Here is a 62,290-nt window from a genome sequence, read left to right as displayed (position 1 = left end):
CATATATATATATTACGATCTATAATTCATAAAGATTGTATGTTGTGAATTTGATTATGTCTGAAAAGTACAATTGTGAAGCCGGGTGATTACAACAACCCCGTGCTTAAGTAAATTACTGGTAAATGTGTTTTGGTGCTTCGTGGTTATGCTTCGTGGTTGTGCTTCGTGGTTGTCCCATGCTTTGGGTATAATACGTCGGACCCTAGTATGTGGATTTGTGTCCCGTGTTTTGGGAATAGTACGTCGGTCCCTAACACGTGGATTTGTGATTTGTTACCAGTTAATCTGAAAATTCACTAAAAAGAGAAATGTACTTATGTTATTTTGATCAAATATCTATCTATGATATATTTTGAATATGTGAAGGTGTTAGTAAAAAGAAAATTAAGCATGTGTTGCTTTAATGTTATTTCACATATTAATGATGCAATATTTGTTGGTTGTGATCAATATTTTGAATATGTGAAGGTGTTAGTAAAAAGAGAATCAAGCATGTATTGCTTTAAGGTTATTTCACATATTAATACTACAATATTTGTTGGTTTGATAAGAAGATGTGACTTTGTGATTTATTACCAAACCATTCACATGAATGAATATATTTGTATATATGTGTGTGTGTATTGTGTGTATATATATACATATTTAAGAATTCGTATGAACATATAAATGGTTCTTGGTACATTTTACTTGGTTGTTCAGTTTTGATTTCTTATAAGACACATTAATATAAGAATGTAAGTTGTGTACTTACTGGGCTTGTGTTGCTCATGATGCTACACCTTCTTGTTTTCAGGTATTGAGTAGATGCTTGGGGAAACGGGATGAACCTACTAGATAAAATAATATTTTTCTACTACTATTTCTAGTGAATACCTGTACTGATTCGAATTTTGCTTAACTTTGGTTATGTAAATATATTACCGATATTTGTTTTCTAATAAAAGTACTATTCAAACATGTTTATAATTTCTTTTACTTCCTGTTGATTTATTCAAGAAGAAAATTGTATTTGTTTTGACTCACGTCACAAATTCACGAGCCATATTTCAGTACAATATTGGCCTTGGATTTGGGGGCGTGACATTTTATACCATCAAAAATGGAGAAACCCAATTTCAGCTTCAAACCCGAAGATCAAAGAAACCAACTCTGAATTTCAATTCAAAGATAGAGTATGGACGGAGAAACCACCTGATTGGACGGTGGTGGTTCCGGCGACGAACCCGATGAGAGAGAAAGCCAAGGATCGAAATTTGAATCTTAAGTCTGATCACTAAAACTATCAATTGGTAGATGACTGGAGCTTCCTTGGTAAAGACAACGAAGATTTTGGGTGTTTGATGATCAATTTTGGCGAGAGGAAGAGCAAGGATGAAGACAGAGAGAGGTAGAGAACGCGATTGCAGAGAGAAAGATGGGAGAGGTGAGAGATTTCACGAAGCATGAAACCTAATCACATCTGAAATGACAAATATGCCCTTATACTAATTAATATAATTACAGTCATAACACTCTGATAAGAGAGTGGAGAATTTTTATTTTTATTTTTTGAGAATTGAGAGAGTGGAGATTAAAACCAAAAGAAAAGTGAAAAAAAAAGTTTTAAAAGAAAAAAAAATAACACACACGCACATCGGCACTATACATATATAAAAATACATACATATTATGAAAATAAAAATAAAGTCGGATGGGACATTGGGGATGGGGATACGAGTCGGATGGGACCTGTGCACCGCCGCGACGTCGCCTGATGGCGGAGATACAGTCGGGTCACTGTCTGCACTTTGCAAGTCGAAAAAACGGCACTTCGCATGTCAAAAAAACGGGTTGAGCGGCCCTTTGCTTCTAAACCCTTGGATCTGAATCAAGTATTTATATCCCACATTTAAATTTTAAACAACGGTTCAAATCAAGTGGACGACTCAGATTACATCAATAAATTTCTTTATCTTTAAATAATTTTCATAATTTTGAAATTTTAAAGAATCGTAATAAATAGCTTGAGTGTTTGAAAAATTTTCTAAAAATTCTCACGGATTCATCTCCTTGAGTATTTTATTATGGACCTTAAATTCAAAATTTCGCATCAACAAAAATTCAGAAAATATTTTCGAGGACAGAGACTATAGACTCAATTTCTAATAATTATTATTTTTTTTTATTTATAAATAACCATAATGAATGGTTGACTATCTCAGTCAAAGCCTAAATGATGACAGACATTGTTAATTATTTCATATGGTGCATATTAATAGCTTGAGTGTCCAAAAAATTTCCTAAAAATAGCTCGAGTGTCCGAAAAATTTCCTGAAAATTCTCACGGATTCATCTCCTTGAGTATTTTATTATGGAGCCCATAAATTCGAGATTTTGCATCAACAAAAATTCAGAAAATATTTCCAAGGAATTCAGAAAATATTTCCGAGGACAGAGACTATAGACTCAATTTCTAATAATTATTACCTTTTTTTATATAAATAACCATAATTAACTGTTGACTATCTCAGTCAAGGCCTAAATGATGACAGACATGGCTAATTGTTTTACACGGTGCATATTACTATGTGCTGAATTTATAAACAATACCAAATCTCTTTTATCTCATTATTGATGTTTCAAATCGCACAAAGTCTCTACATGTCTTCTAGTATGGTCAAACTTTTTCAGTAGTTATATACAAATGTATATCTTTCAAGCCAAACAAAGTGAACGAATAAGAAATTTGCTAATTTGACCGTTGGATGTGATCACTATGCCATAAAACGGTTACGCTAAAAAAGTTACCCTATTTAGTATTCGTTTAGGTATTGATCCACATTTGTCAACTATATTCTGTTAAACTAAAATGCCCGTAACCAAAATTTTATTTAAGCACCATAGGTTTCTAGAGAATTTTTTATTTTTTTATTTTTATTTTTATTTTTAAAAAATTTGTCAAGCAAGTAATGCAGTTATATTTTTTTTTTTATGATTAAAACAACAACATTTTATTTAAGTATGAACTTTATTAAAGTAAAGACAACAAACATAGAGTTGAGGTTGAAGCAGCCCGATCTAGAGAGGGAAAATGACATTCAAAGTTAAATAAAATGTCCATGAAATATTTTTACTTCATATTTTTGTAACTAATGTAGTTTGTTTATTTATGTGTTTCGAAGCCTAAGTATTGTAGATTCTTAAAAAATAAAGATAAACACAAAACAAAATAAACAAAATTGAAAAATTAATTAAAGTAATTTGTCTATATATGTATTTTGAAGTCTTTTTAAAATATCGTAGTTATGAAAAAAAAAAAGAAGTAAAAACACAAGAAATATAAAACAAAATGAAAACAAAAATGGAAGTTCTAACGCTGTCATGATTCAAACCAGCATAAGATAGTGCATGATTATGTGCTTCTACCACTGTACCAGTTACAATTGGTGAGAAATTTTCCTTCCTTTGTATATATAATTGCTCAGTTAGTAATCAGATTTCACTAGGGCTGTCAACGGGTCGTGTCGGGTCAAGATATTTGTCGTATCGCAAAAAACAAACTCAAACCCAACCCATTTAATAATCGTGTCAAAAGTTTAAACTCAAACCTAACCTAGTTATTAAACAGGTTAACCGTTTCCAACCCTCTTAACCCATTTAACAAATATGTCGTGTCCTGTCAGACAAAATGACCCATTTAAGGGTTAACAATGTGACCCATTTAACTAAAAAAAATACATAAATTGATTAAATTCACTAAAAACTCCACAAGACGAAGAATATAAATAATTATATATATATATATATTCATAAATAATTAAATCCAATAATTATAAAGCAAAATATTTCAAATTGTCTAATCCTATGATCAAATACTCCCAATCTCCAAAATTTCAAGAAGAAGTATAGCATAATCGGGTTATACGAGTTCACTTCGTGTTGGCGGGTTGACCCGTGGCCGACCCATTTATTAAATGGGTCATAGCGGGTTGACCCACGGCCGACCCGCTTTTTAATCGTGTGGGTTCAACCCTCTTTATTTCTTGCGGGTTTCGAGTCGTGTTATCGGGTCATGTCGAAATTGACAGCCCTAGATTTCACCATGTCCAGAAAACCCAGAATTCATGTTTTCTTATCGTTCCTTTCTTCTTCGAGGACTTCCTTCAACTTGAAGGTCCACCGGACAAATTACACAATGCTCCAATGTGAATATCAGGGGGATTGAATTGGGATTGCTGTCATCATCGCCTTGACTGCCACCGGCTCCGGCTAAGTCTGCCACCCATGATAGCAATCCTGCCATAATTCACTCTCTCTATGAATTTGCAGTGTTGGGGTTTTGAAATTGAAACCAGAAAAAGAGCAATTCGTCCATTCCCAAAACCTCAAATATAATGATATCACAAGTCGACTGTTCTACTCCCTCTCTGTTGATTTAATTCGCCGTCGACCCACTGTTGACTGTTCTACTACCTCTCTGGCTCTCTCTCTGTTGGTTTAATTCCAAAACTTACCATGGTTTTTACTCTTTTGATATAGTTTACCTTCTTGACTTGTTTTTTTGTTTTTTTTATTCAATATCTACAAAGTTATTTCTGTTAATGAAAAGTTTGCATGTATAAACGGCTTAGATTACATAAATGACCGAACTTACAGATGAATGGCTGTGATTATTTTTTGATATTAAAATATTCGTCAGTGTAAATGCACTGTTGGTGCATAGAATCATATTGTGCAAGTAAACTACTACAAGTGACCATTTACTCTATTAAGCAAAACACGAGGAAGTTGCCACAACCAATAGAAACCTTTGGTTACACACTCTATGTAATAATAATAATAGAAAATTAAAAAAATTAAAAATTAAAAAAGAAGAAATGAGGAGAGTTGGAACAGGATATCAAAATCATTAGAATACAAAGATGTAATTATGCAATCATATTTGCACGAATGAACAAACAGAGTATAGACTATGCCCACGGTATATGAAAAAATTGAAATGTCCCAATAGGATTCTATGTCATCAACAACACAAAAAGGAATCGACTTTGCTCCATAATTTGGATTCTCTAATCTAAATTGACTACACCGTATCAGTACAATCAACTCAATCGAAGCAAATATGTAGAAAACTCAATAGCCCGACAGCCCTAATTAACCATTAACATCAACTTAATTAAAAAAAGAAAATGAAATTTATGATTCTCATAACTGAATTGAGCATATTGAATATGGGTTTTGCAAACCTAAGCTCACTAAAGGAGAATCGGCCCCTGGATCATCTCCTTAACAAAAACCACATGATTTTGTTCTCTCCAAAATAATTATCAAAGCGTGCTATTTGATTGCATTGTTAGAGTGGATTGAGAATAGTTACTTAAAGCATAACAACTGTTATTTAAAAGCAGGATAAATAACATGAGATAATTAATAAACTTAAACTTGGTGATATCTATCTAATATATTCTGTTTAGATAAATACAAGAGGCTTATGCATTTATCTTGTATAACAAGATAAATGAAGATATGTACATGCAGTAGAGTTGGATTGAAACTCTAACTCCTTGAAGGGACTGAGCTTAGAGTGATCTATTTCTCTGTATAAATAGGAGTCCATGTGTTCACTCAAAACAGGCTGAAAATACAGTAGCAATACCATCTAGCTTTTCACATATTGAGTGCTTCACAGAAGGCTTTTATTGAGTTCCGCACTCCGGTTCTTGCCATCACTTCCAGTGGCACTCTGCTCATTTCAAGATGGCTCTCCAAGCAACTGAGAAAGGTTGGTCTCCCAAGTCCCCTTGTCATGCTTATATCAATGTGTATCTGATATGTTCTGGTGTGTACTCATTGATATGTAAATGACATATTTGAATGTATTTGTGATGTCAATGATTGATTATTTATTTTGTGGCAACAAGTGGTATCAAAGCCACGAGTCATTTCGCACAAATCGTTGTTTGCATGTTATGTTTATTTTCAGAAATGTTTCTTTTGTTGAAAATGAAATGAAGCATTTTTTTGGGCTTAGACCCGTTTCTAGACCCAAAGAGCATGACCCAAAGTTTAAAAAAAAAAGGAACAAAAAAGCGTGCAATCAGACTCCTTTTTTTTTTTGGTCGACTATGTTTTGGTTGTTTTCTGAGAAAGACGCACAAAATTCGGGCTAAGGGTTTTCTTAACAAGGGGAAATTGAATTTGTTGAATCGGGTTACTCGGCTCGAATTGATCGATGATACTTGCAAAGACTGGTTTGATAACATGCTGGTATTGCTTCCGCTAACACTTGTTTTGCAGAGCTGGAAAGCATCCGGGTACGTTTTCTATGAAGATTGAAATTTATGTTAATTTCACTTTGAATTACATGTTAAGAACCCTAAAGCTCGCCTGGGTGGCATTTAAGCTACTAGGTTGGTGCCCAGATGAAATTTAAACTTCGAATTGTTTGATGTTTGTTTTTTCATGTTGGTTGATTATATTTGCTTATATATTGAACGACATGTGGATGAATGATTCTTTGAAAATTGCTTTCAATGAGATGGTATGATTATATAATTGCTTGATGAGAAAGATTGCAGATTGTATAATTGCTTGATGACATGATTGTAAAACCACTTGTGTGAATTTTTTGACCTTTAAATGATTGTAACTATCTCCCCGTTCCAAGTTTGATTGTCAAGTTTTTTGTATTGCAAGTAAAAGAGAGCTCCTAGTAAACACATGTTTATGGTCTGGCGCATATGGATATCAGTTTCAGTTTTTGAATATCAACTTGAGTCTTTTTAATTTCATACATACAACAAAGAATTTTGGAAAACTTTTGTTGATTGTGAAGATACTAAAACTGGAACATTGCATAGTGTGTTTAGCTAATGATTGTATCATCCACAGATGGCTATTAACTCTACATCATTTAAACACAAACTGTGGTTTTTGTACATATTGTATTCAAACATATAAAGCATAATTAGACATTTTCTTTTTGCCAAACAGGTATTGATTTGTCTATTTATATCGTGTTTGTGTTCAATGTGGTACAATTAAAAGAAAATCAAGAATAGCATGTATTTTGCCACACAGGTACTCTTGCTATTGAAAAACGAAATTCAGTTTGCCTAAATTTCTATATCAATGTTTCTGATATGCATATTGTAACTTAATGTGTTATGCTGCTTATGGTTAATGGTATTGCTATGGTATGAGACTCTGAATGTCTTGTTTATAGGTTATAATTTCATTGCTTATGACCTTGAGATTATTAAGGTTTCTGGTTATTTTCTTGTTTTGAATTTTAACTAGAAATGAGACTTAGACCTCCTTGTTCTCTTTATTTTCAATTTTGAGCATCAACACCATAGTTTAACTGAATGGTAGTAACTACAGGAAGTGGAGGACTGACCTAGACCTTTATTTGCTTGACCAAAGTGTGGACTGGTGCTTAACTGTGGCTGAACCTGTAGTAACCAATGAGAGTACAAACCAAGAAAAGGAACTTCACAAAGATTGGGCCAGGGCAAATAGAATCTGTAGATTGTCCATTATGAAAACTTTGTCTGACACAGTGAGGGGTGCCATTCCTGAGAAAGCCTTAGCTTCAGAGTATCTTCAAAGCATAGCTGAGAAGTTCACTACCAATGACAAAATAGAGGCTAGTATGTTGTTAGACAAACTGACCAGTATGAAGTTTAGCATGAATCAGAACATGAGAGAGCACCTTATGGAGATGATGAACATTCAAGGTCAGCTAGCCAACCTTGACATGAGAGTAGATGAGGGGTTCTTTATTCAGCTTGCCTTCAAATCCCCGCCTGACCAACACTTTGAGAGTCTGAAAACCACCTACAACACTCAGAAGGATAAGTGAAACCTAAATGAATTAATTGCAGTTTGTGTGCAAGAACATGAGAGGATTAAGAAAGGGAAGGAGGTGACTGTGAATTTGGTTGCTAAACCTCAGTGGAAAAAGGGAAAACCTGGGAATCAGTCTAAGGCAAATCACCATCTGCATAAGAAACCAGAAAACCTGAAAAAGAAGAAGGGGGGCTTCAAATGTTTTTTCTGTAAGAGAGAAGGTCACATGAAGAGAGACTATGAGGCCTATAAGACCTGGAAGGCTAAGAAAGGAGGTAACAAATTAGCTTTTTCCATTGAAGTTAATTTAGTTAACACTAGTTCTAGTTGTTGGTGTTTTGATACAGCCTCACCAATCCATATTACAAATTCCTTGCAGGGGTTCCAAAGGCAGAGGCAGCCAAGGCCAAATGAAGTCAGTATCCATGTAGGAAATGGGATGAGGGTAGCTGTCAAAGTAGTTGGGACAATGAAGCTAGAGTTTAGGCCTGGTGTTTTCTATTATTTAGAAGATGTTTATTATATCCCTTCGATGAGAAGGAATCTCATTTCAGTTAGTGTTTTGGTCAAGAAACAGTTCAGTTTTTTAGTAGATTTTTCTGGAATAAAAATTACCCTCAGATCCTAGTTTGTTGGACATGCTTCTTTTATTAATGATTATTGGGTGCTTCCTGCTTCATCTTCTATTGCATCTTCAGCTTCTAAACGAGTGCTTTTGCTTGAAAATGTGAATGGTGTGGTTGATGGTTGTATTGATTCTACTACTGTGATTGGTTCTAAAAGAAAGTTTTCTGAAAATTCTGCTTATTTGTGGCACAGACGGTTAGGCCATGTTTCTAAAGAAAGACTGCTTCTTCTAGTTAAACAGGGAATTCTTCCTAAACTTGATTTCTCCAACTTGACTGATTTCATTGAGTGTGTTAAAGGCAAGTATGCCAAACAGAAAAAGAAAACAGCAACTAGAAGCACAAGTGTGTTGCAACTGGTTCACACAGATATTTGTGAACCTTTTGCAACTCAAACTTTATGTGGTAATAAATACCTTATCACATTCATAGATGACTACACAAGGTTCTGCCATGTTTATCTCATCTCAGAAAAAGCACAAGCCTTAGAGAAATTTAAGATTTATAAAGTTGAAGTAGAGAAAGAGTTGAACACCGTCATTAAAACAGTCAGATCAGATAGAGGGAGTGAGTTCTATGGGAGGTACACTGAGCTTGGCCAGCACAAAGGGCTTTTTTCCTTGTTTCTGCAAGAACAAGGCATCCAGGCGCATTACACTACACCTGGAACTCCCAAGCAAAATGGGGTTGCAGAGAGGAGAGACAGGACTTTTATGAATATGGTGAGGTGCATGATGTGCACTTCAGGTCTTCCTAGGATGTTGTGGGGAAAGGCACTCAAAACAGCCAATTATTTGACCAACAAGACACCTAGCAAAGCAGTGAGCAAAACACCATTTGAGCTTTGGAAAAACAGAAAACCTAGTGTGTTTCATACTCATGTTTGGGGTTGCAAGGCAGAAGCTAGACCCTATAACCCTCAAGAGTCTAAACTTGATTCCAAGGCAAAACACCATTTGAGCTTTGGAAAAACAGAAAACCTAGTGTGTTGCATACTCATGTTTGGGGTTGCAAGGCAGAAGCTAGACCCTATAACCCTCAAGAGTCTAAACTTGATTCCAAGACTGTTTCTGCATATTTTATTGGCTATCCAGAGAATTCAAAAGGCTTTAAGTTTTATTGTCCTACACATACATCCAGAGTCATCGAAACCAATAAGGCAGTATTCATTGATGAGGTCAACTTTACAGATAAGTTTGAGGATTTTGAGTTTGATGAATTATTTGAGATTGAGACAAATGTTGTAGATGCTCCTATTTCAGAACCAGTAGTTGTTTTATCTGATTTTGGTACTCAACCTGCACCTGTAACTCAAAACCATGCTCAAACTGATGTTGTGGATGCACCAATAGTTCACAAACCAGTAAATGCACAGCCACCACCACCTCAACCTGTTCTTAGAATATCACAAAGAGATAGAAGATCAGCTTTAGATGCTTTAGCTGCAGATTTTTAGATTTATTTACAAGAGGCAGATTTTGACATTGGTGAGATTAATGATCCCTTAACTTTCAAACAGGCCATTGAAAGTGAAAGATCTCACCAATGGGAGGAGGCAATGGTCTCTGAGCTAAAGTCTATGCATATTAACAAGGTGTGGACACTTGTTGAGCTGCCAGAAAATCACAAAGCCATAGGTTGTAAATGGGTATTTAAAACCAAAACCAAATCTAATGGGAGTATAGAGAGGTTTAAAGCCAGGCTAGTGGCCAAAGGCTTTACACAACAAGAAGGCATTGACTTTAATGAAACATTTTCTCCTGTTTCAACAAAGGATGCTTTTAGAGTCGTCATGGCTTTAGTTGCTCATTATGACATGGAGCTGCACCAAATGGATGTCAAGACAGCTTTCTTGAATGGTGAGCTTGAGGAAGAGATTTACATGAAGCAACCTAAGGGCTTCATTGAACCTGGAACTGAAAAGTTAGTGTGTAAGTTGAATAGATCCATCTATGGTTTGAAACAGGCTTCAAGACAGTGGTACTTGAAGTTTGATGTAGTGGTTAGTAATTTTGGCTTTAAAGAAAATCAGGTGGATGAGTGTGTGTACATGAAGACAGAAGGGAAAAATTTTATTTTTCTAATATTGTACGTTGATGATATTTTGCTTGCTAGTACCAGTTTGAAGTTGTTGAAAGCCACCAAGGATTTCTTGTCAAAGAAATTTGACATGAAAGATTTAGGTGAGGCCAACTATGTCTTGGGGATTGAGATCAAGAGGGATAGAACAAAGTGTTTGTTGGGGCTGTCACAACAAGGTTATATTAATAAAGTTCTGAAGAGATTTAACATGCAGAGTTGTGCAAATGGAGAGGTTCCCATGTCAAATGGAGACAAATTGACTAAGGAACAATGCCCTCAGAATGAGACTGAAAGAGAGAATATGAAGACTAAGCCTTATGCACAGCTTGTAGGTAGTTTGATGTATGCACAAGTGTGCACTAGACCTGACCTGGCCTATGCAGTAGGCATTTTATCAAGATTTCAGTCCAATCCGGGCCCTGAGCATTGGATAGCAGGCAAGAAGATTTTGAGGTACCTTCAGAGAACCAAAGACCATCTGTTAGTGTATAGAAGAGTCAAGGAGCTTGAGGTTGTAGGCTACTGTGATTCAGATTTTGCTAGTCACTTTCCTTCCTCCAAAAAGTCTACCTCAGGTTATGTTTTCACACTTGCAGGAGGAGCCATTGCTTGGAGAAGTGTAAAGCAAACCTTGATTGCCACTTCTACAATGCAGGCTGAGTTTATAGCTATTTATGAGGCTGTTTGTGAAGGACTTTGGTTGAAAAATTTTCTGGTTCAAACCAAGGCAGTTGACAGCATTGTTTCAAAACCTTTGAAATTTTACTGTGACAATTCAGCTGCAGTGTTCTTTACCAGGAACAATAAGAGGTCTACAAACTCCAAACACATAGACCTTAAGTATTACAGTGTGAGAGAAAGAGTCAAGCATAGGGAAATTGAAGTTTTGAAGATTGCTACTGATTTTCAGTTGGTTGATCCCTTTACAAAGGCCATGACAATGGCTGCTTTCAAGCAACACGCTACTGAAATTGGCATTTTGCCAAACTTGGATGCTTGAGATAAGTGGGAGTGCTTTGTGTTTGAATAAGATAGTTTGTTTTGCATTGTCTTATTTCGGAACCATTTCTTTATTTTCTGGAATTTTCTCATTGTAATGAACTATAAGTTTGATTGAGAATTTTGGAATTGAATGAAATTGAATTTTCAGTTTTGAATTGCAGCTTTACAGTTTGTTTTACATATTGAGATTCATATTTGATTGATTAATTGAATATGATATGACTACTGTAGATTTTGCTTTGATATGTTGCTGCAATATATACCTGTTTTATAGTGCTTACAGGTTGTTAAAGTGAGTACATGAAGGAAAAATTTTCATACTGAAAATTATGTATTCTGGTTCATACATACAGAACCTTAAAAAGGACCGTCTTGCATTAATGTTGAGTTTTCAGAATAATCAAGAACACTTTTGCAAGATTATATTAATGTCTTCAGTGATTCATGTGAAATGCAGGACTGATACTTGTAGTTTTGTAGCTACTGTGTTTAGATAAGCACAGTTTGTCTCTTAACTTTGTGTTATATCAGCATTTTGACAGTTCATGTTATAAGTCTTCAAACCTTGTTATTTATCTCACTGCCCACTAAAGAATGTTATTATACCTGAGACATTATGACTTCTTGTTATAGAAGCTATTCCCAGTCCAAGTGGGAGAATGTTAGAGTGGACTGAGAATAGTTACTTAAAGCATAACAACTGTTATTTAAAAGCAGGATAAATAACATGAGATAATTAATAAACTTAAACTTGCTGATATCTATCTAATATATTCTGTTTAGATAAATACAAAAGGCTTATGCATTTATCTTGTATAACAAGATAAATGAAGATACATGCAGTAGAGTTGGATTGAAACTCTAACTCCTTGATGGGACTGAGCTTAGAGTGATCTATTTCTGTGTATAAATAGGAGTCCCTGTGTTCACTCAAAATAGGCTGAAAATATAGTAGCAATACCATCTAGCTTTTCACATATTGAGTGCTTCACAGAAGGCTTTTATTGAGTTCCGCACTCCGGTTCTTGCCATCACTTCCAGCTGCACTCTACTCATTTCAAGATGGCTCTGCAAACAACTGAGAAAGGTTGGTCTCCCAAGTCCCCTTGTCATGCTTATATCAATGTGTATCTGATATGTTCTGGTGTGTACTCATTGATATGTAAATGACATGTTTGAATGTATTTGTGATGTCAATGATTGATTATTTATTTTGTGGCAACATGCATTCCGATACGGATTTCGACGATCGCCGACAAAACGCAGCGTTTGATTAGCATCTAGTCTCTCTGAGCAATGAGCAGAGAGGTGCGAATATGTTTGATTCTCATCACAGAAGAGAGGCGAAAGAAACATAGGTTGGGTTTTTGAATTGAAATTTCTAGGTGGGAGGTGGGGACGAAAAACACCAGCAAGAGCAAATGAAAATAGATCCCAGCCTAAACCCCTAATACTAAATTTGTTTTTATATATCCTCTTAACGATGTAGTTCCATCCCTGACCTCGGCATATGAAAAAATTGAAATGTCCCGCCCCCACCCCACCCCAAAAAAAAAAATAATAAATAAAAAATTTGAATATCCAACCCTAAACCTAACGTACATCTCATGATCGCATGACAAACTTTTGAGTAAAATTTTTTTGTCGATTCAAAATTCTATATATCTCAAAATTTTAAATTATGAATATTATGTATAGTTGTTTTAATGAGAAATACATTTTATTAATAGTTTTAATCGACGTTAAATGAGGTTCATTTTTTTCACAATACATATTACTATGCGACTAATACATATATGGGGTAAATTCTATCATTTATAATTTTGAATTTTTGCAAAATTGCAAAATAAAGATGTGTCTACTAGCTTTGTTTAACTTATTCATTTGGTTATAAATAAATGTATCCATTAAATATGGACACGGTCAATGATAATGAATACAGTCAAACCGACCATTTGATGCGATATTTTAGATGTTATATGCATACGATAAATTGTAGTCACTGTCGTTCTCCTTTCAATATTGACCTACATGGTCAGCCGAATATATATGTATACTCCTATATTTATTTATGATAATTTTCGAAGAACAATTTAATTGAGAGTGCATGCGAGGTAGAAAATTTTTACGTGGGTAGATGGAGATAGACCATGTGAGAGTGCAATCGTGAACCTCTTGAAAGCTAGAGTCGTGACAAAGCCATTATCAACCTTTTAGGGGAAAATGATATATTTGTAATCAATTTGATCAAGGCCGGAATGATGACCTACAAGGCCAATTTTTTCACACTAAGCATATTACGGGGTAAATACACTTAAAAAGTTGAGTTAGCCATTTTTCATTTTATATTTCTTGGATCTATAGAAATTTTGAGATGCCTAATGAAATTCTCTAACTTCTTCATTGGTTATGTAGAAATGTATATATTTCAATATCAAGATGGCTGACAAAAAAGATATTGGTCAAATCGACTGTTAGATATGATGATAGGAATATTATATGCATATGGTAAAATTTTAGCCACATCTGTCCTCGATCCACATTTTCAATCAAATATATTCCTTTGTATTTGTTCATTAAAACTCTCACAGAGCAATTTAATTAAGACGAGCTCCTAGTTGAAAATTTGTGCAATAATAGTTGAAGCTTGACCATTAAAGCATGTGCTCGCAAACTATTTGAATGATTCGTTAATATCGTTTTAGAAAAGAAGTTATTTTGTAGACGGTTGTAATTGACTGTTGACTGTCTTGATCAAGGCCTAAAAGTAACAACCACAGACAATGTTAATTTGTTCACATGATTCATAGTACTATGCAGTAAATATACAAGCAATGTCGAATCTTTTATTTCTCATTTTCGATGTTTCAAAATACATGAAATCTTTACGTACCTACTAGTGTTGTCAAACTTTTCAATTAGTTATATGCAAACGTATATCTTCTGATACCAACAATGTGGAGGAAAAAACAATTTGCTAATTTGACCGTTGGATGTGATCATGCGGGATACAATAGCTATGCTGAAACATTTACCCTCTTTGGTATTCGTTTAAGTCTCGGTCCACATGATCAACTATATTTTATTAAACTCAAATACTCGTAATTAAAATTTTATTTAAGTAATATAGGTTTCTAAAGAAAAAAAAAAAAAAAATGAGGTCGAGCTTTTTGTAATGTAGTTTTTTTTTTTTTTTAATAACTAGCATTCCTCCATACATACTCTGTATATGTAACATGTTTTTCCTTTTAGAAAATAAAAAAGAAAATGAACGGAATAAAACAGTTATTGAAAGAAGATAGTGGGAGTATAAAAGTGGGTTGTGAGATTTTTTTTTTTACCCTATATTGTCCCTCAAAAAAAAAACCTATAAGATAATTGTCATATTTACCCTTATAGTTTAATTATTCTCAAAAAAATTTAATCTCTTAGGGTCATTTATGTCAAAATTTTTGGTGTTGGCAAATAAAACCTATTCTCTTAATAATAGTGTATATTAAAATAAAAATTAATATTTTTCTTAAGGACTAAATACTGTTTAGTCCTTTAGTTTTTGACCATAAAACACTTCAGTCCCTGACCTTCTAATTTCACACGTTTAGTTCCTGTACTTCAAAATTTTAGACCAATAGGTCCTTGCTGTCTAAAAGTCGCGGCGAATGATTATTATGCCCTTAGTTCTTTTTTTTAAAATAAATTTATTCATTTCTCTTTTTTATTTATTTATTCTTTATTCTTTTTTCTATTTTTTATTTTTTTTTCAAATAGAAAGAAAGAAAGGGAAAAAAAAACAGAAAAAAAATAAACAGAAAGAAAGAAAGGGAAAAAAAAATCCTTTTCCAAAAAAAATAAAATAATTAATTAATTTTACAAAAAAGAATTGAGGGCATAATAGACATTTCGCCGCGACTTTTAGACTGCAATGACCTATTGGTCTGAAATTTTGAAGTACAGAGACTAAACCTGTGAAATTAGAAGGTCAGGGACTGAAGTGTTTTATGGTTAAAAGCTCAAGGACTAAACAGTATTTAGTCATTTTCTTAAATAATGTAGTTTATTAGAAAAAGCAATTATAAAACAAGCGAAAATGATATTCAAAATTAAATAAAATGTCTACGAAAATATTTTTGCTTCACCCAATGTAAGTGTTATTTTATTTATTTATTGTTATTATTATTTTTTGAAGTCTTATTGATGTAATGAAGAAAAGACAAAAAATAAATAAAAACAAAGAAAAAACCAAAGGAAAAGAACAATGGCAGGAGTTGAACCCACATATCTCCAATTATAACCCTACCCCTTTGCCGCTGTCCCGAGCATTGTCGGTGCTAATCTTTTTACTGGTTTTAATATTTATAGTAGAGTTCGGAATCAGAACCCAGAAATCCAGAATCCCGGATTTGCTTCTATTGATGGATCTGTTCTTCCATTCTTCTTCGACCTCCTCCATATACCTCAGTTTTCAAATCTATTGATTGCTCTATCCTTTGACCTCAAACTCATTTGAGAAGGAAGGCCCGACCTTTCGTTTTCCGGCGGCAAGAAGTAACGATGCCGACCGGCGAGACGCCAGCAGAGGAGGTGGCGAGAGTCGCGGCGATTGGAGCCACGGAGATGAGAATGAGGACTCCAAACCCTCAATTCCCTCCTCCCCTTTTCCTTTGCGACCCGATCAGATTAAGCCCATAATCTGAGAACCTCCTGCTCGATTGCGAGAGCGGCATGCTACGCTTTTCCTACTTTCCAAATTTTACCTGGTTTAATTGGAGAATTTGAATATTTACCCATCTCATGTGTTTCTACCATGTTGACAAAACTTTTTTGGGTTTCAATTCTATTAACGGGCGTTAGTATAGATGTTAGTACCAGTTAGTGCCACGTGGATGAGCTGAATGGCTCAAATTACATGTATGGTATTATTTAAAGGAGTATAATGCCACATGTGCGTCAGTGTAAAAACACTAACGGTGCATAGAATTCTCTTCCTGCAGATGAGATATTGCTTCGCCTGGATGTCTTGGATTTTTTCTTGTTGTGTTCCTATCGAGGGAGAGAATTTAGGGGGACCATTGAAAATGTAGGAGAAGGCGAGACACTTCATTCTCCAAGGCAAAATATGAACCATATATGCCAATAGAGAAAGAGGTGGGCTGACATTGCCAATCAAAATATACCATCCCTTCCTATTTGTTTGTCCTGTCAGATGGAAAAAAATAATAAGAAGCCCTTCTTTACCAGGATTCAAATTTGCTCACCACCAAAGTATTGGTGGTGATACCACCACTCAATACAAAACTGCCACTTGTTATAAAACATAATTATAGTTTATCATGATGTTTTATTAAAAAATTATATTTTAAGTATTCAATTAATTCTATATGACGTGGCAAATTTTAATAGGTTGGTGATATCACCACAAAATAAATGTGGTGAGCAAATTTGAATCCTCTTTACCACTTTAGGGGGTGGGGTGGGGCTGGTTTGTATACAACCGAGGCAAAGTGGTTTATGGTTGAATCTCAGAAGCATTCTTATCATTTGGTAGATCCAAGCCCATGGCCTATTTCGGGTTCACTTGGAGCTTTGGCAACCAACGTAGGAGGTGTGATGTACATGCTCCCATTTCAAGGGGGTGGAGTGTGTTGTGTTGTGGTCACTATGCCAAAAAGTCCATCAGACGACACACTTCAGACGACAGAATCATTGTTTTCTGTCGTCTGAGTTTTTTAGACGACATAAATTTTTTTTCTGTTGTCTGAATATAGACTAAAACCATACTGGTTTAATTTGGAAAAATGGTGAGCATTCAGACAACACATTTTTGTCATTGTAGAAGATGGTGATTTCCTATCTCAAATTTGGAGGGATATCCAAAAGTTGAGAAGTACTTTTCCCTCTCAAATAACCAAACCCTAGTTGACTAGAAAATGTTGTGACATTCAGAAAACATTTAAATGTTGTCGAAGTGTAGAAGTTCTTTTAAAAAATTTTAAGTTATTTTGACTTGTGCTTTTTGATCTCTATCCCTCGCAATTAAGTCATTTTCTCTCCTTCTCACTCTGCTCTCTCAACCCGACCTAGAACCCGCGACTTGTGCTTTTTGACCTCTATCCCTTGCAATTATCCTTCTCATCAGCTGTCTCAGCTCTCTCAAATCTCAATTCTGACTCTCTCGATTCTTCTTCTTAGCCTCTCCTTCTTCTTCTTGGTCTCCTTCTCATTAGCTCGCTTAGCTCTCTCTAGAAATTCGATTGGGATCTTCTAGGCCATGTCGAGTGACCGAAACCCTCAGGGCAACACCAATAGGCAAGCCGGAGGGAGCAAGGGTTTCGCCAAAACCCAAAAGGTCTTCGTCCCCAAAAATCAAGACCAGAATCGTCCCAGAAGCCCTAAATCCCCAAATCCCACGCTCTCTGCCTCCCTCCGGCAATCGCTGTCCCAGTCGTCCAATGCAGAAGCTTCAAGCGCCGCCGTAGAGTAGTAGTAGTAGGGTTCGGATGGGAGAGAGAGGCGAGTGGGTGTCAACCAAGGGAAATTTCGTGAATTGCTTGCCCAAGATGAGGCGGTTACCGCTGGCCTCAGCGCCGATGAAGGTGGATTAGACGCCGTGGAGTCTCAGAGAGTCGTCGATCTTCTCAATAGAGAGCTTTCTCGATTGCTCAAGCTTTACCCTAAGGAATTTTGGAAACAAGGTAATGGTGGATTTGTCTTATCATAATTTGATGAACGAATTGTTACCATTTCTGTTTTCTAAGTTTTGATTTTTGTTTATTGATCTCTGACCGCTGTTGTTCTTGGTTCACATTACTGTCACTGGCTATTGATACTTCCTTGAGTGAATTTTTGGAGAACTTCCTACAGTTTCGTAACAGGGGCTATGATTTCCCTCATCCTGGAGCCAAGGACATGGTGGCAGGGGTCATTGTAGGGGAATTAGAACTAAGCCACTGTGTTTTTATGGTATTGTATCGAATGTAAGTTTAGCTTAAGCTTTGTAATCTATCACGGGTATATTGAAATCACACTGGTATATTGTTTTTCATATTTTTCATCCAATATGCAGATCTTCTAACAGGGATCCTGGTGCTCAGGCTGCTGAAAGTCTCAGTCCGAAAGACCATGAAGGCATGTCTCTCGTCTCTTTAAAATTTTATTGTTTCATTGACATGACAACTCATAGTGTATTACTCTATATCCATTTTATGCTTTTAGGAGATATGGTCTTAGAGAAATAGCTCACTGGTTAAGTTATCCTGGAGATGGTACAATTTGTAAGTATTTCGAGGCGTACTTGTCCCATATTGGCATTCAGGCGAACATATATTCAATGACAGAGGGTGTTGTTTATTGTCGCTTATATTGTGTCCTGATAGTACTTATTTACTAATTCCATATGTAGCTCTTTTGCAGGAGAAGAAGTTGCTTGACTTGCCCAAGTTGATAATACTTATTCACTAATTCGTCAACGCTTCACTTCCGATCAATTCTTCTGATCATTCCATCGATTACTCTTATGGCCACCACTGGGAACAAGAACATCAATGCCAAATTGGTCCGTTCCCAAAACCCCTCTTCTTCTTTTTTTGAGCTTGCTTTGTTTTCAATTTTGCGATTCTGATTGGTCTGATTGTGGGTTTGTGGTCAAGTTCTGATTTGGATCGGTCTGGTCTGTAATTCGATCAGAATTCTGATCTGGGTTTGGTCTAGATCATCAATTAGTGTCGTTATCTGATACGGGTCTGATTTGGTTCTTTGTATAATTTTTTGTTCTTTATGGTTTTGTTGATGATCTAGCTTAGCATCGTAAGGTTTTAAAACCCTGAAAATATGAGTCTGATTGTGTTTGTGGGTCTTGCATAAGGAGTTTGTCTGGAATTGTTGATCAACTGTGGGTTTGGGTTTCTGGATTTGATGTGAGGTTGATAGTTTATGCTTATTAACCAAAGTTTTCTTGTTCTGTGTTGTTGTTATCGTCGACTGTCTTAGTTGTTGTGTACCCTAAGGTATCTGAGGATAATAAACAAGTATTATAATGGCTTTGTTTGTATGTTCCGTAAATCTGTGCTATTGTTTGCTTGGAAGTTGTTTCGTTGGTATATGATTTCTCTAATATATACGCAAATCTAGTTCTATATTAGGTGTGTAAACACTCTTCTTGTTTAGTTTAATGTTTTCTTAGTTTCTAAAAGTTGCATTTTGTGATCGTTAGAGTGATGTTTGATATTGTGCTGTAGGTGCTTCTTGGGGATGTTGGAGCTGGAAAGTCTAGTCTAGTGTTGCGCTTTGCTAAAGGACAGTTCATTGAATTTTAGGTTGGTCTATGAAAAACTTTTGGGATTTTTATAACTTCTTTTTGTTCCAGGATATTGATTTTTATTGTGTGATACTGTAGGAATCGACAATTGGTGCTACCTTCTTCTCGCAAACATTGGCTGTAAATGACGCAACTGTAAAATTTGAGATTTGGGATACAGCAGGTCAAGAGAGGTACCAGAGTTTGGCGCCAATGTATTATAGGGGAGCTGCTGCTGCAATAATTGTGTATGATTTAACTAACCAAGTGAGTCCATTTATCCACATTCTTTAAGTTCTAGATGTAGCTAAACTTTATCTTTTGGTGATGGTGAAGTTGAGGGTGAGGCATTTGATCTTTTTGAGAAGGCAGTGTAATCCTTGAGGTCTGAGGCTAGAGCTGCTACCTTCCTCACTAGGGTATTTGCATTCAAATAGACCTCATCTATTTGTCATACTCGTTAGTGTAGATTACAGCACCAAAACCTATTTTATAGGATTAAGTTAATGAATTTGCACTACAATCTGCAATTACATTAGTTAATTCTAAATCGTTGACATTTCGAATAGCTGGCCTTATGTTTTCTGTCTTGGCTTTCGTTTAATAGAGTAAAAAGGATTTTAGTATTCCTCTAGTTCTAAAAAATAAAATCTAAAAACAATGAAAATATTGTAGTCTTCCTGAGGTGACAATTGTTTATGTGTAACTAAGTATCATTTGAAATTTTCTTTTCCGTTTCATATATTGTTACTTGTATTAGCAGTGACTTTATAGTCCGCCTGTAAATCGTATCAATTGGTGGTGTTTCTCATCTATAGATTATTGTGGTGTACAATTCTCTTGGATGGAAGAGGGATGACACAGTCCGAATTCCTATGAGTACTTCCTTTCTGGTTCCAATCTTAGTGTGCTTTATGTAACGTGGTAGTGCTTCTTTCCATTCATAAATTAATTAAATCTATATAAACAAACAAAGAAAGTCCTGCAAGTTCTCAGCATTACTTATTATGCCAAGTTGCTAACCAGGATGGGGTAACATTCTGCAAAAGCAAAGTTGATAATCACTAAGGCAATTTAATATTCAAAAATGTTTTATTTATTATATTATCTCTTTTTTTTGGGGGGGGGGGGGTGGGGGGAGGGGGAGGGATAGGGGTGTTGGTTGGCTGTGGAACGATTTTCTTATGTATTGGAATGAATCAAGTGATATATACGAAATTGTGAGAAGAATTACCTTTCATAATGACAATGTCAAGTCTTTACCATATATATTGTTGGATATTGTTTAAGTTATTTACTTAAGATCATTGGCAGTAGGTCATCAATGAAGATGTCATTGTTCATGATTCGGAGGGAAAAGAAATTGAGTCATAGCTTCTTCCTCTAGATGATGTCCATGTGGGCTTAAGGAACTACTATGTTAAGGCATATACATTATCTCTGTGCTGAAGTGGCAGGTTCAATCTTATAATTGCTCATGATTGAACTTTGTCAATGGGGGCATACCTGGGGTCTATTTTTGAGTCTAGCAATGGTTAACTGTTGTTATTATTTCTCCTTTGAGGAAATATGTAAATAATATTGATGGCAGGAATGATAGCTCTTGAAAATATTAATTTTGTGTTATTATTAAGTTTTCATCTTAATTTGAACTATGTTTATTGGCTTTCTGATTTCAGTGCATACGCTTTTGAATTCAGGCAATACGAACACTGGATTGCAGTTGCCAACATGAGATCATCAAGATTGGGAATCAAGAAGGGGGGATTTGCAACATATTTGGGATCAGTAAGGTGAGTATTACATATTTCCTTATAGCTTCCTCTCTTGATTGGTTTTTTTTTTTTTTTACTTTTCTGCAGTAGGTGTCTCTTGATTTATTTACCTTAACTCTTGTCTTATAAGTTTTTTAAGCATTCTCTCTAGTTAGGGGGGACTAGTTGTAGCATTGCAATGTGGTCATTAAATTTTTTTTTTTTTTTTTTTGCAGTGCAAGGTTTAGAGTTGGTTAGGGTTTTCTGAAACAAGAATTATTACTTATGATATGATGAATTTTGTTGACCATTCAGAGTTTGAGTTTGAGTTTTAGCATCATAACACAGGGAATAGAAGTTTTGTTTGATGTTAGAAAGGGTTAGAGTGGTTAGTGAAACAAGATTTAGTATTAATGTAAAAACAGTAAGATGAATAAGCAGCCTTTTAGTTTTAACTTGTAATGCAGTAGATAAAGCTTTTGTTTGCTGTTAGAAATGATTTAGTGAAACAGGAATTTATGTAAGATAACATGAGGAATGAACGGACGAATAAGCGGATCTTCTAGTTTTAGCATTGTAATGAATAAAGCATTTGTGTAATGTTTGTAAGATTTACAGTACGTTGGTCCAGATTTAGTGACACAGGACTAGTGATCACGAAGATAACATGAGAAATATGAGTCTGAATATCCTGCTACCTACATCATTATGATTTATGAGTTAGACTTGATCATCTTTGTAGTGCTAGAGATGAAGCTTAATTTTCCGCATTTGTTTAATTTATACTATTGTCTGCAGGAACAATTTCTTGCATGGAGGAATCTTCTCGTTGGTGTCATAAAGGTATAAAATAGTTAAAAAGATGATTCTGAACTTCTCAAGGCAAATAGCCTTAGGATACCATACGTGCTTAATTCTTTATGCCCGATGGTTTTCTAATTTTTCACCATAAAATTGTGATGCAGGGACTTCTTGAACTGACTGGCCGTGGCTTTTTTCTTAAGGTTAGCATTCTCTTGTTATTTTGATCCTTGACATTTCCTTTTGCTGGTCTTCCCCTTCCAATTTCCCGATGAAGTGAGAATTCAGAAATTATTTTTTTTTTTTTCATTTGCTTTCTTTAAATGATCTGGGAAACACCATTAATGGAGTGCGAAGGACAAAAACCAAGAGTGGAGTGCTAAGATAATCAGTAACTAATCTACTGTAATAGTGATTCATTGGATTAAACCATTGTGATCTATAACTAAACTTTTGTCCTTGTTGTCCTTGCAGTGAGAAAGAAAAGTGAATGACTATTACACAGTGGAGAATGTTGATGTACGTTGTCCGGGCAGAGTGGGCGAAGTATGTTCTTAAGTTCAAAGATAACTAGTGTGTAGGTTAATTAGTAGTTGGGGATATGTAGCATCAGCATTTGGACATGCATAGTTGATATATATATATATATATATATATATATATATATAGGCCATATTTTGATTGCAGTACTGCTAGCTATTTTGCTATGTTGTTTAGTTGGTTGTCCAGATTGTATAGTACTTCTGGTTTATTAGCAAGCAGACTGCATGCATATATTTTGCTGGCTGCCCAGATTAGTATATATGGGCCATTTAGAATTGATGCTTATGACTAGGTTTGTGTACATGAGACAATGGTGGATTAATGGAAATTGCAATGAATGATTTTAGATGTGGATTTTATGGTTTCATGAATGCCAATTTTAATTTCCAGAATGCATGAATACCAATTGTAATAGGGGACTACTACTATGTGTTATCTCAAATTGCAAGCTACAACAAAAGCACACCAAAATGTGTGGTTGCAGCTGCATAAAAACAACACAAAAATCAATTGGAAGTCTATTGTCTTTTTGGCATTGGGACAACAGAAAATTGTAGTCTAAAAGGCAAAACAACAACATAAGTTAAATGAAAGTATTGATTAAAGCTTATAACAACAACATATAAGTGTGGTTGGACTTGATGACAGACTATATAAAAGACTTACCATTTGTGGTTCGTTTTATATTCAGACCACAAATATTTGTCGTGTTAATAATATCAAACGACAGTAAATTGTTGTTGTACTGAAACTGACACAACACTTAAATGTCATATAAACATACCCTAGACCGACACTTAATTGTAATCTGAAACACTTTACCACCACAGATAATTGTTGTGTAAAGTCGCTTTGCACAACATTTAATTGTTGTTGTATGCCAGAAGACACTACACATGAGTCTTCATATTTCTTACTTAAAGGCATTCACACTACACAAAACTGTTGTGTTAATGCTTTTAAACCTACATATCACATTGGTCCCGAAATGCAAAACTCATCAGACAACACAAGACTTTTATTTGTTTCTGTCGTCTGAAAAATCAGACGAAAGAAGTGTTCTGTCGTCTGATACCCCCAAGACACGACACCGTACTAGACGACAGATTTTAGTTCCTTCAGACGACAGAACTGTTCTGTCGTCTGATGCACTTTTTGGCATAGTGGGTGGTTGGTTTAGTTAAGAATACGCAATTTCTCTCTAATAGTGATGACGGAAAATTAGACAAGTCACAGCCATCAATTGAAACTTGTCATCCAAAGATTAAAATCAGCCAATACATCAGTCACTCGGTTTTCTTTTCGAGAGATATGTCAAAAACGATAGAAATTTGATATTGAACATTATTCTTTCAGTTGGCAAAGTACTGTGTTGTTTTACCTTTAACTTTAATTAGGTTTTCACTTCTCAAAAAATAATAATACTAATAATAATAATAAATAAATTATTCTTCTCCACCACTAGCTACCAGGGCATCAAATGAGGATATGTAACAAATGAAATTGACATCGAAGAAGAGAGGAGTTGAATTCATGTCATAGGTTTCCAACTTTGAAATCAAGCAAGTCGATTATCATAAGCACTAGCATCACCTCTATGTCTATAAAACCAAAAATATCTAGCAAGGAAGACGAAAAAGCGTCAACGAAATAAGCTCTAAAACCTCTATAGACTCCATCATAATGTACCTTAAGAGCCTCATTCTTACTTCCAAACACCATCTATGTCTAGTTTTCACCAACTCGATCATGATGGGAAGCTGCAAATTAACCTCTCATAAATTCTTGGATTGGAATCGATCAAATTACATTACGAATTGGAAATCCTAGAAACTACTATCAATTGATCGGGGAGTATACAACTAGAACATACATAACATTATTTTGTCTATGTTCTGAATGAATTTGTTGAATGTATATATTGTAGCTAGTTAATTGGCTAGTTACTACATTGTCATTTATATATGAAAAGTAATAAACTAGGAGTCCCAAATGGACTGATGCAAACCATCATCGTGATCATCATAGAAACCCATAGACGATGGCATGTCCTCCCCAAAAAACAAAGCCTCATCACGATGAGACATGTACATGTACTGCAACCACATCTTAGGCGAGTCCAATGGCGACTCATTAATGGCCTGAATTTGACTCGGCGACAGTCCCACGGTCACTCCCACAGTCACCGGCGCCGCACCACCACTCGAACCACCAGCCACCTCCGCCGATACCGACCCCATTGGCAGTCTCCTAAACCTCATTGCCGCCTCTTGAGCCGCCAACTGCACGTCCGAGGGACTCGAACTCGCCGGCCTCAGAAGACTATCAACCATTTCAGGGAAGTTAAGCGACACCCCTGGTCCTCTGAGGTGCAATGTCGCCGCATCCTAGGCCGTGGCCGACATTTCGGGGGCCTCGTAGCTTCCTAGCCATATCCGGGTTTTCTTTCACGGTTCCTGGATTTCGTACACCCATTTACCCCATTTTCGCTTGCGTACGCCTCTGTACTTGGGCGCAGGCTCATTATGCATGTGGTACACACTACTACAATCAACGATCTAACGGCTCTTACATCTAAAGTTTTAAGACTTCAAAATATTGAATTTTCACTAGAAACACAATCACATAATGTGTATCGATACATTATATATGGATACATTAAGTAGACTAGTTTAAAGTACAGGTAAACTATCTCGATTCAGATATAAATTAATTTGAGATCAAGTCAAGCTGGTTTACTAATTAATACACAGATCAATCTACCTCTGTTATTTGATGAATCTATGCATTAATGTATCATAGAACTTTTCATCACATTATTACAAAATAATGAAGAACATTAGAATATTAATTGCCTAATGAGACCGTTCCTTTATTTATTAGAATATTAATGTATCATAGAACCCCATTTTCGCTTGCGTACGCCTCTGTACTTGGGCGCAGGCTCATTATGCATGTGGTACACACTACTACAATCAACGATCTAACGGCTCTTACATCTAAAGTTTTAAGACTTCAAAATATTGAATTTTCACTAGAAACACAATCACATAATGTGTATCGATACATTATATATGGATACATTAAGTAGACTAGTTTAAAGTACAGGTAAACTATCTCGATTCAGATATAAATTAATTTGAGATCAAGTCAAGCTGGTTTACTAATTAATTAATACACAGATCAATCTACCTCTGTTATTTGATGAATCTATGCATTAATGTATCATAGAACTTTTCATCACATTATTACAAAATAATGAAGAACATTAGAATATTAATTGCCTAATGAGACCGTTCCTTTATTTATTATAATTAGCGAGCACCGAATTACATATTTAGATGGCAATGGTCATAATCTCACCAAAGTGACAGATTTTAGTTCATTGTTACTTCATTTTGCAAGCAAAACCTAAAGTCATCACGTCTAATTAGACAATAATTTAAGTATAATTTTACCTAATTACAATACATCGGAATGCCATTTTGCGTAAACCTTAACAGTTGGTCTTTAGTATCCTTACCGATTTGAACAAATGTCTAAATAAAAGTTCTACATCATCACTTGGACGATTGCATGACTGCAGGGTATAAGAGCCTCATATTCTCCAACACATTGACACTATTTATTGGTACTTAGAAATTAGAATAGTAAACTACTGTTGATGTTGACTTGTGAGTCATGTTGTGTAAAACAAGTTTGCTTGCATATAATCTTGTAGAAGAAGGAAACTTGGAGGACAAGTACACTTGGAGAACAAGTTTACTTGAAGATCAAGATGTGTAATGTAGTAGAGTAGGGCTTGTATATATAACCCCATTTACACCATTGAATCAATATGAGAAAATTCATCACTCACAAATATCTCTTCCTTTTCATTTCATATTTTGACTTGGTATCAAAGCTAAGATCCGAGAGGACTTTGTCTCTTTGTTTTTCCTTCATTCTTCTTTCCTCACACTCTGGGGTAAGATCGTTCCTTCCTCTAATTCGGAGGTTAGGATTGTTCTCTATCTTTTAGAAGGTGAATTTTATCCTTATAAAGTCGAGCTTACTCGCCCAACACCACTAGGTCCATCCAATTAATGCGATGTCTAGGCTAAGGATCGAATAAGAGAAAGATAACCGAAAGGTTGAAAAGTGAGCATTGCTCCACCAAAATCTTAACCCTCCTTATCTGGCCGCATTAAAAGGAGTTACCGAAAGGTTGCGCGATAGGCAACACCCAAGGATAAGATTTCTTTTCTCTTTACTTAGGAAGTACTGCTACTTCTTGACTAGTCGATTAATCCCTCTCGACTTGTCAAACATACCTTCTGTCTCAATTCCGCTGCATATTGTTTTTTCGTCGGTATTCCAATGGCTGGCCCTGATGCTCCACTTCTAGAAGGAGGGAATACCAGCAATTCCGGTATTCAACAAGTTGAAGTCTCAGTTCAAAAACCAGATTCTTCATCAGGTTCATTCGGAGGAGCAAAACTAAATGGACCTGGGAATTATAGGACATGGAAGAAGATGATTTCCGCTCACCTTTGTGGAATCCATAAGATGGGTCATGTCACTGCAGGTACCATTAAGGCACCGGTGAATGAGGAAAGTGAAGAGTATATCAAGTGGGAAGATGCTGATGGACTTGTACAGTCAATTCTGTACAAGGTCATGACTGGTAAGGTGATCGAATTAATCATTGGTTGTGATATTGCTGCAGAAGTTTGGAAGACGCTCAATGATCTCTATCTGAATGAATCTGATTTTTCCCAGATCTATGAATTGTTGTGCAAGGCAACAAGGATGAAGCAGGATGGGCAAGCAGTTTCAGTGTTCTACACCCAGCTGAAAAACATTTGGGCCGATATTGATCAACGGCGACCAAACAAATTGAAGAATGCTGAGGTATTACTTGGTACCAAAAGGAGAAAGAGTTGGAGCGTGTGCACCAGTTTCTGAGTGGATTAGATGATAGACATGACTGTGCCAAGGGAGAGTTGTTGCGTCGGCAAGAGCCGCCTTCCCTCACTGAGGCTCAGCAAGGTAGCACAAAGGCAGCTCATTCTGAAATCTCCAGCCTAACAATCCAAGCTAAGCCCCCTCGGGCTCAAGGTCCACCTCCTGGCTTCAGTACACCACAATCAGGATTACATCTCATGACTCAGGGTTCTTCTCCAGGCAGGTCTGTATGTCAACATTGCAAACTGACTGGACACACCAAGGAGACTTGTTATAAGTTGGTTGGGTACCCTGCTGGATACTTCAGCAAACCCAAACCAACTGAACCTCGAGGTAGAGGAAAGGCAGCTGTTCATCTTGTTCAGAGTTCAGAGTACTTTGGAGTCGCTGGGCAAGATCATACCACAGGCAATGATGGCCCTCCCTCAGTCTCATTGGTTGCTAGAGGTACTGGTAAGATTGGTATGGCTTTAAAAATTTCTAACTTTGTAGGTTCAGATACTTGGATTATTGATTCTGGTGCTTCAGATCATATGACCTATGATAAGAAGTATTTCATTACCTTATCCACACCCAATATGTCATATGTTACAAATGCCAATGGTGAATCATTTCCTGTCTTAGGTATTGGGTCCATAAGAGTCACACCTACCTTAATATTGCATGATGTATTGTATGTACCAGACTTGTCTCACCACTTAATCTCAGTTCCCCAATTGAATACTCAATCCTTGTGCTCTATGACATTTTTTCCCATGTATGTGGTGTTTCAGGATCTTCTGACCAGGGAAGTCAATGGTAAGGGGTATATGAGGGGGAGATTGTTTCATCTGGATCAAGCTTATGCCGGGGAGAGACCAAGGAAGAATGTCCCAGTTGCTTTGACTTTGACTTCTAGAGAGCTTAATGAAGTCTGGTTATGGCATAGACGCTTAGGGCATCCTTCATTCAGTGTAATGCGTAAAGCTATGCCCTCTTTATTTGTTGGCATTGATGAGTCGTCCTTACATTGTGAAACTTGTGTTTTGGCAAAAAGCCATAGAGTCAACTACCCATTGAGTCTTTCTAATAAAAGTTCTATGCCTTTTGAGATTATTCACTCTGATGTGTGGGGGCGGGCCTTCTAGAGAACTCACTGTTTCTGGAATGCGTTATTTTGTCTTGTTTATTGATGATTGCACTCGATTATCATGGATAGCATTGCTTAAATCTAAGGATGCTGGGTTTTCTGCTTTTCAAGCCTTTCAAAAATTGATTCAAACACAGTTCAATGGTCATATCAAAGTTTTTTGTTCTAATAATTAGGGGGGGGGGGGGAGTTTGTTAATCGTGATTTTCAGGAATATTTCCAAGAAAAAGGTATAATCCATCAAACCACTTGTCCTCAAACACCTGAACAAAATGGTGTGTCTGAGCGTAAAAATCGTCATCTTCTAGACATAGCACGAGCATTGCTATTTGATGCTCACATGCCCAAGTATCTTTAGGGTAAGGCGGTTCAGACTGCCTCACATCTTATTAATCGTCAAATCGTCTTCCTTCCAGTTTTTCGTTCTGATAATTGGGGGGGGGGGGAGTTTGTTAATCGTGATTTTCAGGAATATTTCCAAGAAAAAGGTATAATCCATCAAACCACTTGTCCTCAAACACCTGAATAAAATGGTGTGTCTGAGCGTAAAAATCGTCATCTTCTAGACATAGCACGAGCATTGCTATTTGATGCTCACATGCCCAAGTATCTTTAGGGTGAGGCGGTTCAGACTGCCTCACATCTTATTAATCGTCTTCCTTCCAGTGTTCTTCAGGGGCGCATTCCCTTTGAAGTCCTGTCAACCCATGTCTCTATTCCTTCCTTCCATAATCTTCCTGCTTCTGTCTTTGGTTGTGTTGCCTTTGTCCATATACCAAAAAATCAGAGGTCAAAGTTGGATGCCCGAGCTCTCAAATGCATCTTTCTAGGTTATGGTTCTCATCAAAAAGGCTATAAATGCTACCACCCACCTACACGAAAGTTCTATGTCACCATGGACGTGTCATTTTATGAAGATATGTGTTATTTCTCCCCCAACAACACCACTCTTCAGAGGGAGAATGAGTTTTTTGAAGAGATGTTTGTTGGTGGAAAGTTGAAGATGAATAAAGACGCAGAACAAGAGAGTACTGACATCCCGAAGTTGACTAGTCAATTTCCCAAATTGACCAGTAGATAGGGGGAGTCGACCAATCGAATGAAGAAACCGGCGAAATGGGTAGAAGTGTACTAGACCAATCGAAGGAAATTCTTGACCAGTCGATTTCTGAAGAGGACTCTATTCCAGCTTCCCCCTCATCTGATACTTCACCCCCTAATGTTGAACTTTCTGGTCAAGAAGCTCCATCTCAAGTATGTCCAGTATCTTCACCAGCTGGTAACCCTGTAGAGTCTGTATCTTCTACTTATGTGTTACCTAGTAGGACTACCTGTGGTCAACCAGCAAAAAAGTATGAACCTTCCATAATTGCTAAAACCAAATATCCAGTAGCTAACTTTGTGTCACACCATAGGTTATCTAAACCTTATGCATCATTTGTGAATCAAATATCCTCTGTATCTGTTCCTAACAAAGTGCAGGAGGTTTTGGGAGACCCAAAGTGGGCCAAGGCATTGAAGGAAGAAATGGAGGCATTAGAAAAGAATCACACATGGGAACTTGTACCACTTCCTCGTGGAAAAAAGATTGTTGGGTGTAGATGGATTTTCACTGTCAAACATAATGCAGATGGCACAATAAGTAGGTATAAGGTGAGGTTGGTGGCTAAGGGGTTCACTCAAACATATGGGATTGACTATGATGAGACTTTTGCTCCGGTAGCCAAGATGAATACTGTTCGAGTATTGTTGTCAATTGCAGCTAATCTGAATTGGCCACTTCATCAATTTGATGTAAAAAATGCTTTCCTTCATGGGGAGTTAACTGAAAAAGTATACATGGGTCTTCCTCCTGGATATGCATCAGATACACATGATGATGTTGGTTGCAGATTGAAGAAATCCCTTTATGGGCATGGTTTGGCAGATTCACTCAGTCCATGAGATGCTTTGGATACAAGCAGAGCAATTCAGACCACACCTTATTCTTAAAGCACCAAAAGGGGAAGGTAACTGTGCTTATTATATATGTGGATGATATGATAATAACAGGGGATGACTTGGTAGAAATTGAAAGTCTTCAGAAGAAATTGGCTTCTGAGTTTGAGATGAAGAATTTGGGAGATTTGAAGTACTTCTTGGGGATTGAGGTAGCCAGGGGGAGAGATGGCATCTTCTTATGTCAGCGAAAGTATGTGTTGGATCTCTTGGCAGAGACAGGTATGTTGGATTGTTCTCCAATTGACACTCCAATCGAGCAAAATCATAAACTAGCAGAATATCCTGATCAGGTTCCAACTGATAAACCAAGATACCAGAGGTTAGTGGGACGCCTGATATATTTGTCACACACTAGACCTGATGATGCTTATGCAGTTAGTGTTGTGAGTCAGTTTAGGCATAATCCAAGTGAACAGCATATGGAGGCAGTGGTAAGAATATTGAGGTACTTAAAGTCAGCACCAGGAAAAGGTTTAATGTTTTCTAAATGTCAGCACCTTGATGTTAGTGGATATAAAGATGCAGATTGGGCCGGTTCTATCACAGACAGGAAGTCTACATCTGGGTACTTCACCTTTGTGGGTGGAAACCTTGTTACCTGGAGAAGTAAGAAGCAAAAGGTTGTTGCAAGGTCAAGTGCTGAAGCTGAATATAGAGGAATGGCACATGGAGTGTGTGAACTTCTGTGGCTACGAAATTTACTTCGAGATTTGGGTTTTAAGCCTAAGTCAGCAATGCAATTGTACTGTGATAACAAAGCAGCTATTGACATATCAGATAATCCTGTACAACATGACCGAATGAAACAAGTGGAAGTTGATCGACACTTCATTAAGGAAAAGATAGATGCAAAGTTAATCTCCTTTCCTTTTGTTCCAACCGAGGAGCAATTAGCGGATATACTTACCAAAGCTGTATATAGCAAGTTGTTCCATGACTCACTAGGCAAGTTGGGTCTTCGTGACATTTATGCCCCAACTTGGGGGGAGTGTTGACTTGTGAGTCATGTTGTGTAAAACAAGTTTGCTTGCATATAATCTTGTAGAAGAAGGAAACTTGGAGGACAAGATGTGTAATGTAGTAGTGTAGGGCTTGTATATATAACCCCATATACACCATTGAATCAATATGAGAAAATTCATCACTCACAAATATCTCTTCCTTTTCATTGCCCGCGCGATGCTGCAGCTATATCATTTATGCATTGTAAGACATCAATTACAAACATTAGATGTATTATATAATGGAAGATAGTATCGTTTTACATATTCCAAAATCTGGTATCTTGACCAGATGTGTATTTACGAATTTTAAAATAAGAGATGCTAACCAACTACTTTAGCAAAATATGATTAGACTAGAGCACAAATTTTATATGTTTGCAGTTTGTTAACGTTAGTGATCCGTGGGATCTCTAGTTAGCTTTAGAGAGAGAGAGAGAGAGAGTGACACGAGATGTATAGTGGTTCGTCTCCCGCCTTAGCGGGAAACTACGTCCACTTGAATGTGTACTAGTGTGTCGAGCCTTGCGGCCTAACAAGATTACAAGAGATGTAATGGGATTGGATTGAATGAATCAATCCTGTTTAGGTGGGAGGAGGCATTCCTTTTATAGGTGAAGGAAGCCATCTCCTTTACATGGTTTTCGATGTGGGATAAGCAACAACTATTTATAGTCTAGAAAGCCTATTTGTGAGGGCATGTTGGCAAGGCCGGGAAGGTGGCTTCCCGGCGACGGATTTGCGACTTCCGGATACCGTAGCGTAACTTAAACATAGGGCTACAAGATGCATGTCTTGGTTGGGCCTCACCATGGCTTGTGGGTGTCTCAAAGAGGGTTTTACTTATGCTTGGTGATGTAGTAAATACTCCATATTGTTGGAGGTATGTACAAGTCCCCGAAGTCCCCAAGTAAGAGGAGCTTCTTGGTTGGGGAGTTATAATCATGAAGTTACCAAGCATAAGTAAGCGGGCGGCACGGAGCCCCTACAAGTCCCCGAACTCCGTAAGCAAGAAGAGACTCGTAAACCTGCACAACAAAGACAAAAAACAGGCATATGTAGAATGCTCGTTGCATTGGGCAACAAATGTGAGTTGCATTGATATGCGTTGGCATATATGAACGTATGGGGTGCGTGATACATGTTGATGCATATACGCGAATGGTGCCAAGTACGATCGATTATGACGTACAAACTCGAGAACGCGTATGGTCGTGTGAGCGTATGGATTGCATATGATAAATGTAAGTTGCATGAGCGGTGCGAAGGTAAGCGTTTGTAATTCGTGAATGATGAATACGTGAACGCTTGTCTGTTTGGTTTTCGCTCGTATTAATGGAACGCGAAAAGAATTTGATTTGTCGCGGTCGGTAAACGACAAATGGTAGAAAAATTCAATGTTCCATTAACGTGTGGTGTGTAGAGTAGACACGACCGTAAAGCTCGAGGATTGCCGGGAAGGCATGAGCGGAAAGCTCGTGAGCGGGAAACTCGGGGTTGCAGGGAAGGCATGAGAGGAAAGCTCGTGAGCAGGAAACTCGGGGTTGCCGGGAAGGCATGAGCGGGGAGCTCGTGGGTTGCCGGGAAGGCATGAGCGGAAGCTCAGGGGTTGCAGGGAAGGCATGAGCGGGAAGCTCAAGGGTTGCCGGGAAGGCAGGAGCGGAAGCTCGGGGTGCCGGGAAGGCATGAGCGGGAAGCTCGTGGGTTGCCGGGAAGGCATGAGCGGGAAGCTCAAGGGTTGCCGGGAAGGCATGAGCGGAAAGCTCGAGGGTGCTGCGAAGGCATGAGCGGTAAGCTCGTGAGCGGAAGCTCGTGGTGCCGGGAAGGCATGAGGGGGAAGCTCGTGGGTTGCCTGGAAGGCATGAGCGGAAGCTCAAGGGTTGCCAGGAAGGCATGAGCGGAAGCTCGGGGTGCCGGGAAGGCATGAGCGGGAAGCTCGTGGGTTGCCGGGAAGGCATGAGCGGAAAGCTCGTGAGCGGAAGCTCGTGGTGCCGCTGAGGCACTAGGGCGAAAAGTTCGGCGGTGCCGCTAACGGGTAGCTCGAGGTGATACCCTGAGGCATGAGCGTGACCTTTGCTAATTATGCTGGGCTGTATGTACAAGTCCCCGAAGTCCCCAGTCAAGGAGGGTGTTCTTGCGGGTTGATACCAAAGCGTAGCTTTGTGCCGTATATCAAGCATAATTAGTGCGAGTGCGTTGTCCATCTAGAATTGGTTGGAGCGAACGCTTTTGCCCTTTCGGGTGGGCCCCTGCCAGGCTCTGCGAGGAGTCCCCCACTCCTGGCTATAGACCTCCGGATGGTCGGAAAATTGTTTGATGAGGGGAGCTGCGCGGAGCAGAGGGTGTTGGGTAGCGAGCTCAATCTTTGGTACCCAAGCGTCGGGGTTAACTGCCGGATCAATGGCTGCCGTGGGCTGTGTTAACTAGTCCCTTTGCTATTTCTCGGAGGAGAAACTTGACTGCAATGCCGCGTAACGGTCATTGTCATTATAAGGCGTTGCCTTACCGCTTGGCGGTTGAATGAAAAATGATAAACACATAGAGCAAGTGATAATATTTTGTTCGAGTGTCCCATGTTTATTTAATTGAGTTGCAATTAAAAATAGAAGCATGGCATATGTGTATAGCATGTACTTGTAATGTGGATGCTAATATCATTTTTGCATTTTTTGTAGATATGCTAAAGGATCATTGAGATCGGTATGTGAAGCATGGCATATCTAGTACGTGAGATCTAGAAAGTGTTGCCAAATCTACGAAATGTTGTAGGCATGCTTAAAAGTTATGGAAGCATGTAAAGATATATCAAGTGTGATATTCTATAAGCATGCTTAGAAGTAGTAAAAGCATGGTATTGGCATGGCGGTAGCTCAAATTGAAAGAGCGTAAAATGTAAGATATAGTGACTTATCTTATGCCGATTTGGAGGTTAGCGGAGTTGGCCGAGCATGACGGTCTATTGCTTGTGGCGGATAAAGTACTCCGATAATACCCGTCAACTCGTAGTTGAGGTTTGCATGGTTGATGGAAATAGTTGAATTTCCTTGAAACAAAATAGATGATTAATATGTAGGTTTGTAAAGTCCACATAAATAATTTGCATATGTACTTTGATAAAATTTTAAGCAAAATGTATAAGCAATGTTGTTCCATTTGTGGGCTTCTACCATGAATTTCAAAGTTTGGAGTGAACAGCTCAATTGTATGGGAGAAATAAGCAAAGCCCATTTGAACGTGTTCATAATATTATTATGAGCATGGTAGCATGTGTCTAGCAATTAAGCTATGGCCGTGTGCAGGCGTACAGAAACATAAGCCAAGTTCAATTATATGTGCCCATGGTACTATAGATATGGTAAAGTAGTTTGTGTGAGCAATGTGTCCAGATGAGAGGTTATGTGCTTGTATGTGGCACACAATTATTGTACTTGTAGTTGACACGTGCAGCATAGATAAGAGCACAAACGTGTGCACGGTTACAATGGTGCGTCATGTTATAACAAGTATATAAAATCATGGTCTAATTGCAGCACGTAAATAACCAACATAAAGCATATGCCTATTAATGCGTAACAGGTGTGCACAGGAGACAAGCATAATTTATATGTGGCATTGCATTAATGCATAGCAATGCATAGCAGATCATGCACATATTTAAATTATGATAGACAATGCTTCAGTTCTGTCTCCTGTGGTGTGCAGCATATTTTAGTATATAGAGTGCTAGCTGTGCATAAGGCAAAGTAATGGAAGCAAATTTAGGCTGTTGAGATAGTCATTAATTAAACATGACGTGAAGATGCATGTCAGTTTGACATTTGGGCCCAGCTAATAGCTACGTGCGTCATGCTAGATGTATATATATTTATACATGTATAGTTCACATGACTCTCAACCTCTGCCACATGCATAATTGTAAAGTTCCATCCTATAATTATGAATTGGATACTTAGCTCAACACTTTGTGTGTGCATGTGGCCATAGTTGATGGAAGTGGAATATAAACATAAATATATGTGGTGTATGTGTCGGCAGGTGTCCCATGCAGCAAAAGTGTATGTGGCCATAAATTGTGAGATAAAGCAGAAGCACGTGGTGCTTTAATTATATATGGAGGAACACTTAGCTTTGCCGTAGAGATGGAATTGCTATTATGGTTGGGTATAGCGAATATAGCCCAGATACCGCTGACCGAATGCTTGAACGCTCGGAGGCCACCGTAATTGATATCCATCGAGCATCATGGTAGTGAGCAAGGGATGGGTCTTAACCCGGATCAAGTGAAGATGCAGGCATGGGGATGAATAGAGCATTGTTTAGAGGTGATAATGGAGTTGCCAAGGTGCCCAGAGTAGATGATGGATAAGCTGGGACATTAGTGGAGCTTGGATGGGGCCGACGGAGCCTTGTCCAGTGGTGCTCAACGGAGGAAGTTGGGCGGTGGTGCCTCAGCGGAGGAAGTTGGGCGGTGGTGTCCAGCGGAGGAAGTTGAGCTGTGATGCTCAGCGGAGTCGTGGCCAGAGGTTGTGAGGTTCTGGGACGTCGATAGCTAGCGGTGGAGTTCAGCGGTGTACAATAGCTGGTCAGCGGAGCTTGTGGGTCAAGTGAGTACGAAGCCTTGGTGCTCACTCGGAGCTCTTGGCTGTGGCCCTAGTTGGCGGAGGGTGGTGGAGACCTGGACCGGACTGCAACCCGTTTGATGGTAGTTCTGCGGTGTACAGTCGGCGGTGCACAGTATGGCGGTGCTTGCTTGGCAGAGGCTAAGCAATGAGCCGAGATGTCTACTGGGTGCCTAGAGCATACTTTTGGGGTCAGCGGTGTACAGTCCGGCGGTGTATAGTTATGCGGAGCGGAGCTCATTGATGGAGTGGAGCATGGTCAGCGGGGGATGCTGGAGCGTCGGAACTTTGCTAGCGGGAGAAGCGCCGCTGATGGTGCTTAGCGGAGATAATCCGGCGGAGCGGAGCATTTGGCCGGTGAGTTGGGCGGTGGTTCCGCTTGGTTCCCAGCTGAGGGAGTTGGGCGGTGTAGCCTAACAGTGGTTGCTTGACGGAGATAGTCCAGCTGTGTTGCCTGGCGGAGGCTGCAGGCGAAAGTGGCTAAGTGGCTGGAGGAGGTTTTGCCGCTGGTGTCTCCTAGCGGTGTTGTAGCTAGCTGACCTGGTGCTCAGCGGAGGTTTTGGAGCTGTTGAGTTCAACGTTGACCATGCACCCAAGTGTTGACTTGGAGTGGATTGTTGACTCGGTGCCCAGCGACGTTTTCCATGGGAGGACCGAAGCTAGGAGGGCGGAGCTGCAGTTGGAGGGTGCCCAGTGGTGCAGCCCAATCAGCGGTGTAGCAGTGGCGAAGCGGAGGAGTTAAGCGGAGGACCGGTTCGGCGGAACACCAGTTTGGCGGAGCACCGGTTCGACGGATCACCAGTTCGGCGGGGATGCAAGTTGGGTGGAGTTGCAGCTTCGAGTGTGGCGGAGCGGAGGTCTGCCTGAGCCAGCGGAGGATGTGGCTGGAGGAGGGAGCTGCAGCGGAGGAAGGAGACAACGCAGCAAAGAAGAAGATGGGTGTCCAGAAAAAATGTCTGGGTGCCCAGTGGAATTTTTGCCGCCCTGAATTTTTTTTATTTTTATTTTTTATTTTTATAGTTGGCGTTGACCAAGTGAATAGTTCAGCGTTGACCTTTTTTGAGTTGGGCGTTGACCAAAAGTTGATCAAGCCTTGATGGGCGTTGACTTTGCCTACGGGTGTTGACCTACCCCGCCGGGCGTTGACCAGCTCCGCCGGGCGTTGACCAAGCATTGACCGGCCCAAATGGGTCAAAGTTCGTGGTAGGTGACGAAGCCTTTGTGTGTCGGCTTCCCACAGACGGCGCCAATGTTAACGTTAGTGATCCGTGGGATCTCTAGTTAGTTTTAGAGAGAGAGAGAGAGAGTGACACGAGATGTATAGTGGTTCGTCTCCCGCCTTAGCGGGAAACTACGTCCACTTGAATGTGTACTAGTGTGTCGAGCCTTGCGGCCTAACAAGATTACAAGAGATGTAATGGGATTGGATTGAATGAATCAATCCTGTTTAGGTGGGAGGAGGCATTCCTTTTATAGGTGAAGGAAGCCATCTCCTTTACATGGTTTTCGATGTGGGACAAGCAACAACTATTTATAGTCTAGAAAGCCTATTTGTGAGGGCATGTTGGCAAGGCCGGGAAGGTGGCTTCCCGGCGACGGATTTGCGACTTCCGGATATCGTAGCGTAGCTTGAACATAGGGCTACAAGATGCATGTCTTGGTTGGGCCTCACCATGGCTTGTGGGTGTCTCAAAGAGGGTTTTACTTATGCTTGGTGATGTAGTAAATACTCCATATTGTTGGAGGTATGTACACAGTTAGAACAAACTACTTTACATTAACTCCTCAAAAGTGTCCTCGGTTGATTCTGTCATGTTGACTTGAATACACATTTACGCAAGCGTACGTATCGTTGTCAAGATAGGGAAATATTATGTCCAAAGTTTATCGTACCACGGGGATTAGTGGCTAACCCACAATCCTTGGGTGGTCGGAACTAAAGTCACTAAGCAAATAAAGGAAATAAAACAAATAAAATAAAATAAAATAACACTAATCTAAGGCATCAAGCCCTAGCAATGCTCGGTTTTGGTTCTCACCAAAGCCTAATCACAACTAAGAGCCTAGTGATGATTATCTACAATGAGTCGAAATTCAATATTTTGAGAGATAATTTTATATTAACAAAATGTAATGAAATGTAAAGCAATAAAAATGCAAAGAAATTAATAAAAGCGTAAACAATATAAATGGGAATGTCGGGTGCTAGGGAGGATCCTTCACCAAATCTCATGTATCGGAAGCTAATCTAATATAGATGCATATTTCCTATTTTGGCGATAGTCGTATCCAAGGCGGTTCAAGGCTCAAGGACCGAAATTCCCTTTCATGATATTCCTACTCCGGTTCAAGGGCCGTAGGGACTCACTTGGCATGAATTAGAGCCGGTTCAAGGGTCACTAATTCACATCAAGAGGCGTAGAGATCGAGGAATTAGACTACTAAGCGACCCGCCCGCGCAATCACACAACGGGTGTAAATCACCATGCTTATAACCCCTCGAATACGAAATTGAAGGTTTCTAGCTTAGTAATTAGAGGGAGTCAAGCCCCTAACTCCATCCTAGACATGCTCAAAATACACACCCTAGAGTTGACTAGGCTCCTAGACATGCATTTTAACCCAACAAAAATAGATATAAGCATCCATCATATGAAAATTGCATCATTACATTAAATTAAACATCTTTTACACAAAATTTGGGTTAGGGACACAACCCTAAAACCCAACAAGAAAATTACTCACAACCCATAATTATGAACATCAAAGATACAAAATTCAAAGGGAAAAGAGTATAGAAATGTAGGAGAAGACAAGGATAGTCACAAATAGCTAGGAAGCCAACATGACTACTCTTGAATTATAACTCCCACAAAATACCCAAATCTTAAATCTTGTGGAGATTGAGCTCTTGATGAATTCTTTGAAGCTTTGGGTGAGTAAATCCTTCAAATCCCTAAAATAAAACTAAAGAAAATTAAAAAAAATGATGGAGGGGAGAGAGAGAGAGAGCAGCCCAAAAGGGCTGCCTCTGTTTTAGGGGTGGTGCGGCAACTGTAGGTGTCTCAGGTCGGCACTGTTCTGGAAGAGAGTGATTATCCATATATATGGGTGTGGCTGGTTGTGATTGTAAGGAGAGAGTGAGATAAAGTTTGCACGTGTGGGGTGCATGAGGAAGGGAAAAAAGGATATTTCGTGATGGCTGCCACGTGTCCCCATGCAATTAGTTCAAAGCAATTAAGCAACATCAATGATGCTTGCACGTCATAGCTGGGATTAATTAATCAAATCATGGTTAATTAATCAAATCATGGGTTAATTAATTAAGCCAATCATCAATTAATTAAGCCACTAATTAATCAATTAATAGTTTCTTTTCTTCATTCTTTTTCTTCCTTCTCCGGTCTTAAAGCATAGTGGAAGACATCATCTTGAAATACTCGAATTCGGCCTCCTCACTCATGTTGATCATGGTTGACAACTGTTGACTTTTCGTCTCCTTGTCGAAAACTCTAAATTGTTCTAAATTTGCACCATTTTCTTCTAAAATTCTCAACTCCGCTTATTTGCTACAAAATAAATAAAAATAGATTAGTTATATATTAATTGACATGGGGATTGGCTTATTTCTAGTGTTTTAGACATGATTACACGTATATAAATACGTGTAATCACACCCCCACACTTGAACTTTGCTTGTCCTCAAGCAAACTAAATGAAACAAAATCCAAAAATCTACTAACTCACAAACATTAAAATAGTGTAGTATTAGCCTTTCCAACCATAACCCTCAGAGAACTAATTATGTACATGACTATGAAGTCGACAAAGCATGACATAGAAATTATAAATTTGTAAGGCAATTAAGATGCACATGTAAGAAATGCTCAAGTATATGCATGTGTTGACCATGTGTCAAATCAATCCACCATAATTAAATAGGCATATAGAAGACCCGACAAAACCCACTAAACTCACATAGGTTCACTAAATATTACTGCTCAAGTGTTTAGGGGCTATATGTATTTCACTCAAAAGCAATTTCACAACATGCGTCGCCATAAGCTAGCTCTTCGATCTCATCTCCGCTAGGTAACCCACAACATTCAAGATCAAGAGGTCTTTTATTTGGTTGTAATGGGGCCAAGGGCAAGTGGCTAATAGAAATGAAGGATAGGGAAAAACAAAGTCCATGAAAATCGGTGAAGCAACTCTCTCTTGTAGAGATTTAAGACTTTTGCTTTCGAATGCTAAATCACTCACTCTAATCCCAATGTACAACCCACACTATACTACGTATATTTTTTTTTTTTTCACACAACTTACTACTTTTTTTTTTTCTTTCTACTTTTCTTTTCCTTGAACTTTCTTGATATTTTCACACCTTTTCTTCTTCTTCTTCTTGTTTTTTTTTTTTTTTTTTTTTTGGAGAACTTTCTTTTCTATACAAATCACTCACCCCCACACTTATTCTTTTGTAACCTCACACTTTTGACTTTTTCTTTTCTTTGGAAGCACTCAAACATAAAGTCATTCTCTCGAATCGCTTCATCAACTACCATGGAAGGGTAGGATAAAAGTATTTAGGCTAGGTAGGAATTTGTGGTGGTAAATGAACAAAAAAGCTAAATATATAAATAGGCTCAAAGTGGCAATCTAGTGGTAAATATTTTTTGGGCACATGCTTCTTTGGCCATGGTGGTATATAGTCCTAATGCCTCCATCCTTTCAATCATGTCGCAAGCTAAAAGTAGCCTTAAGAGGTCTCAAACAAGTTCTAGATACGCAATGTCATGAAATTGTACACACATGAAAGAAAAAGTGAATGAACAATGCATACACTATGGATATTAGGCTCAAAAGCTCACAAATAAGGCATGCAAGTTAATCGAATAATCTATATGCTTCTCTAACTATGATGAACCAACCTAACCATAGGCTATGTGCACACATATAGTCAAGCATAAATCACATATGCACTCAATTACAAAACAAATTCATAGTCCTAGATCATGTTTAATCTATCCACAATCATAACAAGTTAAATCCATGGCTCGTCATTGGGGTTGGAAAAGGCATTAACCACTAAAATATAATTACATAAAGCTAATCTAATCTAATTTTTTTTTTTATGCACCCGAGCCCTCACCCCCACACTTAAAACCAACATTGTCCTCAATGTTGTAAAGTGAGCTCGAAAGCTAAAATCCGTGTCGGATTTAGGCATGAGAGTGAAGTCCGGGCGAAGGCACACAAATTAACTATGAAAATAAAAATCTAAATGCGGGGAAAAGTTACGGAAAACCTCCTTTATAGAACCTTCATTGCTCACGACCTTCGGAGAAGACTAATATGAGACACCAACCGCAAGGCGTAAGACCTTGACTTCCTTAACGTATGCTCCAAGCTAGCTCTAGGTGCTCATGAAAGATCGACTCCATTGAGAAATATATAGTGTCCAAAGAGCAATGCGTCACAAATAGGCCACCAAAGAATAAGAAGAAGGTCCTCCATTAAGCACATGGCCTTGAACACCTCCAACACACCTCACAACAGCCCTATAATGACCTCTATTGAAGAATTGAAGTGCAAGTAGTCCTGCCACCCCGAGTGAACACAAACTAGTGAGTGCAGAAAACTTCCAGCAATGACCTTTGTGTATTTAAATGCCCATATCTCATACTCAGAAAGTGATAATCAGGTGAGGCCACTTGAAATGGAAAGTAGACTCAGAGAAATTTCTATCCACATAAAGTTAGCCACCTAAATCCAATTGAAATGAAAATTAAAGCTGGTCAAACTTGCCAATCTGTCATGAAGTTCCTGTTGACCCTCAGTCACCAAAACAGAAATATCTGAAGCTCCAGAGGTGCAAAGAGGGTGAGACCAACTGGATATAAAACTAGACTCATATGTCTACCTGATCATAAAATTTCACTGAAATATAAATTTTGAGTCAAAAATCGTTGGCCTCCAAACTCACTAATCTGTTCTGCAGTTTCTGCTATGCCCTGTTTCTGTCCTCTGTTACTTGGAACAATAAATATGAAGCTAGGAAGGTTCAAATTAAAAACTGTTTCTCCTGTATATAGAAGACATATGAAGACACATCTCTGAAAAATTTTAGCTCCAAATTGATTGGAATGTAGAAGGTGTAGCTTCCCAAAATGACTCCGAGACTCAGAATGGCTCAAATTTTGGTACAAGATAGCAGACCCAAAGGATAATAGTTTCAGAAATTTTCAGCTCAAATTACCATGTATATTGAAAACTATAGTTTCCCAAAATCAACTGAACATCTGAACAAAAACTGCCCACTGCAGAATGCATACTTTCTTCACACTTCCAACTCCAAACATCTCCCATCCTCCCAAAAAGTTGGCAAAAAAGCCTTATTGATGCAAAATGAACAAGAAAATTTCAAAACCACCTAGGGTTGCCTCCCTAGAAGCGCTTGTTTTTAAAGACCCCAAGCCGGTCCATAGAACATGATCTTGTTAAGGTGGATACTTCTCAAGTACGACCACCCTATTGTTTGGGGCTAAGGGACTCCTTGACATATCATAGAGGCAAGACCAAGAGCTAACTATGAATATTCCAATTAGTGGCCAAAATTGTAGCTTCTTAATCTTCCCCTTCTTCTCAATATTTCTTTTACGAGCCAACCTTGCCTTCTCCTTCAAAAGTGGTGTAGAAATGATGCTCATAGGAAAAATAGGTGGTAGAAGCTCTTGAGAGTGATGGGAAAAGGTGGGTGCAAGTGCTCCATTTCCTTTCCAATCCATCACATCATTGTAGAAACATTGGCCACTTAATGGTAGATTGGGAGGTAAAAGTACCTTGATCCCACTCCTCTCATGAATAACGTAAGTGCTCAATATTCTACAATCCACCTTGGGAAGCTCATGATGGATCACCTTGGATGTAGGAGGAGAGAAAGTCCTTGGCTCTTCAATTTCTTGACTATGACAAAGTATTGAAGGACTCTCTTGCTCCTTGGGAACATCAACCTCAATGAATAAAGGATTATGGTATATGACTTGAAGCTCCGCATCCTCCTCGATGAACAAGGGATTATGGTGTATAACTTCAAGCTCCACATCCTCCTCACTAGACAAGACATCCTCTTCTTCGGAATCATCTTCAAATATCTCTCCTCCATTTGGAAGCTTAGATTTCCAATATTGCACCCATTCCTCCGAAGTGTAGTCTCTCACCTCACTTGCATTGAAACTTTCATAACCAAGCTCAATTTCTTGTACATCAACATCACTATCATCATTTTCAACTTGCATAAAGGATTCTTGCTCAAGATGCTCGATATACACTTCTTCTCTTGAAATAGGCTCCACTTGGTCAAAGAAAGGTTCATGCTCATAAATGGTGAAGGGTGGCTCTTGGGCAAGACTAGTCTCAAGTTGCCCATTGGTATGTATAAGTATTTCTTGAGAAGCTTGCAATCGAGCTTGGGACGCTTGCAATTGAGCTAGCAATTCTTCAAGAGAAGGCCTCCTAGACTCATACACTTGCTCATGAGGATATGCTACGGGAACTATGGTATCTTGTGAAATTCTAGCTTGAGAGGCTTGTAATAGATCTCGGGAGGCTTGCAATTGAGCTAGTAGTCCTTCAACGAATTCCTTTCTAGGCTCATAAGCTTCATCTTGTGGATATGCATCGGGTACAAATGTCTCTTGATACATGTACTCACACTCTTGCATAAAATTTGGGCATTCAAATCTCATAGAGCACTCAAAACGTGAATGCCACGGAGAATTACACAAAGCACAAGTTTCATTGCAAGAAGACATAGAACCCACCGAATGAGAATTCCACTCATGATGACCTCCACCATAGAAACATTCTTGTTCATATCCTCTCGGATCTTCCCATCCATATCTCCATTGATCCATAACTCAATATGATAAGAAATATGCACCTATATATGAGTTCCCAAAAGTAAGATTAGTAACCAAAGAGAAAATTAAAAATATAAAATTCGAGAATAGGCAAACAAAATAAACAACCAATTTTTTTTCTTTTCTTTTTTAATAAAGAAACAAAAATATGCTAATGTGACCTAAAGAACCGATTCACCAAGGGATTAAGGCTATTAAACCCTAATCCCCGGCAACGGCGCCATTGACTTGAATACACATTTACGCAAGCGTACGTATCGTTGTCAAGATAGGGAAATATTATACCCAAAGTTTATCGTACCACGGGGATTAGTGGCTAACCCACAATCCTTGGGTGGTCGGAACTAAAGTCACTAAGCAAATAAAGGAAATAAAACAAATAAAATAAAATAAAATAACACTAATCTAAGGCACCAAGCCCTAGCAATGCTCGGATTTGGTTCTCACCAAACCCTAATCACAACTAAGAGCCTAGTGATGATTATCTACAATGAGTCGAAATTCAATATTTTGAGAGATAATTTTATATTAACAAAATGTAATGAAATGTAAAGCAATAAAAATGCAAAGAAATTAATAAAAGCGTAAACAATATAAATGGGAATGTCGGGTGCTAGGGAGGATCCTTCACCAAATCTCATGTATCGGAAGCTAATCTAATATAGATGCATATTTCCTATTTTGGCGGTAGTTGTATCCAAGGCGGTTCAAGGCTCAAGGACCGAAATTTCCTTTCATGGTATTCCTACTCCGGTTCAAGGCCCGTAGGGACTCACTTGGCATGAATTAGAGCCGGTTCAAGGGTCACTAATTCACATCAAGAGGCGTAGAGATCGAGGAATTAGACTACTAAGCGACCCGCCCGCGCAATCACACAACGGGTGTAAATCACCATGCTTATAACCCCTCGAATACGAAATTGAAGGTTTCTAGCTTAGTAATTAGAGGGAGTCAAGCCCCTAACTCCATCCTAGACATGCTCAAAATACACACCCTAGAGTTGACTAGGCTCATAGACATGCATTTTAACCCAACAAAAATAGATATAAGCATCCATCATATGAAAATTGCATCATTACATTAAATTAAACATCTTTTATACAAAATTTGGGTTAGGGACACAACCCTAAAACCCAACAAGAAAATTACTCACAACCCATAATTATGAACATCAAAGATACAAAATTCAAAGGGAAAAGAGTAGAGAAGTGTAGGAGAAGACAAGGATAGTCACAAATAGCTAGGAAGCCAACATGACTACTCTTGAATTATAACTCCCACATAATACCCAAATCTTAAATCTTGTGGAGATTGAGCCCTTGATGAATTCTTTGAAGCTTTGGGTGAGTAAATCCTTCAAATCCCTAAAATAAAACTAAAGAAAATTAAAAAAAATGATGGAGGAGAGAGAGAGAGAGAGCAGCCCAAAAGGGCTGCCTCTGTTTTAGGGGTGGTGCGGCAACTGTAGGTGTCTCAGGTCAGCACTGTTCTGGAAGAGAGTGATTATCCATATATATGGGTGTGGCTGGTTGTGATTGTAAGGAGAGAGTGAGATAAAGTTTGCACGTGTAGGCCTGTAGGGTGCATGAGGAAGGGAAAAAAGGATATTTCGTGATGGCTGCCACGTGTCCCATGCAATTAGCTCAAAGCAATTAAGCAAAATCAATGATGCTTGCACGTCATGGCTGGGATTAATTAATCAAATCATGGTTAATTAATCAAATCATGGGTTAATTAATTAAGCCAATCATCAATTAATTAAGCCACTAATTAATCAATTAATAGTTTCTTTTCTTCATTCTTTTTCTTCCTTCTCCGGTCTTAAAGCATAGTGGAAGACATCATCTTGAAATACTCGAATTCGGCCTCCTCACTCATGTTGATCATGGTTGACAACTGTTGACTTTTCGTCTCCTTGTCGAAAACTCTAAATTGTTCTAAATTTGCACCATTTTCTTCTAAAATTCTCAACTCTGCTTATTTGCTACAAAATAAATAAAAATAGATTAGTTATATATTAATTGACATGGGGATTGACTTATTTCTAGTGTTTTAGACATGATTACACGTATATAAATACGTGTAATCACATGTCAGTTGCCTAATTGGCGGCAAGAAACAGCTCGTTTGGCATCTCATTTGAGGAGCTGTCGCTGGATGTCAGAAATAATGATATCAATATGGGACGGGAGTAAAGGATAAAATGCACGTGTAAATAGTTGAATTGAAATGACAGGTTCACATATCAGCATGAATGTAGTTTAAAGTTTTATAAGCTTTGTTGAGATTAAGAATTTGATATATGGTATTACCGAAAACAAACAGAATGACAACTATAAACAGACATGAATTGAATTGAAAGTAGTGGAATCTGGATGAATGTTTGAAGTTCTTGAAGTTTATCTAAGTTTGTTTGTACTGCATCATCTAGTGATATTACTCTTAATAGTTGTGAGGAAGAATGCATACAGGCATGTTGGCTCAGGGCTTAGTTCTTTTACAAATCATTTACATGAGACATAATGATCAGTGATCAATATGAAAACATAATCGATGCAGACCTAATTAAAGTCACAAAAAAAGGAGATAGAAGTTCAAATCAGATGATACGCAAGACAGAAAATCTTCAAGGAGCAAGCAAGGTAGAGACTTTGACATCGATATTCACTAACACAAATGATTCAAATCCAACATCTTCAACAGTGCACCAAAAAAAAAAAAAAAATCAAAATCAAAATCAAAACCAAAGAGAGCTACAAATGCAAAGTTACCAATAATGTATACCAAAGTCCGTGCAGGCATGAGTAATAAAACTGAGTTAAGAAACAGAAGCAAGCAAAGCAAATAGGAAAAAGTTGCTGCTGAGCACGAAAAGGAGGCATCTAAATCTAAGCAGAAAGTCAACACGCAAAGTAGAGATGGTTGTATATGAAGCAGGTAGCTTACTATGGATGTGTAAAATCTCACGCTTGCAACAACCCTACGCAATACCTCAGGTGATATGAAGGAGTTAGCAGACCAGAGTTCGTCCTCATATTCCTTCTTTACTAAGGTTACTTAAAGGTTAGCGCGTATACGAAGAATAGCTAGATAGCCAAGGCTTATTCTACAATCATATGCATATTCCTTTCTAAGCTGCACTGATACTTATATAATTGGTTGCTATATATCCTAATATACCGAAAACAGCTATCTAATATGCATTCTATATGAATTGAAATACATATTCTGTACAAAAAATGCTCTAGTTAGTTATTTTGCTTGGTCATATTGTCAATAACTGGAAGAGCCTAGTGCTCAAGAAAACTCATGACCATATGTACCTTTAGCAGCTAGCAATTGAAGAGCCTGGGCTTTGAATTGCGAAAACTGAGAGACCGGAATCCCAAATGAAAAGGGGCAGACAGTTGTTGTAGTTGCTGGAAGTGTAGTAGCCCCTCCAGCTGCGGAATTGCACCCATTTCGAGAACTTGGCATGCCAACTGAATCCAAATAGGAGTAACTGTTGGAAAAAAATCAAATACACTTGACAAAAACTTGTGGACACTTCAGTTAGAAAAAGGCTGCCTCAAATTACCAATCAAACAACTTGCAAAATAAATCCATAGCAAGAGCTGAACTAATTAGGATTATGCCTCAATTGAAGTTTTCCTAAATTACAGAGAACAGATTAAGTTTTCATAAAATTGCTCCTTTGCGTAGAATACACACATGCAGAGCTGAAAACAGATCTAGTAAGTCAATAACATCAAGCAGATAAAAAAAACAGACACCTTTATAGAAGATAAATCATTGCTTGCAAATATACAGTAAGGGAACACACAGAACATGGCATGATATTCATTCAACCAATCTATTTTAAGTTAGAAGTCAAATCAGCAGTGTATTATGTGGCCTAGATGTAATTCGACTAAGTCTTTCTTATAATGACATTCATATAACTCAGAACTTCAACCACTTCCAGTAAATTGTCATTGCACTGTTTATTTGCAGAAATTTCCAACCAAAGGACCAAATGGTCAGAGACTGATCATTTTGAAATACTTGCAGATATAATCCAATAAGTTGAATTACCTTAATCAAAAATGGTTTTCCTGCCTCAGTCTTTATGAAATACAACCCTACAAATTTGAAAGGGCCAAGGAATGAAATCAGAAGGCCATGACATCAAAACATGAAAAAGGTATAAGAATTTCAGCTCCAAAAGCACCAAAATTTTCATGACAACAAACAAATCCCAAAGTTGATCGATAAAAACGTGAAATGATGAAATCCGAGAAAAAAAAAAAAAACCAAAAAACTAAATCAAATCAAATATAAGAGGGCATTCAGTCACCATATTATTTTCAGCAGGATTTGCTTCTTGCATGTTTATGACAATATCAGAAAGTGTTTTAAGCTAACAAAGAATGGAGTACAAAAATTAAACCTTGCAAAACTCTCCAGGCTGATGACGAACCCAATAGTAAATCAAAATGGAGCACAAATCACCTCTACCTCTCCCCTCTTTCTCCCACCACAATTCCACCGCAGCGACAAGAAAATCGAACACAGTTAACCTCCGAGTTAAAATTGCTGAGAAAATCAAACACTATCTTGTTAAGAACTTTGAACACAAGAAGAATGTGAGCAAGAACACAACATAACTGGACTTGAATGACTTAATTCATTGACAATCAACTTCGGCTATTTAACAGCCATTACAAAACAGAAACGAGAAAAACTTGCAGCCCACGTAGATAGCTACCAACGTGGTAATCTAACTGAGAAGAATTCAAATACTAATAGCACTACTCTAGAGAATAGAAGAATTCAAATACTAATAGCACTACTCTAGAGAATAGGACTATCCTAGAGAATAGGCAACTTATTAACAGAAAAACAAAACCCCTAAGTTTAAGGACTTCCGAATCTTTCATACACTCCCTTAAACTAAGCTGCATAACTTAGTTTACTTTTGGTGACTCACACACTCCCAAGAGACCTCGAAGCTTTCTAAACTGCTCCAGTTTTAATGGCTTCGTCAGAACATCAGCAATTTGCTCCTGTGAACCACAATGAACTAGCTGCACCACTCCTTCCTTGGACAAATCTCTTAAGAAATGAAAACATACTCTAATATGCTTGCTTCTTCCATGCATCACTAGATTTTTGGACAATCTGATTGTTGAGCTATTATCACAGAAAATAGTTGTACATTTATCACCTTCACAGCCAAGCATTTTAAGTACCCTTTTCATCCATATTGCTTCACAAGCACACGCTGCAGCAGCCACAAACTCAGCCTCCGTTGTAGATAAAGTTACAATCGGTTGCTTCCTAGATGACCATGCCACCGCCCCCTAGCTCATCATGAATGCATACCCCGAAGTACTCTTCTTGTCCTCCAAACACCCCCCATAATCACTATCAGTGTATGCTGTCAAAACACCACTTGCCTCCTTCTCATACAAAATACAAAAGCCAACAGTCCCTTTCACATATCTTAACACCCTTTGTGCAGCCATAAGATGAAGTTCAGTAGGTTGAGACATGTATCTAGCAATCAAACTTACTGCAAACATCATGTCTGGATGAGTAGAAGTTAAGTACATTAGACTCCCAACAAGCTTCTTATAGAAGGTGCCATCAACTTCAATCCAACTCTCATCTTTGAAATCTTGAACCCTGGAACTATAGGATTCAGTACTGCATTGCTCTTTTCCATCCCAAACCTCCTAAGCACATCCATTGCATACTTCTTTTGGCTGATAAAGATCCCATTCTGCAATTGTTGCACTTCTAATCCGAGAAAGTATCTCATTTTCCCTAAGTCTGACATGTCAAACTCCTTCATCATTGAATCCTTGAACTCCCTCATCATTGCATCATCATTCCCAGTGTAAATTAAATCATCAACATACAAACTTACAATCAACAATTTACCTCGGATGTTTGTCTTTACAAAAAGTGTCTGCTCAATCACTAGGACATTTCTCAAATCCCTCCCTTAAGAAATAGGCCTCAATGCGACTAAACCAAGCTTGAGGGGCTTGTTTAAGTCCATATAAGACTTTTCTTAGCTTATAAACTTTGTTGAGCTCCTCCTTCTTCTCAAAACCTTTCGGCTGCTTGACATACACATCCTCCATCAATTCACCGTGCAAGAATGCTGATTTGACATCAAGTTGATACACCTTCCAACTCTTGTGAGCAGCGAGAGCAAGAATGATTCTCACTGTGTCCATCCGAGCCATTGGTGCAAAGACTTCAGAATAATTGATCCCATACTCTTGCACATAACCTTTGGCAACCAATTGAGCTTTAAACTTCTCTACCTCACCATGTTCATTCAGCTTTGTTTTGTAGACCCATTTGACTCCAATCCACTTCACTCCTTCAGGTAAATCAGTGAGAACCCATGTTTCATTCTTCTCTATGGATTTGATCTCGGTCTCAATTGCTTTCCTCCAATCTTCACTTCCCACGGCCTCTTCAAAACTCACAGGATCTGCATTTGTAAATAAAGCAAAGTTTAACAGATTCACATCAGCTTCACCTTCTGAAAGTCCTTCTCCACTCAGGTAGTCATCCATCCAAATCGGTAGCCTCCTATTTCGTGCTTCTTCTGAACTCGAGCTTGAGGGAGATACCACTGCATCTTCATCATCAACTACCACATCTTCACCAACTACTCCATCTTTATCTTCATTGTCACTCGTATTCTCAATCACCTCATCCTCACTTTCTCCCCATTCTAAGTCAACTAGTACTCACTACTACAAAAATTGCATCACACAACGGTGGAAATCTGTTGTGTGATGTGGACCATGTCTGTCGTCTATCTCAATGTTGTGTGATGAGCACACTCACACAACGGTGTTTCACCGTTGTGTGAATATCATAGACACAACACAATGTTTAAAACCGTTGCACCAATTCTGCGCATGCCAATGCCAGAAATTGGATGCGGCGCATTCAATTGTTGTGTCGATGTGGTCAGACAACAGAAGTAAGTAGGGACCGTTGTTGGTTAACTTCTCACACAACAGAAAAATAACACTCAGACAACGAAAGTAATATCATACTGTTGTTGGTTAACTTATCATACAACAGAAAAATATGAACATGTTGTGTGAGTACTAATGAGACAACAAAATTTTATAGGGACCGTTGTGTGATTTAACATTGGACAACTGATATCTATTTGTTCTGTTGTGTGAGTATTAATGAGACGACAAAATTTTACCGGTACCTTTGTGTGATTAAAATTGATTTGTTGTGTGATACGATGTATGTGTATTCATACTACATAATATAATTGATTGTTATTTGATTATATTTTGTTCTTTACCTGAAATATTTGCTCAAAAATAATGCACAATATAAGATTTAGGCATTGAAATACTCTAATTCAACCATCCAATGTACCAAAAGAGGTAGCATTCATGTATCCATCCATACCATAAAACCAAAAAGAAGACATTCTAGCTAGCTTGATGGCTGCTGCATCCTAGCTAATTACAATGAAAGATAGCAAAAGCTGATACAATATCATTATTCCAAAAAATACACATGCTGGCACTATTGCATTCAAGTGTCTTCTTCCCACTCGCTAGCACTAATGCAGCTGCACCATCACTGTCTCTCCCTGCAACCCATAGCTGCTACCGCTGTCTCTCCCTGCAACCTCCCTGCAGGCAACTAAAACATTTAGAAATCATAAACTTATATCAAACTAAATATCAGAATACTTATATCTAATACTCAAGGTAATTGTTAAGACTCTAAAAGTAATTAAAAATGAACAAAGATAATCTACAATCCCAGCTTGATGCTAAATTGATGCTTATAGAAAAAGAATGTCTAAAAATACTTACAAGCATCCTATTCTTCCAAATATATCATACTTCGACAGGCAATAAATAAAGAGAGAGCACTGACAACAAACAAAGAATCATTCCACTTAACCCCTCTGCACTCTTGCAACTTGGCATCGTATTTAACAAAATTGAAAATAAAAACACTCAATTCAGATCTAGTTTAATTAGTAAAACCCAACGAATGCATCAACTGATTGTCATCTCAAGAAAGAATAGTTTCATAGCCTGAAGTATACATAGAGAAGTTACCTCAACAGCAACTGGAACAAGCTCAGCTCGTTCTACCAGTAGCTTAAGCCAAATTCCCTTCCTTCCCTACCAGTAGCTTAAGCCAAATACCAACTAGGCAACTGGCATAGTAACATTTTATGACTCTAGTCAACCCACTATAACAACCGAACCTCAAAACTAATAACATGACTAATTACAGTGTTTTTAAATGTTAATCCCACTAGCTTTTAGTCAACCCAAACTAGTTTGAATGAAAAAGTAGAGCATCGGACCTGAAGAACAATAGGCAACTGCTCTGGTGGTTTCTTGTGTTCAGTTCAAGTTCAATTCAACACAAACAAAAAATACGAAAAATTAAAGAAATAGAATCCAATTTCAACCCCAACTTTCAAATTCAGAGATAAAGGAAACTCTAACCTTAATAAGCATATTAAATCAGTAACAACGAAGATACTTTTTCTCTTTACCTTTTATTAGAGTTTGCATCGCACCACCAGTTTGGAGAAGTGAAGAGTAAGTCTGCCCAATTTGAACCTATCAATCAGTTTTTAGGTACTTCTTCTACTTTCTCTTCCTCCTACATAATGAAATGATTTATATTAGAGACTGCAAACTCATCTCTTCATAAATACTAATATTAAAGCAAAAACACAGGAAACTAAACCAATATATTCAATAAGATGAGGAATGTATGCTGCATCCCACTGAACCAAAAAGGATTAGTTACCAAATAAAATTATCCGGCCATGTATGAAAGTCATTCAAGGCCGACCATACTTGATCAAAATGCTACTCCATAAATACCCCAATAAACACATATGTATCGAAAAACTATAGACACACATATATAGAATCTAATCTAGAGGGGGAGAATGAGGCTAGCAAGGTTAACCTAATTAATAAACCTATATCCCTCAATATATGCATAATGCTAGTTCTACATAAGTTTCATCTAAAAATATTTATATAAAAACTGAGTAAGCAAAAATATTTTAGAAAATTGTAATTAATTTGTTTGATGAAATGTGTCAATAAGCATAACCCAAACATATCCCAATTTTGTTCATAAATGACCCTGCAGCAAACAAAGAGAAGAAGCAACAGTTTAACTTAAAAGTCCAAAGATAACACAACCCATTCTTAGAAGAATCAGCTCTTGTCATTCCAAAACCATTCATGTATGAAAATATCTTCAAGACTGCTTTTCAGCTTTATTTCATTTAGTTCCACCATAGTTAGTACTGTATGCTCACTTCTGTGTCCTTATGCAAGCCAAAAACAAAACAGTTAGCCTAACAAGTACTGGACGGTATCGTTGTTTCCATACTGCTAATGTTTCTTGCTAGTCTAAATGGTATCATTGTCCTTGCAGTAAAGCCTACGTATTACAGCAGCTAGTCTAAATGTTTCTCGCAGTAAAGCCTAAGCATTACAGTAGCAGAACAATGAGCATATAGAAGTACCCTGATATGCAGAAGAATAAATCAATTATGTGAAATTTCATGAACAAAATATTAAAAGCATACTTGGTCACAGGTCTTAAACAAATTAGAAATTATACAAGCAAAAGTACTGGTATGACAGATAATATCTCAAACAAATCTTACCTTGTAAAAGTTCACAAGAGTCTTTGCATCATTTTCACATTCTCTCCTTTCCAACTACTGCAAAAGGAAAAACAAAATGTATCAATATAATTCCTATACAATGGCAATATATGCACAAAAACAAGCAACACTCTTTTCATGAACAGATAGGAACAAAGTGAATAAGGCCTAATAGTTGTTAAATAGGTATACTGCACATTTTCATCTATCTGCAAAACCTAGAAAAATTCAAAGAGAAAAAAAAAAAGAATACCCAGAAAACCTGAGATGACAAAGATCGATGATAAAGAAGCTAGCATACCTTCGTTGAACAGGCACACCACTTTGTGAAGCAACAGATGCAACCTTGTAAACAGTAGTTGCCTGAAACATATTGCCAACATAAAAAAAACCCTTCAGTACAAGAAGGCATAGCTATCACACGATCCACACTTCTTCATAAGTTAAGAATGGTATTATAGTGCAATATATTACACACCGCAGGGTTTCAAACCTTTGGTTAAGTTCTTTGCTGGCATTAATATCATAACAAGAGAGTAAAGCAAGCACCAATGAGCGAAAATGCCATCAATTCAACAAGTCCTCAGTCCAATGTTCATCCACTAATAATCTGAACAGTCTAATCAAACTCTACACATCTCAAAACCAATACTTGAACAAAAAGAATGCATCTTTATACCTGTCCCCTGCCGCCGACGCAAACCTCTTGAGTAGTACAAATGGAGCCAGACCCCATCCCAACCCTCAACCCATCAACACCAGCCAGAATCAAATTCTGCGCCTGACTCACAGTCAACACATTCCCACAAACCACATCCAAATCTGAGTACATTTTCTTGATGTACTTGATCAACTCAATCTGATAAATGGAGTTCCCCTGTGAGCTATCCAACACCACCACATCAATCCCAGCCTTCACCAACTCCTCTAATCTCTCCTTATCCGACTCCCTCATCCTTATCGCCGCCCCGACCTTCCACGACCCGTCGGGCCCAACCGACCCGACCCCCAACTTCGGGTACCCCTTGATCCGCTCCACGTCCTCCTTCTCCACAACATCGACAACCTCATCGTCCCTCACCGGTGCTGCCACGTCACGGCCTTTCTCCGCCATGAACTCCTCAATCTTCCCCAAATCGGAGCTCCAAGGCAAAACCATGTCCTTACAGCTGATCATGTAATCGTAAATCTTGACCTCCTTGTCTGCCAGCTTCACCCAATCGCGGCTCACCATGTAGCCCAAAAGCTTGGAGCTGGGGGCGCCGGACTAGGTGACGAGGACGTAGGGATTGACGCCGTAGTCGAAAACGTCGTCGTTGTGGATGCGGTCTCCGGGGGACATGAAGACGGGGGCGGAGAGGAGGGGGATGCTGTGGGCCTTGATGGATCTGACCTTGGCGGCGTTGGAGTGGAGGATGCCGATGCCTCGACTGCGGTGGTGCCGGTGGTGCTCACCCTCCGTGTACTGCATCGTGTTCATGGCTTCTCTCTTTTTTTCTCTCGTTGATGTCGTCCAACCAACGAGATCAATTTCAATCAAAGATGAAGAGCGAGACCTAATAAGTGAATTAGCTAGGGTTTCAAGTATAAGAGTAGATCGAAGGAGAGCTGCAGAGAATTGGGGGTGGAGTTGGTGAATATGAGGAACAGTTACGAAGATAATTTGGGTCGAGAGGCTATTCTGAGGGTTGACAGTGTGTATGTCGAGAGAAAGGGTCGAGAGGGTTTGAGAGATTTTGTTTTGCTTCTTTCTTTTGGACACGATGTGGCATGACAATTAAACTTAAAAAAAATTCTCAAAGTCACTCCCACAACAGAAAGCTCACCATCCGTTGTATGAGTGCACTACATAAAATCAAAATTTGGAAATATGGAGGGAAACATGCCGCCTACAACATTTTGGCTCAAAATGTTACCGCTTATGTTCCTTCTTCACACAACAGAATAGCTTAAATCTGTTGTCTAATTTCTACAGATTGCGACAGATTGCGACATTCAAGTAAGCTTCCGCAAAATTTGGCGCCTAGTTTTCAATCACACAACGGAAATCTTAAGCACCATTGTGTCTAGTAGCCCAAATTTCAGATTTCAAGAGGCAACCAAGACTCCAGAGTGGAGGGAAAACTGCCGCTAAATTTTCTAAGACTCAGACAACGGAAAATACTTAATTCCGTTGTGCAATGTAGTTATGATAAAAAAGTTATCATTTTGTTGACATTCACACAACAGAACATCACAAATACCGTTGTACAATAGACTTTACTTAAACACACAACAGATGATTTCTGTTCCGTTGTGTGATTGGTGTTGTGTGATTAACTTTTTGTAGTAGTGACTTGCTGTTCATAACTCTTGTCCCAATCCCACTTTCTCTTCTCTTCAAAAACAACGTCTCTGCTAGTCATTATCTTCTTTGTCATGGGATCATATATCCTATAACCTTTCGACTCATCACTTATCCCCAAAAAAACATCGATGGTACTCTTATTCTCCAATTTTGTTCTCTTCACATTAGGTACATGAACGTGACACACGCATCCAAAGACTTTCAGATGTTCAACTACCGGCTTCACATACCACTCCAGACCTCTTCTGGTGTTGTATCTTTCAAAGCCACAATGGGACACCGATTTAGCACATAGACAGTCCACTTTACTGCTTCAGGCCAGAAAGGCTTTGGAATCCCCTTCTTAGATAGCATGCATCTCACCGAATTCATCACCGTACGGTTCTTTCTTTCTACAGCTCCGTTCTGCTAAGGAGTGTATGTGGTTGTTAGTTGTCTTCTAATTCCATTTCTTTGCAAAAACTGTTGAACTCGGCTGATGTAAACTCTCCTTCTCGGTCTGTTCGTAGACATTTGATGGCAAGACTAGTTTCTTTCTCAACAAGTATCTTAAAAAAAAATTGAAAACAACAAATGTCTCTGACTTCTCATTTAGAAAATAAGACCAAGCTTTTCGACTATAATCATCAATCAAGCACAACACATACTTCTTTCCACTATTCGAAATTGGAGAAATTGGACCACATAAGTCAGCATGAATGAGTTCTAACCTTTGAGTTGCTCTCCAGGTGCTCCTTTTTGGAATAGGTTCACGATGTTGCTTACCTTTCAAGCAGTCAACACACATAACTTCTGAGGCTGGAAGCTGAGGTAACCCATGAACCATTTTCTTTCGTTGCAAGGCTTGTAATCCTGTGTTACTGATGTGACCAAGTCTGCAATGCCAGAGGTGAGTAAGGTCCTGTGTTGTAGTGTTGAAGCAGATTTCTTGGTTTGAGTCGGACAAAGTTGGATGAATCCTCGCTACCAAAACAAACATCTGATTGGTTGTCATCTCGGATTGAATGATAAGGCCTTTCTGTGGGTGATATTTTGCATTTCCCGGAGTGAATGAGAATTGCAAGACCTCTCTCCTGTAGTTGTCCTATGCTCAAGAGATTGTTCTTCAATTCCGGTACATAAAATACATCACCAATAACACAATTAACTCCATTTACCTCCAACTTGACATTCCCTTTCCCTGAAACCTTCATTCTTGTGTTGTTGCCTAATTTCACAGTATGTTGAAAGGATTCATTTAGCTTAGCGAATAGTACCTTGTTACCACACATGTGGTTGCTGCACCCCGAGTCCAAGAACCAAATTTCTTCTCTGCTTGCTCCAATATCTTCAACATAGGCCATCAACAACATCTCTTCTTGCTCGTCTAGTTTGGCATAGTTTGCTTGTTTACCCCAGGTGGTACATTCATACTGAAAGTGACCGAGTTTGTGACAACGGTAACACTCCACAGTAGCCTTGCTAAATCCTTGCTGCCCTCTTCCTCTACCTCTGAAACTGCCTCTCCCTCGACCTCCTTTGTTTCTCCCATCAATAGTCACCTTTAGAGCATGCTCCTCTCCACTACTTCCACTACTATTTCTGTTGAACTTTTGCTCATGCACAACCAATGAACTTTGTAATTCATTGATTTTGAGTGAGTCGATATCCTTGGACTCTTCAATTGAAACGACCACGTAATTGTATTTCTCAGTGAGAGTCCTGAGAATCTTTTCCACAATAGTGACGTCCTTCATATCCTCTCCATTGCTTCTCATCTTGTTTGACAGATTCATAACTCGAGCAAAATACTCAGTGATGGTCTCACCAAATTCATCTCCATGATCTCCCAATCTCTTCTCAATGACTAAAGGGCTGCGCGCTTCACTCTAGCGTTGCCTGCATACTTCTTTTTCATTGAGTCCCATATATCCTTCGATGTGCGTTTCTCCAGAATCTGCTCCAGAATTGTCCTGTCAATGGCTTGAAACAGGTAATTCTTTATTTTCTGGTCTTTCTGCTCCACCTCTTCTAGTTGTTTGTGTTGTGCCTCTGTTAGCCCTGCTCCTGCTTGTGGCTCAGCATAACCGATCTGACCCATCTTCCAAAATCCCTTAGACCTCAGCAGATTTTCCATGAGCATTGCTCAATGGTCATAATGCCCATTGAAGTGTGGTATGGCAGGCTGCGTGAAATCTTTCTCTTCACTCATCTCTCTCCTTTTTCAAGTCACTCAAGAAGCCTACAACTCTCCTTTCTCAGGCCCAGTGGAAGGGGGCTCTGATACCAGAATGTTAAAAACTTTGAACACAAGAAGAATGTGTAACGTCCCGAATCTCAATTACCCGTTTACTAGTCATTTGGACGGTAAACGACCTTTATTTTCACTTTTACTATCGTTTCAGTACGTTTAGTGGCCCTAAAAGTCGACTTTTTGTTCGGGTCAAAATTTGAGAAAATTTCCTTCTTGAAAGTTGTAGAGGACGTTAAACCGAGCGCGTGCATATGTGGTACGTAGGAATCGGAGTTCGTATGCGAAATTTATGAGCGAAATAAGGAAGTTACTGTTCATGGTAAATTTATATATATTGAAATTTTACTGTGGTAGGTTTCCAAAACCGGAAACCCACCCTTTCTCTCTCTTTCCCCCGATCTCTCCCTTTTTTTCCCTTTCGGCCTCTATCTTCCTCCTCTTAATTCCCGGCCGTCCGGCCACCTGGGGACGGGTCACCGATCATCACCGGCGCGCCTACTCCCCCTCTTCACGCTAGTACCCGTGAGTCACGCCAATTTGGCAGGAGAAACGAGAATCGACGGCGAGAAGCAAACTGTAGCAGATTGGGGTTTCCGGCAATTCTTTCGTTTCCGGCCGTCTCCGGCCACCAAACCGGCTTCGAAGGCTCGGTTTTCGACGGAGATCATTTCCCCTAAGGCCTTGCATTCCAATTTGCCTTGTAGAGGCAGAATCGACAACCTAGGGTTCTTGAATTTCTGGGTTTTCTTCACCGGTTGATTTCGACTGTTTCAAGGTAAAACTAGATTGTGTTGTAGTTGAGAAAAAGATTGGGCGTGTTGAGTAGTTGTTGCTGCCGAAATTTGGTGGCCATCAGAGGTGGTGGCCGTCGGCGCGTGGGCCCCACGCGCCGTCACTGTAGGTTGCGCGTGGAGGCGCGTAGGGGGTCTTTTTAATTTCAATTTTTAGCTTATTAAATTCTATAATTGTTGTAGAGGTTAAATATGTGATTTTGGTTAATTTTGGGAGAAGTTTGACATGGATTATGAATTTCCGAAGTTTGGGAGTTTCGGTTGTTGAATTGTGGGAATCCGACCTTCGGATTTCCCTTGCTCTGATATGGAATACATTAATCGACGGATGGATATTAATGGTGAAGTTTGATTGGGTGTGGAAGAGGATTGGAGAAGTTGAGGTTATGGGTTTTGAGATTAATTATTGATTATCGTAAATATTTATCAAATTGTTGTTTACGGATTATAATTGTGTACAGGACGTGATACCGACCTATCGCTCGACGAGGATCCTTACGCTTGGGTACCACGTTAGCCGTATATCATGAGTGGACTTTTGTTTTTAAGTAATTGATGCATGCATTATTTCTTAAAGTATGCTCTATTTATTCATCGATTTACCTTTCGAGTATGAGATTATAAATTGATTTTGTATTATCTCATATAAATACTTTCATTATTGATTCGTTTCTGAAATTGCTTTTGACTTATAATCTTAAGGGTGAATTATCTTATTTCCGAGGTGATTTCCGTAATTATTCTCTAATTATATTTCATTTCGATTTGAGATTTTTAAAGGATTTTCGAAATGGGATTTCGATGGAGTTATATTTCTTATTTATTTATCGACTTTCGATTTTGGCATTGGAAATGCCTTGATGATGATTTTTGGAAATTGTGTTTTGTTCCGGTTTACCAGTAATATTATTTCTTCCTATTTATTTTGAACTTGAGATTATCTTGGCGTGTGGGACACGTCGTTGGAAATTAATTTACGAGAGTTGGGGAAGTTTTATGGATTTATGAGGTTTTCGGATTTTCTTTTGCCATACTTTGGGTGACTTATCATTGCTAGCTTTGATCTTCCGCCTTTGTGGCGAGGTGATGGGATCACCGAAGCCCTCCGCCTTTGTGGCGCTGGTTACTGTCTCTGTGACAGTAATTCTGAAGCCCAGTATCCTATCGCTACACATAGTGGCGTGAGGGTATATTATGGGAGTAATGGGAGTATTTTAGCCTGGGAGGCTACACCCGAGCCTGGGAGGCTCACTCGTATGGCTATCGCCTTCCCCTACTCACTTTACTACTTAAGCTAGCGGGGCTAGCTCGATTTTCGTTTAACCAGCGGGGCTGGTCTTATTTTTCCTTGAGTATCAGAGTACCAACTTTTTCTTTTAAATCGTATGTGACTAGCGGGGCTAGTCGGTTTTCATGAGTGGAACTCCTCTTGTTTTATTTTCTTTAATCATTGCATGCATCGGGAATTTTTAAAGAAATAAATATGGGAAAGTATAAAATCCCTTTTGTTTGAAATTGTTTATTTTTGTCCACTCACGCTAACGTTTTTATGTACTTTCCCCTGGGCCCTTCGGTTTCAAATGCCCAGTTCGCAGTGTAGCTGTTTGGCTTTAGGAGTTGAGGCTTAGCACCACCGCTGTCATCTATCCCTCGTAGGTTACTTGCTAACCAACTATGTGTATCGTTGTTCTTTTGGTTCTAGATTGCTCTGATAACCTTGAGATTTCTGTATTAATATTGTGACCTATGACGTGGTTGTAATTTGAGTTAATGGGATAATTTGATACTCTAAATTGTGGAGTTGTGCGGTTTTGGGAGCAGGGTGGCTCCAGGAGTTTTGGGAGGGTTGTTTAGAAGTGAAATTGAATTTCTACAGGTTTTGGGTTGCCCATTTTTAAGGGAGGTTATGCCGAAATTTTTGGTAAACCTTCTTTAAAGGTGGGTCCCGCGGGGCCACTTCGGATTCCAGGGTGGAATCCGGGGCGGACCCTGTCAGAATGTGAGCAAGAACACAACACAGCTGGACTTGAATGACTTAATTCATTGACAATCAACTTTGGCTATTTAACAGCCATTACAAAACAGAAACGAGAAAAACTTGCAGCCAACGTAGATAGCTACCAACGTGGTAATCTAACTGAGAAGAATTCAAATACTAACAGCACTACTCTAGAGAATAGGACTATCCTAGAGAATAGGCAACTTATTAACAGAAAAACAAAACCCCTAAGTTTAAGGACTTCCAACTCTATCATATCTCACCGCTATTCCTTTTTTTACGAACCTCCCCTCTCGCGCTCTCGGTGGCGAAACCAAAACAAAAGAAAACAAATGGAAGCGACGGAAGAGACAAATGTTGAGGCGAGAGAAAACGGGGAAATGTGCAGCACCAACAGTGAGGGCAAAATCGTAAAGACACTATTCCTAAGAGAATTATTGTTCACAAGCACAGTAAAAGGGTAGGTGAGCTTAGGAATTCAAATTTTTTTTTTTCTTGAGAAACAAAAACTTTCATATGGTAAATTTAGCCTAGAACATTTCAAAATCATGACTTCGTCCCTATATGTAAGATTAGATTCAAGAAGAAAATAAAAAACTTGTTCCTTTGCTTTGGGATGGAGATGATCGATGAGATAAAGGTCTTCTATTTTGCCTCCTCGCACTAA

At 38.5% G+C, this 62,290-nt stretch overlaps 1 protein-coding gene, 2 long non-coding RNA genes and 2 pseudogenes across 3 annotated transcripts; 1 reads left to right on the top strand and 4 right to left on the bottom strand.

The window, feature by feature from the left end:
* Positions 1-19,059: 19,059 nt before the first annotated feature.
* Positions 19,060-22,621, top strand: LOC112178212 (annotated as a pseudogene).
* A 2,295-nt stretch (positions 22,622-24,916) lies between these two features.
* On the bottom strand, positions 24,917-25,270 carry LOC112178210 (ethylene-responsive transcription factor ERF022). Its single transcript, XM_024316396.1, has one exon. The coding sequence runs from the start codon at positions 25,268-25,270 to the stop codon at positions 24,917-24,919; it is 354 nt and encodes a 117-aa protein (XP_024172164.1).
* Positions 25,271-45,699: 20,429 nt separating this feature from the next.
* On the bottom strand, positions 45,700-49,189 carry LOC121050334. The gene is made up of 4 exons (XR_005802692.1): positions 48,983-49,189; positions 48,628-48,674; positions 47,877-48,035; positions 45,700-46,537 (listed from the first exon to the last, which is right to left on the bottom strand). It is a non-coding gene; the product is annotated as an uncharacterized LOC121050334 (long non-coding RNA).
* Positions 49,190-51,929: 2,740 nt separating this feature from the next.
* LOC112175887 lies at positions 51,930-52,947 on the bottom strand. Its single transcript, XR_002926693.2, has 3 exons — positions 52,919-52,947; positions 52,665-52,765; positions 51,930-52,226 (listed from the first exon to the last, which is right to left on the bottom strand). It is a non-coding gene; the product is annotated as an uncharacterized LOC112175887 (long non-coding RNA).
* A 1,511-nt stretch (positions 52,948-54,458) lies between these two features.
* On the bottom strand, positions 54,459-55,724 carry LOC112178209 (annotated as a pseudogene).
* Between the last annotated feature and the right edge of the window lie 6,566 nt (positions 55,725-62,290).

Source organism: Rosa chinensis, chromosome 7 (assembly GCF_002994745.2).
Source record: "Rosa chinensis cultivar Old Blush chromosome 7, RchiOBHm-V2, whole genome shotgun sequence".
In the NCBI taxonomy this organism is placed as follows: Eukaryota; Viridiplantae; Streptophyta; class Magnoliopsida; order Rosales; family Rosaceae; genus Rosa; species Rosa chinensis.
The sequence above is the reverse complement of the archived record's forward strand: the minus strand, read 5'-3'. Positions and strand labels throughout refer to the sequence as shown.

Coding starts and splice junctions, on each gene's coding strand:
- LOC112178210 (XM_024316396.1), bottom strand. CDS start 25,270: ATGGTTGATAGTCTTCTGAGGCCGGCGAGTTCGAGTCCCTCGGACGTG.